This window comes from Triticum aestivum, chromosome 7D (assembly GCF_018294505.1).
Source record: "Triticum aestivum cultivar Chinese Spring chromosome 7D, IWGSC CS RefSeq v2.1, whole genome shotgun sequence".
Taxonomy (NCBI): Eukaryota; Viridiplantae; Streptophyta; class Magnoliopsida; order Poales; family Poaceae; genus Triticum; species Triticum aestivum.
The window spans coordinates 565,357,088-565,429,176 of NC_057814.1; the positions used below are offsets into that span (position 1 = coordinate 565,357,088).

General features: G+C 44.9%; 1 protein-coding gene and 1 long non-coding RNA gene across 3 annotated transcripts; one reads left to right on the forward strand and one right to left on the reverse strand.

Annotated features, from left to right (window-relative positions):
* Positions 1 to 4,549: 4,549 nt before the first annotated feature.
* LOC123169615 (carbonic anhydrase, chloroplastic) lies at positions 4,550 to 7,450 on the reverse strand. The gene is made up of 5 exons (XM_044587486.1): positions 7,171 to 7,450; positions 7,002 to 7,050; positions 5,323 to 5,579; positions 5,126 to 5,231; positions 4,550 to 5,008 (listed from the first exon to the last, which is right to left on the reverse strand). Exons 1-5 carry the CDS (start codon positions 7,374 to 7,376, stop codon positions 4,874 to 4,876), a joined length of 753 nt encoding a protein of 250 aa, XP_044443421.1. The 5' UTR covers positions 7,377 to 7,450; the 3' UTR covers positions 4,550 to 4,873.
* Positions 7,451 to 19,776: 12,326 nt separating this feature from the next.
* Positions 19,777 to 22,810, forward strand: LOC123168833 (uncharacterized). 2 transcript variants are annotated; one of them, XR_006484531.1, is made up of 5 exons: positions 19,832 to 19,884; positions 19,960 to 20,026; positions 20,308 to 20,528; positions 21,941 to 22,064; positions 22,743 to 22,810. It is a non-coding gene; the product is annotated as an uncharacterized lncRNA (long non-coding RNA). The 2 variants fall into 2 exon arrangements; XR_006484530.1 differs by having other exon boundaries at positions 19,777 to 20,234; positions 22,743 to 22,787.
* Positions 22,811 to 72,089: the final 49,279 nt, after the last annotated feature.

Genomic DNA, 72,089 nt, shown 5'->3' on the forward strand with positions numbered 1-72,089 from the left:
GGACATGTTGTGTAGAAATTCAGGTGGTAGCATTGAAACTCGAAGAAAGCACAATGATTGGGTTGAATTAATCGCGATAAAAAGAGGACATGTTAGCAATGGAGAGATAATCAAAGTCAAGTAGCAACATTGAGGTTATATAAGTTGAAGTGCTAAATTTTCGTCACTTGTAGATGTCACCAATACCATTCTCGTATACACCAACACGTAACACATACAGTCAAAGGCCCAGATATGTGAAGCTCTCCGGTGATGCCACATGGCCAATGCATTTTTGCAAAACGGCCCCTCAAACTTACCATAATCAAATGAGTTGCGGTGTTCGAGCTTGAGACTTCAACTACGCGGGTGCACGAGCTAATCACTACACCAGAAGGTGCTTCGCAATTCACATAGAGGTAGATATTTTCTCATAGTATATATATAGACATTAAACGTTGAAAATGTCACTTCTTCAAACTAAACGCACTATTAACATAGAAACAAAGCACTAAAGATTGAGCTTGCAAACTACATAGACAACACTAACACAAAACAAACACTTACAGACTAAATCGATAAACTAAATACTAGTAACCTCTCCATCTTCAAACCAAACACTCCTTGGAGGATATTCTCATAAAAAACAACATCAAGATGAAATATAATTTGGTCATATAATAACGACAAAAACAAAGTTCTACCACATGGTCATCAACATAACTTGATCACCGAGTTAATATGATCAGTCCATGTTCTTGGCCATATAAAAGATATCCACAAAATACATCAAGTTAATATGATCTACCATACACTACACATGTTCACAAAGTACATCAATAGGACAACACAATACAATAACATCAAGCAGCTCACTATAAGAGAATATCAAACATCATAGGACAGCAACAAAAGATAGCCTGGATGAGCTCTAACTCTCATGTTTCTTCAGTATATCCTCAACTTCTATTTTTCATTTTAGATGGCTGGTCTCTTCTTTAAAAGTTCTCTTGGCAACTATTGATGGATGCCATCATCGTCAACGCTAAACAAAAAGCATGCCTGGGCCGCAACCTAGCTTTCAGTTCAGCAGACAATCACAAATAAACAAACTAAATACTAACAAAACAATGGTACTAATATGGGGCAAGCAAGGATCATTGACTTGGTCAATCCAGCAAGAAATTTAGCCTCCACCAAAGCTCTCTATTTGTATATAGAAGATTCGATTCGTGCAGGTTGACCATCTTCTAACATCGCCAGTTGTCACCTGCTGCAACACCCCGTTGATCCAAAATGCAAAGGGATCAACTGAGTTTCTAGGTTTTGGAATTTGGAGGGGAAAGGAATATCCAATTTTACTCTCGCGCTCTATGATTTTACCTCTATGAGAGAGCCACACGAAATGCCTCGAAGGGTGGTCGGGGGATTATGAAAGTTTGAGGGGCTGTTTTGCAAAAATACAGTGACCACGTGACAACACTGGAGAGCCCCAACGCATCTAGGACCATAACTGGGACCATATGTGCTACACATTGGTGTATACCGGAACAATATTGCGGCATCTTTCAAGTCCTGGGATGGTTGTGTTATGCGCCAACAAGTTAATGCACCAAGTGTATAATTTACTCTAAGTTAGCACTCCAAGGGTGGAAAGAAAGAATACCTTGTATAAATAAAGAAAGCGGAAGAGCACATGTTGTGTAGAAAGAGGTGGTAGCATTGGTTGAAGATACTACAATGATTGGGCTAAATTAATCGAGATAAAAATGACATGTTAGCAATGGAGAGGCAATAAGAAGTAAAATGAACAACAAAGTTGAGGTTTCACGTGGGAAATCCTTGTGAGAAAAAACTTTGGGCACATATAGTGGCTATCTTCAGATACTGGGAGATATATTTACATATGAAGGGGACACACTATATGAGATGCCAAATCATCCTATATGGTTTATAAGTGTTATAAATAAAGTGATGTCAGTCTTTAAGAGTTGAAAACCTAATCCCTCCAGCATAACAGACTCGGCTATGACAAAACATGGCCTCTCATCATAATGATCTGGATCATACATAATAAGATATGAGAGGGTGCAAAACGACAAATGACGTGGATTAGAGAGAAATAATGCTTGAACAAGCAATGCATTAAGCACACACTAAGCTAAAAAATGTGAAGACTAAGTACTCCGTGTTGGGATGGAGTGTGTGGGTCGCAAAACATTATCTGATTAGGTACAGAGAATGCAAATTAAATAGCGATGATCAAGGCTTTTGCGTAACCATGGCATTACAAACATGGCAATTTGGAGTGCTTTGCCGAGATTCTCCTACCATGTGTTGAACTTATGGTAGCTTTCAAACTCATGGGACCTAGACATCTGATCCGGCTTGTTGCACATCTAGCTGGTATTATTACCATTTAAAGGGTTGTTCCCCTTCATTCACGATGCCAACAAATAGAACACACTTCCGTAAGCATTCAACAATATGTGTGCTAGAATAAGTTTGGCAATGTCTTCCATGACACGTGAATCGATCATAAAATCTATGGTAAATCAATTATCAACATCTTTTCTATGATCACGGCTTTACCAAAAGAGATGATGATTTGGGTAGCTTTATTGAGTTCTTGGAGAAGTATCTGAACTATATTGATATATGTGTGTGGGTGTGGGTGGGTGTGGGTGTGTGAGGGGGGGGGGGGGGGGGGGTGGACCTAGCACGTGCGTGGGAAGGTGCAACCGGAGCAGCTAGACAGGGTCCCCAAAATCTTGGGGCCCCTAATTTATCAAGTACTACGTTATGTACTACTCTCTTCGTCCTTAAATAGGTGTCTCAACTTTCTACTAAATTTGGGACAAAGTTGAGACGCTTATTTTGGGACGGAGGGAGTATTAGTGTCTAAGCAAGTCACGGCCCAACTTGCTGATTTGAGCCAATGACCTAGTTATGTGATAGTCTCACCATCACGGGACAGGAAGCAGTTTGCATACGCGCGGGCGCACACACACACACCAAATTCGACACAGTTGCCCCCCAAAAAAATCGGCTCAGCGTCAACGGCCAATCAAACCGTTGCAACTTAATCCTTGGTCTCCTAGTCTCCTCTCTTTGATTCTTCTCCAGTGGATTATCAATTTCTCAGAAAGAGAGCATTGATGGCTATGAACTGCTGGTTCGTTGCTGCCATGGTGCTAACTCAAACTTATAAACTGGGTGGATTTTATCGATTCTCCATTCTCTCTTTCATCCCTCCAGAGCAGAGCAACAATAGTTTCCATTCGTTCTCTTGGTCGAGGAGCAGAGCCATCGGGGCCCAATACACCATCATTGCTTCATGGTCTGCATCCCTCAACACTAACCAGTCGTAGGTTCTTATGTCCCTTTTTGTTTTGTACTCCTCTGTTCATAAGTCAATTTGCTGCTCTTTCATGAATTTTCGCATCTAGCATTATAATTTTCTGAGATGTCTAACAAACATAGGCACAATTCTAAGATTATAACTTTAGTTAATAGTTCAAATTAATAAAGATTTCTTTTGTCATGATTTATTTCTTTGAGATTTCACAATGGTTAATTGAAAACATTTAGTTTGTTTTACTGTATGTGGGGTCTAAATTGTGATTTCGCACCGGGTTTCCAATAAAGCAGCCTTGCGGGTTTCCTCGTGAAGGGGGCATAAGTGCCACTCTTACCCGATCCGAAGTCCTACGCTTACACGCCGAGTATCCCTACTAGGAGAGAAAGGCCACTGCCATGGCTATATAATGATGTTCAAGGCCCCGAAAGGGGAACCAAACAATCACGAACAACCGAGACTGTAGTTATCATTGTGTGCATTTCCTAGATCGTCCGTCGTAGCCCATCGAGTTGCTTATCAGCTCGTTGGATCCATCATCCTGTGTAACCCGGATTGCACTATATCCCGATTAAACATGGGCATACCCCCGTGCCGGAGTGGCCATGCAAAAGACCAAACTATAAATATATATGTATGCCTATATCACAATCCTTTTGTCTGAATATAAAGTGACATCCCATGACTACATAAATCCCGTAGAACTATCATACCATTTGTGAGGCACCGACGAAATTAGACTAGACACCATCCCTTTGTAAAAGGGAAAAAATAATAGTTCCAACACATAAACGTAAATCACCGACTGTCATTTTTCAATGTCGATGTCAATAGTCATGCAAGACCTCAAATCTTTCAGTTGGGTATAGTGGTGTTTGCAATTTTGATTTTCGAGCAAACTCATGTCCTTATTAGTTATACAAACTCCTGTGTTCATCTAAGAAAACTTAGGGTTGGCGGGTCTAGAACGATATTCTGTTCCTCACAGAAAAATCTGAAACAGCTAGCCAGTGGCTCACAACATAGGGAAAGCAAAACCTTAGGAGCTTAGGTCTCATAGGTAGTCAGTACAGCCATGTACTGTTTATACCATCTAACAGTCCATATGCACCTATGAATGCGCAGATCGCAAAGGTCCATGTCTAGAACGGTCATTTGTTCGTCCAAGAAAAGTTTGAAACAACTAGCCATTGCCACACAACATAGCTAAAAGAAAACCATAAGAACACAAGGTAATACGAAGGTAAACTCTTGATGAAAATATGAATGAAATTGCATCTGATGTCTTTTGATCACATGGCGATCAAATTATGCATCACATAGTAATATTTGTACAATAATACCGCATCGGAAAATCTGACCCCTTATTACAAAATTGACATCCAGCCATCCAGCGTTCACTACTGCTGGAAAATAACGAGCAGGTGCATGCTCCATGGCATTCACATCGATGGATCGGTCCCACGGTATATTTGATATGATATATGTACGCATGTATGGATCTGTAGGAGATGAGCGATGGGTGGCGAGATTAATTTACAGCGCCCATGTGTCGAACTTGCCGGAGACAAAGTCGTAGTGGCCGCCGACCAGCTTGAGGGTTCCGTTGGCCACAGCCTCCTTGACGAACGGGTAGGTGCTCAGATTCTGGAGGGACACGTTGACGGCCTCCTGCGGAAACGAGAACGAACGGTTCAGAAATATATCATCTCTTGGTCAACGAGTTAATCAACTCATTCACATGCAAAGTACGAAATGGTAGGTGGCCAATGGTGCGAACGGACGAACCTTTTCCAGGACACCGCACTGCTCCTCAAAAGGCATCTCGGAGCACTCATCCTTCACCTTCTTCCTGGCCGGGTACCCGATCCTGACCCAGTCCTCCACGAAGTGGCTGATAGATACCAACCAAGCAGCTCCAGTTAGAAACATATGAACGTAAAGCTTCATTCAGATTCGACCCATGTTTTCCTCTACAAACTTACAAGGTGTCATCGGTGCCGTCCTTGAGGTTGAGGAGGGCCTTGATCCCACCGCAGCGGCTGTGTCCGATCACCACGATGAACTCGACCTTGAGGGCGCAGACGGCATACTCGATGGCCGACCCGACACCTGTGTGCTTGTTCTTGCAGTAGGATGGGACCATGGCGGCGATGTTGCGGACGGTGAAGGCCTCGCCGGGCTCCAGGCCCAAGGTCACTGAGGGGCACACACGCGAGTCGGCGCACGCGAACACCATGTACTGCACAATCGAATCTTTTAGTTGACAACATTTCATAGTTTAAAAAAATTAACTACAACATTTCACAGTAATTTTTTCTCTAGAAAAGACACCAGAAAATGAGAACATTTCACAGTTGCTGCAGATAAGCAGATACGCTATTCTATTATGACTTAGCCGCATTAGCCAGCCGGCTGAAGCAAACAAGCACATATGCTGATGGCAAAATGGCGTGATGGGTGGAGTGCACGTTTCTGAAACAGCGCTGCCACTTTTGACATTCTGTGCCGGACCGCTTTTTATTCGGTCCGGCGGGAGAAAACCGGAAATAAATTTTGCTTTTGTGACATCATAAAAGGCAGGCAAAGCAAGTAGCGGCAAGGTTCGTCCGTCGCTCGACCAGAGAACCAAACTACCGAATAAAGACTTGATTATGACCCATGACAGCAGACCCGACGGACGATTGATCATCTATCAGCCACGCCCTTCTGTGAGTTATCAAGAATGGAAGACAGGCCCACCACTGTCTGCAAGTTGCTCCTCGGATTGATAGCACTTCCATGGTAGGGTAGGGCCTGCTTAATCATGTACTCAGAGCGGCAGGGCCACAACCATGGCTTTATGCCCTGTTCACGGTTCTTGTCTGTGCGGTCTGACGCGGCCGGCCGGTGCCAAGATGATGAAGGTTCCAAAATGGACATCATAAAAAAAGTTTATGTTCAAATGTGATAGTGCGGAGCGGCGGCTATTTTCTAAGAAGAAAATGAGAGAAGTGGGACCGGTAATTCAACACGGCGGTTGCTGGTCCAATTTTTAGGGGAACGTCAACAACCCACCATGGCATTAGCAAGCACGCCAATTGAGAATCTCAAAGAGAGGGAGAAATTGTACTACTTGCAAGATTCTTAGCGAATAAGTTATCCTAGCTAGCTGCTATTCGTCCTTTATATCAGGAAAAGGAGCAAGGAAAGAAAAGAACAATATTCCTTATATCCATTGTCCACAAGACACAAACACAAAGAGATAAGGACGGTGACATCTCAATAAGCCAAATCATATATCATGACAATACCCGTGGGCGTCGTTAGCACAGCGCTTGCCAGCATGCATGATCCAATTTCATGGAGGTGCATGACATGTGGGGGTTAAATGGGAAAGGAATCCACAATTGTATTGCATCATATGATTCTCCCTCTTCCTAGCTAGTTGGTTTCACAGTACATATCCTAGTATAAAGTGGCCGGCAATGGCCCGCTCAATTAGAACAAAGCAGCCGTTTCCATTTCTTAATCTAATCTACTTTGACCCTGACAGGAAATGCTATGGCACCCGACCCCAAACCCGCGGCGGAGTTTATCCACGATCGGACGCCGAACGGCGGAACAGGCAACCAAGAGTTCGTTGCCAGCAAGATACAATTAGAGTGTATGTATATATGTATACCTTGGGTGACTGGTGGGCCTTGAGGGGCTCGAACAGATCCGGCTTCTGGCTGCCATGGCGAGAGAATAATCAGGTTAAGAAGACGGAACTGGATAATCTGAAGAAAATCGAGCCAAATCATGATCGAGGAGGAGGATTTGTTGCCCTTAGCGGTAGGATGGGGGCTTACTCGTAGACCTCGGTCTTGAACTTCTCGAAGCCGGTCTTGAGGCGCTCAACGGCGGGGTCCATCTCGAGCAGGGAGGGTGGGGGAGGAGGTGAGGAAGAGAGAGATGGAACTTGCTTGCTGGAGGGTGGGGGAGGATGTTGGGTGGGCTTCTGAAATCTGGAGGAGGAAAGGGTCCACTTATATAGTAGCAGGGGAGGGGGAGGCATAGGGGCAGCCGCCGCTCATCGTCCCCGCGTCTCCGCTGGCGTCTCGCCGGATTAGTAGCGGTCAAAGAAAGATGACGACACGTGAAAGGAGTGGGGCTGCAGCTGGTTTCGTGGCCGATCGCCGTTTCTGATTTCTCTTTTAGGAAGTAGTACTCCTGTTTGATCGGATTATATTAAGCACGCCCGTGGATTGATGGCGACCGGACCTTTTCTTTGGAGGTGAGAAGACGGTGGAGAATTGGGGGCAGCGGAAGGTGAGGAGGTGGAGGCCGGCTCATGTCGCTATTCTTGGGCTGCCGCTGCTTCTTCTTCTTCTTCTTTCTTTCTTTTGAGAAACTCTTGTGGGAAACGAGAGAGGTGCCAGAATATAGGCAATGGTGTGGCCGAGTGAGCTGGGCTTGTGATTTCGGAAATTTTGAGATGCACCGTCCTTAGTAATTTAATCCTAGCAGTCGATCATCTGACGGTAAATTCAACACTGCAAAAAATATAAATAAGCAGCAAGATTTTTTTATCGTCACGAAAACACAAAGCTAAACACTCTAGGATTGATTAGTATAAGATTAAATGCTGTCAAAAATATATATTAGTATAACATTAATTAGATTTTTTAATTCTTCCTGCATTTACCGTCGGGACACAATAATATCTTTCCCGGTTTACTCGCAAAGATGATATCTTTCCTCTAATTTGTAAAATTTGTAGAATTAAAATAGTATATAATGGTCCATGCATCTATCTATCTATATCTACACCAATATATTAAAAAAAACTCAAAGGGCGGATCGAACTAATCTCGGTGATCAATTCATGTCAATCCAACGACAAAGATTGCTTCAATGGCGAGCGCTCAACATGTTTAGCATGTAATAAGTATTATAAAAAATAATATTATCATAGAAAAAACCATAATTACCATGCAATTAATATATTACATAATATTAACGTGCAATTAATATTGTACCAAATATCTCTAGAAAATACTCTCCAAATATGAACGTGCATTGCACGTACGCATAGTAAACCAACATAAAAAATGCTCAAAGAGGCCGATCCGAATAATCTTGTTCATCAAATCACGTGGACCCAATGACCTAAATTGCTCTAATGATGAGTATACAAAATATAAATATCAGAATCCCGTAATTACCATGCAATTAATATATTACCTAACATAAACGTGCAGTCTCGGTAATCAATTTACTAGTATATAAAGATAAAAAGATAAAAAGACTCAAAGGGGCATATTCGACTAATCTCGGTAATCAATTCATGTCAATCCGACAACCAAAATTACTTTAATGGTGAGCGCTCAACATGTTTAACATGCAATAAATATTATACAGTATCAACAAAAATCTCATAATTGTCTAATGTATTACCTAATATCAACGTGCAATTAATATTCTACCAAATATCTCTAAAAAATATTATCCTAGTATACCAAGATAAAACAGACTTAAAGGTGCATATCCAAGTAATCTCGGCCATCAATTCAATACAATCCAACGACCAAGGTTCCTTCAATGGCGAGCACTCAACATGTTTATCATGCCAAAAATAGTATACAAAGTATAAATGTCAGTGAAAATCTCATAATTACCATGCAATTAATATATGCCTAATATCGACATGCAATTAATATTCTAGCAAATATCTCTAAAAAATATTCTCCAAAAATGAAGGTACATGCACGTACGCATTTGGTAGTATACCAACATAAAAAGAATCAAAGGGGCAGATCAAAATAATTCCGGCCATCAGTTCATGTCAATTCAACGACCAAGATTGCTTCAATGGCGAGGGCTCAACAAGTTTAACATGTAATAAATATTATACAAAATATCAATATCAGGAAAAAATCTCCTAATTATCATGCAATTAATATATTACCTAATATCAACGTGCGAATAATATTCTACCAAATATCTCTAAAAAATATTCTGCAAAATGTGAACATGATGCACATACTCATTTACTACTCCCTCCGTTCCTAAATATAAGTCTTTGTAGAGATTCCCCTAGATGGACTACCTACGGAGCAAAATGAATGAATCTAAACTTATAATGCATCTATATACATCCGTATGTGGTTCATAGTGGAATCTCTAAAAAGACTTATATTTAGGAACGGAGGGAGTAGTATACTAAGATAAAAGGACCGAAAGGGACATATCCAAATAATCTCGGCTATCAAATCACATGGACCCAACGACCTAAATTTCTCCAGTGACGATGGCTCAACATGTTTATCATGCAATTAATAGCATACCAAATATTTTCAATGGCAGTAATGTTATAATTAATATCATATATTTCATAAAAATTTCTGCCTAATATTAACATGCAGTTAAGAGCTTATCTTTTTTTGACCTCTTAAATAATACTCTACCTCATATCAATGTGAATTACACGTACACCTTTATTAGTAATTATTAACATTATCTTACCCCAAGAGGTAATAGTAATCTTAGCCATTTTTTCATTAAAAAGTTACGAATCGTAGCGGCCGCCCGCTCCTCTTCCTCTTTCTTTGCATACGCCTCTGCAAGGCGGCCTATGCTATCTCTCTCAAACAGATCACAGACAGATCAACCACTCTCAAACCCACAACACATTATAATTTAACCACGAAATCATCGGTTATCCCTAAGTGTTCATCATAATCTGTTCTTTGCTGGGAAACCAGAGAACATTTGTTCTTCAATTGTAGAATTGCCTGGCACTGTTGGGACCGTGTGGGGATTTCATGGACCTCCAATGATGATCTATACCAAATGTTCTATGTTTCTAATAGTTTCTTCGGTGGGCCTTGCTTCATGCAGATTACTTCCTTAGTTATTTGGAATAACTGGAAACAACGTAAGCACAAGCAGCCCTCTTTTTATGAAGGACATGTGTCTGGTTGCCCATAGAGTTAGACCTTGTGACGAAGTTCCACTTTCCTGTATATCCACCACCTTGTAATTTTGAATTTCTGTTTTCCTCTTCTTTGGAGATTGAAACCCTCCTTGTAAATGATGTAATTCTTGTACAAACTTTTCCTTTCTTTATTTAACGGCAACTTATAGTAGGGCTTCCCCTATTATTCATGTTTCAAAACAAAGTGTTCATTAGAATATGCGATCAAGACAGAAAATTTTGGTCGCGGATTACATGTGTTTTCCAAGTTCCTGGCGCGCCCGGTTAGAGGTGCGCCTTTTGCATAGTTATGATTCACCTATCGCACCTTTTGTCCTAGAGCTCGTACTACATGGAGAAGAAGGTGAGACCATCGATCGTTTGCCCTTGGTGATTAGGGGCGCGGCCATGACCTCATCACGCAGAACATCTACCGAGCATAGTGCCGAAGAAGGCGTCGAGTGCGGCACAGCCGAGTGAGGAGATACCTCGGTCACAAGGGCCATGACCACCAACTTAGGGGTGACGGGTGCGGTCTTGGATCACTTGCAGTCTGAGTCCACACAAGATGGAGTCGTGGCGCCTGTCGGGCACCATCCTGCCTTGACAAAGGATGATTGCTAGGTTGTACCCTAACAACTAGTTGATCCTCCAGCGCAACAATTTGTAGCAAGCAGGAAAAATTTCCTTGGTGAGAAACCAAACTAGCAATCCGTGGAGGTACATGTCTCGTCAACAAAGAGGCCCCGGCGACAAACATGAGCGAGCGCGGCGGTGCCAACGGGGAACCCTGTGACCCGTCGCATTCCAGACATCATGGCCGTGACCTTCGCCGCCTTCGCAGCCGCGGCCCTAGAGGCCCCATTCCCTTCCGTCATCGCTGTTTGGGACAAAGTCATCAAAACCCAGATCCGAGCCGCCACCTGCCTTGAGCCCTGTCTGGCTACGCGAACGCCCGACGAGAAGACGCGAGGGAGGCCCCCAGCTCCGCCGCCCTCACGACGAAATCACCGAACGTGCGGTCCCGGCTTTGCCACGACTTCTGCGGGACTCCCGCGTCCAGTTGCCGGACGGACATGATAATCAATGTGCCAACAACGCAAATGATGTGAACAGAATAGACGCAAATGGTTAATCAACGTGCTCCAACAACGCAAACGGTGTGAACAGCGTAGGCGCAAATCGTTAGTTATTACCAGCCATGTGCGTACCTACATATATAGCACTACCTACGCAGTTCACGAATGCACACGGGCATGCATGGCATTGCCGGCCATGTCGTCCACGCGCAACGGAGGCCCGGAAACTGCCGCGCAACGGTGCAGGTCTGCTGATCGCGCGCCGTCGATCTCGCCGAGCGAAAGGGTCGCGTCTGGTGGTCATCGAGCGCCAATGGTCCACGGCTGCGTTGCAGGGGCCGCCCACGCGCGGAGGTCTGGACGACCAAGCGCCTCCGTCTGGTCATGTGCGTCTGGTACATGTAGACACGTAATGATTGACAACTCCAAAAGTAGAGTAGAATATGGGAAGTCAAACTGCTCAACGTTGAGCCGAAGGACCGAGACATACCTTTCCGTAATACAGCAAGAACATGATCAACGGCCTTTCGGTCTTGGCAACAAATGCCTGATAGACTCGACACCTTATTGCGTCAAGGAAAAGCCGCTACGCGTTTGATTTCTTTATGCGCTGGGAGCTTTCGCCTTTCCACTTGGGGCTTCTGGGGAGTCATTTTCAACTAGTCCGGTAGTACATTATCATCTTTAGTTAACATTATCACTGGCCACCTCTTTGGAACCCCAGTATTCTTTCAGGTTTGTGGACAAGCGCGCGCATGTTGACGGAGGATGCGGACAGGATAAGCAAAAAACCAAGCCTTTGTCTGTTATATTCATATTCTTTCCAATGATTGCTTTTACACATAAATAGAAAAAGCATACTCGTTCACCACTACAGTAGTAGTGCATGCAAGTCCCATAAGGCTTGGTCGACAGTGCAGTAGTGCCTTTTCGTTCACCACTACGTAAGGACGAAACGAAATGCGCACTGAAATAAGGTGCCTTTATCCGTGAAGGAGAACTGCTATACACACGGCGTTTTTGGAACGATGCATGAACGATGCTCCACATCCATCCATTCAATCATAGAATAAAGTGCTTTACATCCATCTGATTGTGAATCGTGCATGCATCGTGCGTGGAGTGTGGTCTTTCCAATGATTGCTTTTACACATAAATAGGAAAACATACAAGAGTAGTACTACCTCCGTCCTGGTTTATAATTCCCCTTTGTATTTTATGTCAAATTGTGACTAAGGATTTAACTAATAAAATATTAATGCATGTCATAAAAAATTATATCATTGGATTCGTATTCGAACATAGTTTCAATTATATTATTTTTTATAACATTCATTAACATTTTGTTAATTAAATTTAAGATGAAAATTTGCCACAGAAATACAAAGGGGACTAATAAATTAGGACGGAGGTAGTATATGAGATCATGGAGACATGCATGCAAGTCCATATGTACAGGGATGGACAACAGTGCTGTGGTGCCTTTTAGTTCACCACTACGGACGAAACGAAATGCGCAATGAAATAAGGTGCATTTATTCATGGAGGTGGAATGTGTACAATATATTTTTCTGATGGGAAAGATAATTAGAAATTTTTTAAACACGCCACTGGCTACTAGCATCCCTGAAGTTACCTGTGCAAGAAAACCGGGAAGAAAATATATTTAAACACCTCTTCATCTTCTCCAGTTGCAAGAACTCAATACCGAGTTAGGTGCAAGTGCATGTCCATTATTTTCTACTTTGTGCAACCTGTACATCAAAGGAACCATTTGAATAACCTACAAAGCCAATAGGGCGGCCTTCCAGGCAAGTGTGTTTTCAGATCCAAAAAGATAAATGTGGAGTTTGCAGCCAAAAAAGACAATAGGTTGTCTGATGCTTTGGAAACTAGATCCAGAAAATATGGAATTGACAGATCCAAAGTTACCTTGAAAAACAGAATGAAGCACAACACAACCTGCAGTTTTGTTATGAAGGCTTGTGTGGTCCACCTCAAAATTTTATAAGTCCATATTGTCCAGTTTGAGCAACATGTCCATTAAATAAACCATTTGAATAACCTACCAAGCCCACAGAAAATTGGGTGTCCAACATGAAATGTGTATTGAGATCCAAAATCATAAATGTGGACTTTGCAGCCCAACATGCAAACCTGTCTTAGGGTGCATTATGTTATCTTCTACTCATTCCGTTCCTAAATATAGTCTTTAAAAAAATTCCACTACAAACTACATATGGATGTATATAGACATATTTTAGAGTGTAGATTCACTTACTTTGCTCCATATGGAGTCCATATCGGAATTTCTTAAAAGACTTATATTTAGTAACGGAGGGAGTATATCTAACTAGGAGCCCCCCACTAGTTGATTTTCTTGGCCTCTCACACAACCACCTCACCCAGATAAAATATAAGCCACTGGATCAATTATGAATGCAATCCACTCTCCGTGCACGAACTCTCGGTGTGCTGCGTATCGACTTCTATCGCGTGGGATGTACGAAGGCGAAGCTACCTATTGTGTGCATGTGGGCTTCCGAAGCCAACTACGTGGGCTGTGTAGCCCATGGGCTGTGTGTGTAGGCGCCTCCCTCAAGTCTGCGTCTGGTACATGTAGAAAATAAGAAGCCGATGCGGCGGATGACTCGGTCGTTAATTCTGCAAACTTATGCGAACCAAAGTCAAACCGCTCAACATTGAGCCAAATGATGGAGAACATGTACTGATTGGTAACTCCAAACGTAGAAAATAAGAAGCCGATGCGGCGGATGACTTGGTCGTTAATTCTGCAAACTTATGCTAACCAAAGTCAAACAGCTCAACATTGAGCCAAATGACGGAGACATACCTTTCCCCATAGAGCAAGAACATGGAGTAGTAGACCTATAATAGCATTATCAACGGGCTTTCGGTCTTCGCAACAATACCTGATAGACTCAAGGAAAAGCCGCTGCGCGTTTGATTTCTTTATGCATTGGGAGCTTTCGCCTTTCCACTTGGGGCTTTTGGGGAGTCATTTTTAACTAGTCCATTACCACATTGTTATCTTTCGTTAACATTATCACTGGCCAGCTCCTTGGAACCCGCACATTCTATCTGGTTTGTGGACATGCGCGCATGTTGACGGTGGATGCAGACAGGATAAGCAAAAAAACAAGCCTTTGTCTGTTAGATGCATATTCTATTCAATGATTATTTTTATACTACGTAAATAGAAACTCTTACAAGAGTATAGGAGATCATGGAGAGATGCAAGCCCCACAGGCCCATATGCAGGGTGGATCAACTGTCCAGCGGTGCCTTTTGGTTCGCCCTTATGGACGAAACAAAATGCACAATGAAATAAGGTGCACTAATTCGTTTTGGTTCTAGCCATCACAGACAATTTGGTTATAGGCGTTATACTTATACCAAAAGGACTGTCTTCGCATTGATGGAACCTCTGTAGAAAATATTGTAATGTAGTTATGTTCTGACAAAACCTGAGAAGAAACGATTAACTCAAGTCAGCAAGGTAACTTTCGGTGGAAACAAAGTGTGTAGAACACATTTTTCCGGTAGAAAAAGTAATTACTCATTTTTTTAAACGCACCACTGGCTACTGGCACCCATGAACTTCTATATCGAGTTACCTGTGCAAGTGTACTGAGAGGAAAATATAATCAAGCACCTCTTCATCTTGTCCAGTTGCAAGAACTCAATATGGAGTAAGGTGCAAGACAAGTCCATACTTTTCCATTTTGAGCGCCTGTTCATTGAAGGAACAGTTTGGATAACCTACAATGCACATACAAAATTGGGCATCAAATTGTGCAAGGCAAGTGCATATTGCGATAAAAAAAGGATAAATGTGGAGTCTGCAACCTAATATTCTATAACGGGCTGTCCAGTGCTTCTGAAACTAGATCCAGAAAATATGGATTTGACTGATCCAATGTTACCTTGAAAACGTGAATGAAGCACAGTACAGCACAAACTGCAGTTTTGTAATAAGAACTTGTGCGGTTGGCCTCAAATTTTTATTAAGGATGGTTTGTGCAACCAAAATAATGGGACTATTCAAACATCTCCACCAAATAGTGCAATATCCCTTTAGGTGAGAATTCTACGAGTACATGATAATTGCTCCAAATTAGAATGTTACAACATTTCCACCGACAAGTGCTGTTCTTGCAGTGAGATTTTCACGATGGACACAAAAAACAACAAGTAGAAAGATGCTCACTATATACTGCTTGTACGTGGTGTCCTCTGCTTTGGGCATGACACGTTAGCAACATGCCCATGTCCACAGGTTGATGGTTGGAGACTAGATTGCATTACTTGTTGACTACACAGAGGGACGTTGGATTGGCCATGTTCGATTTTGTTGAAACGGAGAAATAAAAGAAAGAGAATATGCTCCATGTTGTCTGAAAAGGACCCAATATGTCATGTCTCTAAGGGTCGTACATTTAGCCGATTGATACCTAAAATTTCATGGTATGTACGAGAATTCTAGGATGATATCAAAGTTCCAGCTGAATCGAATGTCTTTTTGCAGCTGCACAACATTTCACTTGGATACTTGGCAATCATTTGTTCCTCACATGAAAACACAAGTTATTTTTCCCAAAATTCCAATAGAAGATTATGTGCATTCCATTTCCAAACACACATCACGCTCACGCAGCAGCACGTGGCACAAAGCAAAGCTTTTGCTGCCCAAGTGCCCCCTTGTGCCTTTGCCCTGCAACAACTTCGGCCGCAGTTCGTTCTCCTCGCAGCAGGATCTGATCCAGAATTTCTTCATCACAAAGGCACCTAACATCCGAACTCTTTTTGTCTCTTCCACTCATAAAAATACTGGATTTTCCTCTACCAGTATTTCTTCACACGCAGGCAAGTTCCTCTTCCTGGTACTTGATGGACACTGGTCACACCAAGAACTGTCATCAGCCGAAGATGTAGAGTGCTGACCGAGGCATTAAGTTTGGCTTTTTGGTTCCGAGGTTTAGGTTGAGGTCACATATACACTAATTGGCTAGAGTGAGGAGCGTGGTAACTAATCGTGCATGTACTAACCTTGAACGAATTGGCGAGGAATCACTGCACAACTTGGGTTGGCCTGAGGAAAGCAGACTCCCAGCACCTTTGGGCATCCTGAAACCTTCCATGCCAAACATCAGGATAACGACTACGAAATGGAATGGATGAAGCAGCAAAGGGAAAAATAAGAACATGTTTCTCATCTTGGTGTGGTGATATATGACAACTTGATCACCTCATCATGCATATACTATTGAACCGGATGGGGTGCACACCTACCTTCAAGTGTTGTTTATATATGCAACATCCAGGTTCACAATAAAGTAGTTAGTCGACAATAGAGAGGGAAAAGAGAAATTATTATAGAAGCAGGGTCCATTCGTGAAAACTAGAGCTAGAGTAGTTGAAGAGAGAGAACGGGTTGAATAATCGAGAGAAGTAGCTTTCAGGATTTCTCATTAAAGAAATAATAGAAAAAATAGGATAGGGTGGGAAGTGTGTAGAAACGAGTGAATTATAGAACTTCACACACGAAACACCACTAAAATTCGAGTGCATTTTTCTTTCTAAACATCCATGGAGATTATCATTATTTTTTGCAAGGGTATGGAGATTACCTATCTACTAAAATCATGTTGGCCGCTCCTAACTATAAGAACAAGTGAGAAGAAAAGCATCCTCATGTTTTCTCCCCTAATCCTAGACGACCAGATCAAACTCTCCTCTCCAGGCTTGACTGGCGAGTCTGTGGATCCACCTCCCCTCTGCCTGCCGCTGTTGCGGCTGATGGCGGGGAGGGGAATCCCGGTTCCTTTGCTCCATTTAGTAGTTTAGGTCAGGTCTTTTTTACTTCTCACATGCGCGGCATTCGGATGGATGGCAGTGCTTCTTCTTCAGATTTGTGTTCCAGGCTTCGATCCTCCTTGAGTTCGTCCATCTGAACATAGTCGACGGATGTCCGCCATAGATTCCTGCCGTCTCCTTGAGCGGTGAGGTTAGGGTTTCTCAGCAGGCGGCGAGATTTGGTATCACGTGTTTCAGATCTATGCTAGGATCAACGACAACAGTTGTGGCTCCAGGATACTGGTCCTTAGGTGTACATAAACAAAGACTTTCCGAATGTCATCGACAAGGTCAAGCTGGTTCCAGTATGGGAGCGGCGACATGGGCGCATCGGCGGCTCGTTTTGTCAGCGGTAGTGGTCATTTAGTGGTCTCGCAAGTCGATGTAACTTTTATTATGTTTGAGTTGATTTGTACCTCCGGAGAACTTTATAATAGGTCTGATCATTTTTGCAAAAATAAGTGTCCTACTAGTCTCATTGTATGTTTTAACACAAAGCTAAAAATTCTGTTTTTAATTTAGAAAGAAAGGTACAGTCAAGCCTCTAAGCTTAGCCTTGTATGCACAAATGAATAATTTATTGCAAATATATTATATACCAAGGACGAATACAACGTTTTACTGAAGAGAAGAAAACAAGCTCATCATCTTCAGGCTGCAATGGGCCTTGTGGCAGTCATTTTGTCTACCATCTACCACATCCCCATCAAGAGGAACCAAAATCATGTGCAGAAACATCATGTGACCCAACAGAGAGGATGGAAACATACCACACCTTCGCAGAGGGAAACAAAGGTTGGCATGCGCTTTTTATTTGAATGTGCAAGCTCATAATACTAAAAAAGGTCATTTTATATTGACCCTTGTGATAGCAAACTTTACTATGTAGTCTACTGTTTTTATTTTTGTACCAGCACCAGTTCGTATAAAACTTATTTCCCCTTACAATCAAAGATCATACATATTTAGGGACAATCTATGTTTCTAATAGCCTTTTTGGTGGGCCTTGCTTTATGCAGATTACTTCCTTAGTGCTTAGGAATATTTGGAAACAGCGTAAGTACAAGCAGCCCCCCAATGGCTTATTGGTTCTCTCTCTTTTTACGAAGGACATGTGTCTGGTTGCCCATAGAGTTAGACCTTCTAACGAAGATCCACTACTTTCCTGTATATCCACCACCTTGTAATTTTGAATTTCCATTTTCCTGTTCTATGGAGATTGAAACCCTCCTTGTAAATTATGTAATTCTTTAACAAGATTTTCCTTTCTTTATTTAGTGGAAAATCATACTAGGGCTTCCCCTACTATTCATGTTTCAAAACAGAGTGTTCATTAGAATATGCGTTCAAGACAGAAAATTGAGGTCGCGGATTACATGTGTTTTCCAAGTCCATCGCCGCGCTTAGTGCTGCACCTTTTGCATAGTTGTGAGATCACCCATCGCACCTTTGGTCCTAGAGCTCGTACTACATATGGAGAAGAAGGTGAGACCTTCGATGGTTTGCCCTTCATGATTGGGGGTGTGGCCACGACCTCATCACGCAGAGCGTCTGCCGAGCATAGTGCCAAGGAAGACATCGAGTGCCGCATAGCCGAGCGAGGAGATGCCTCGGCCACAAGGGCCTTGACCACCAACTTAGGGGTGACGGCTGCGCTCTAGGATCGCTTGGAGTCTAAGTCCACATAGTTGGAGTTGGTAGTCGTCGGGCACCATCCTACCTTGACGAGTGATGATTGCTAGGTTGTACCCTAACAACTAGTTGGTCCTCCAGTGCAAGAGTTTGTAGCAAGAAGTAAGATTTTATCGTTAGTGAGGAACCATAGCTAGCAATCCGTGGAGGTACAAGTCTCCCACACCAATGTCAAGTTCTACAATAATACAAATGAAACTTTACTTATGCCCCCAACAACACTAAGCATGGAATGGTCTTGGTCAATAGAGGAAATCACAAATCACAACCATAAATCTATAGACCGAGACCCTCCCTACCTCTTTTTCACGAATACACGCTTGGTGTATCCTGATATAAGTATCTTGGAAGAACATGGGGCTTCTCAGAGCTCAGCCACTCTCGGCCGTCGGATCAATTGTTTGATGCGTTTAGGACCGTCGGATCTCGCTCCTGGTCGATATCAGCCGTTGGATCAAAAAAGTTACTGCTACAATGAATAGTTACCGTCTCGTTCCTGCCACCGCCTGTAATTACGCTGCCCCGCCGAGGGCATTTCGGTCATTTCACACACAAGGGTATAAATCATAGTGGCTCCTCTGAGATGACCTAGCCGCCTCCTCCTCCCGCACTCCCGCCGCCCCGTCTTCTCTTCGTCCCGCCTCGCCCCTCTCTCTCCCTCCAAACCCTACCCCGCGCACGCCTCCCTACCCCGCCGCCATCTCCTTCGCCGCCGGGAGCTCACCCGGGATGACTGTTGCGGGGTTCCTGGTGGGCTTCCTCCTCGGCCTGCTCGCGCTCACGGAGGCCGAGGCGGCCACGCTGCTCTGGTTCGTGCTCCGCCTCCGCCGCTGGCGCAGCTCCGGTGGACTCGCACGGCTCCTCTCCGTCTCCTCCCTCACCCCCACGTGTGGTTCCGCTTCCCGCTGGCCACGAGGTGCAGCCTTGCAGGGGCGCATCGGGCTGGGCCTCTGTTTCCGGTTAGTTCATCCCCCTCCTCCTCCTCTCCGATCTGCTCTGGTTCTCACCCTCTCCTCTTCTTCCTTCTCTCTCAGATATGGTGCAACAGCTGCTGTGGGGTTGAGGTGTTCTAGCGACGGTAGGAGCTCCGGGCCCGTCCAGGTTAACCTATCTCTCTCTCTCTCTCCTGATTTCGTAGCCCTCATGTGCTTGCTTGCTTTTTGCTCTGAGTTGTGGCTGTCCAGATTAGCTAGGGTTCAAGCTTTGGCAGCCTATATGGTGGTCACTATTCTTGTCATGTGCTTTAACTCTACAACCTAGCTTGGGTTCCCTCATGTGCTTGCTGGTCTGCCTGTCTAATTAGGCTTAGGTACCACAACCTACAGATTCCTTCTTGTTTGCCAAGTGCTGCAATCTCAAAGAATTTGCTTAATTTGCTGCAGGTCTGTCCAGTGCTCCATCTATGCTGATTTTCAGAAACTGTTGCCCAGAGAGATCTCCATGAAGCATTGCACCTGATGCAGATGTCAAAGTATTCAATCTACTATGATGACCACCAGCGGTGTAGTCTTGGTACATATACTGCATCCTGAGAGATAAAGCAGCAAGGACTAGCAGCATGGATGTGAAATATGGTCATGCTCTTAACCTGATCTCCAGAAAGGTATAATCTGTACCTACATCTACATTAATTGGTACCACTATTGCTGGGCATTGATTGCTGACAGAATTTCTCTCCAGCTAGAATGTTTGTATACACCATAGCAATTCTCTCCTGTAATAGCTACATCAATTTTTTGAGATTGCTAACAGAAATTCTCTCCTAATAAATATTAACCAAATTTAATTTAAGAAATGAGTGAATCTCAATACTATGGTACAACTTTGCTGAAAAAACCATTATTTGCAGTACTAACAAATTATAGCAATAGGATGCGCTGACATCAGTTTACTGCTCTGTATTAATTATTATTCGATGACTGTCTAAAGATAGATTTTCAAATACCCAAGGCGAGTTAGTCTATTCATTCATCTATATCGTACAATATATGTCTCATAATGTTTGCTGAGTAGCAAAGCTGACTCCTTACAATATTTCTTTTGTTATTATTTAGCATTACCGTAGTACTGCTATGATACTTGCGGCAAAGTTCATACCATGCTCCCAGTTCCCTATTATCATTTTCATGATTTTGGAGATTTAGTTTAGTTACAAATAAGCACGTCGTCCGACATTTACTGTTTGTCTGGACTAGAAATGAAATGCAAATATACCTTTTAAATTGACATGATAATTGGAAGTAGATAAATGTTATAACCTTTGTACTTATCAATGGAAGTTATCAATGATTTCTCCCTTTTATGGGTATAGTCAGCATAACGGGTATTTTCTCACAATTTTCGTTTCTCCTGTCTCTTCAACATCATTCCACACTGCACTTAATGAAAACTTATCTTTGAGCAAGTTATATTCTCCATGTTAACATAGTTCCAGTAGCATGCGTATCAGTGGTGAGTTTTTTTATTCATTGATTTTGTGTGTTCCCATTTTGGCTTGGTTTCACTGCTCAAACCATATATGTTAGTAAGAGGAAACAGAGTGTCACATTTTTGTTGATAAAATACATATAAGAACAGATTCATTGTCCCATCTGTGTAGCATGGATGTTTGTTCATTAACGCAAGCGCTTATTGTCACATCTGTTGCTTCTAATGATTTTTAGTGTAATACTAATCAGATTTCTATATCTCCTGAAGCAAGAAGAGTATTTTGATGGAGCACAATTGATGTAGGTAAGCTTACTTGCGTAATTCAAAAACCTGAAACTTCTTAACAGTAACTCAATTATTACATAACTCGATTTTCTTCATCTCCAACCGTGTTCCGTTTTTGACATTGGTGTTCCGTTTTTCTTATTCATGCTTGCAATATTTTTAGTTTTTATGATTTTGTATAGCCAATGTGCATACTGTCCAGTGTAGGCATCTACTACCTTTGCAGTTGGCTCCTCATTTTCCTTTTATTACTACATGCGATTTTTATTAGCTGATTTGTGGCTTGATTTTCATTTGTAGATTCAAACTACTCTCCTGTGAGGATTTGTTCTGCTATACATTTTCCTTTCATTTCCCATCCAGGTTGTGTTCAAATGATAGGTGGCATTGCAAATTATGACCAATTTAAATGTTGTTTAGTGAGGTATGATTTGCTCATTAACTTTTATTGCTCATTTCATTAACCCGTACATTGTTGGCGGTTACTATCTTATACCCAATATAGATATGTAACGGACTAGGTTTTGTTTGAACGTGATACAGTTGGGTTAAGCTTCTCAAATGCCTAGCATCAATTAAGCTTGACCACCAAACTGAAACTGAAGAATATAAAAAGTTCAGTTAAGCATCCGAAGCTTTCGGACGGAAATTTTTAATGCAGTACACTATATAGTTAACCAAGGGAAACTTCTATTTTTGCTACTTCCTGTTCCTGATTTTTTTTAAATCACTTTAGTGTGCTTATTGCCCATCACTGAACTAACAGGAGCCTGTTGCCATGTGTTTTTTACTAATCAGACTACTTGGAGAACCATCTGTTAAAACTGGTCTAACTAAGAAAATGCTTTCTTCTGTCTCTACTAGACACCGACAATGAGAATGCCATTTCTATGTAGCTGAACCAAGTGACTGAAAATTTATGTTACGTGGTACAACTTTACGAGAGGATTATTTCTGTAGACAAAGAACACAGTTGCATCTAGGCCTTCTAAGTCTTTAGTTATTTTAAAAGATAACTTAATAATAGATGGATAAATGAGCTTGGCTTTCAAACCTACGAGGTTTAGAATTTCCTGTTGACTTTACTTCTGTGTTTCGCCAGCCTCCATCCGCCAATTGGAAATAAACTGAGGGACCTGAAGTTTCATCTATTAGGAGAAGCCGGTGCTTGTGCGGGTTGCCGGATTAATCAAGATGGAAGCTGATGCATTTAGAGTCCCATCGGTACCATTGCCCGTGACCATGATGCAGACATTCACTCTAGGATTTGAGATTTTCTTTTCTCATCCCCTACGATAGATTATAGCTCAAGGAGTGAATTCATCCACGTCTACATATTTTCATCTTTTGTTATGTTTTGGCATAACCATTATCTGATTTGAGTTTTTGTAAGCGTGTTGAAGTCTTATTGATTGTGTTCCTGCAAATAAACATGATCACCAAATGGGCGTCTTCTGAAAATTAAGAGAATTAACTAATTGTATATGCTATTTATTTGTGTTCTTTTTGTGAGATTCAGATGATGCACACTTGAATATGAATGAAGGATGTGTCCTTGGCTATTGGGCCCTAATGAAAACTTTGTATTGTATTATTGGTAAATTTGCTTCTTTTGAGAAGGTTCTCTTAAGATAGGTCATGATCATGTATAGGGGGCTGGATGAGTTTGGGCTGGGGGGTGCGGCAAGCCGCACTTCCTATCTAGTCATTCCATTGATAGAGGGAAGAAAAGTACAGTGGCGGACCTCGCGAAGCTTAAGCTACTATGCGCTTACGAGGTCGCGATGAGCATAGGATGGGTTGCTCAGCCCTTACATGCCAAGATTCAGGTTACATGGATAATTGAGCTAAGCCCTCGAGCACCAGCCTTTGCCCAAGTGTGAGCTTCCTCCTGAATGTTGCGGACCAGGATGGAGTGGGATGGGGTTGCGCCGTAGAAGATGCAAGCGTGTTGTGGTGCCTCCATATAGTCCAGGCAGTAAGCGCGATGAGAGAGGCCAGACCTTTGTGGTGGCTTGGTGGGGACGCATTGATGACCGTCCCTACCTCTATAGCTAATAATTCATTATTCGACTGAGATTCTCTCTGCATCATAAGTATATTAAGTATAAAATGGATAATTTTCTTAAGAAAGATGACATATTGTTGATTGCATAATTATATTAAAGGCGTCGTACAAACATTCATTTTTAGTGGCAAATACAAGTCAAGCCATTTTCAGTAACTGTCACCACGATAGATTATTTACAAGATTGAATCCAACTAATGCCCACGTCTCTCACTATTGATTACCCATCTAAACATGCCAAGAGAAGATAAAAACCTTGAGAAAGTAATGCATCTATAAGTCAAACATCAGGCATCAACACAATATAAACTTTAAAAAGTAACTCATCATGGACAATAATTATGATAGGCAACTCATATGGACATTGTATTGAACAACAAAGAGGCCCGACGACGAACGTGATCGAACACGGCGGTGGCAACGGGGAACCCTGTGACCCATTGCATATCCTCCATCACCGCCACGACCGTCATCGCCTTCGCAGACGCAGCCCTAGAGGCCCCATCCCCCTTCCATCGGCCTCGAGCCCTGTCCGACGACGCGAACGCTCGACAAGGAGACGACACAAGGGAGGCCCCTAGCTCGTCCGCCCTCACGACCAAACCACCAAGCGGGCAGTCCCGGCTTTGCCGCGACTTGTGCGGGACCGCCGACGTCTAGTTGTTGGACATGATAATCAATGTGCCAACAACGCAAAATGATGTGAACAGAATAGACGCAAATGGTTAATCAACGTGCTCCAACAATGCAAATAGTGTGAACAGCGTACACGCAAATCATTAGTTATTTCCAGCCATGTGGGTACATGCAGGATCCACACGGACATCTGTACAGTTTCTAAGCTCCCACGAAATAAGACGCTCTCAGCAATTTGGGGTGCATAATGACGTTTTCCTCCGCAGTTGTTTGTCGGTCAACGTCGGTTCTACTCGCACAAGCATACGTTTTTTTAGAAGAACACAAGCATACGTGTGTGTCCCCTTCCGTCGAAGCTTCAAGGCTGGGCCTCAACGCCTGTGCACCGACGTTAGATGGGTCAGCAAGTTGTTCGCTCTTCATAATTTTTTTCACTTCACGTTCTCCAACAGGCCACCACCATCTTTCGCCCACCCAATCTCTCTCTCCCCCCTCGCTCTGGCACGTTCCCGTGTGTGACGGGCTAGGGTTCGTCTCTCCGCCGTCGCCCACCCTCTCGGGTGCGTAGTCCCCACGCCATCGGCCACCTCCCGTCCTCGCCTCTCCTTTCTGTTTGGATGCTCCCCTCGGCCCCTCTCATCGATTTAGTAACAGTCGTCGGTCTCGCCTCCCTTCTGCCGCTTGTCCACTGTGCCACGCCAGATACAACTTTTGTGGGCGAGGCCGCCTAGTGAAGCGCGAGGGAGGTCGGCGCTGGTCGTGGGCGAGCTAACCAGGACAGGCACGTGGCAGGCCGGTGGTGGTCACCGCAGAAGGCGGTTGCGAGGTGGAAGTCGGGAGGAGTTGCGGCAGGGAGCGTACATGTGTGACAGAGAGACGAATGCGCAAGGGGCTGCGGCGGCGGGGGAGAGCTCGCCGATGTGGGGAATTTGGGCGACAGGGAGCTCCCGGGTGTTGGGTCGCAGGGACAGGATTTCCCGGGAGCGGCGAGAGGAAGAGATGACTGGGGTGAGAAAGAGAGATGTGGTCCGACCCAATCCGGCGGTGGACTCCTGGCAGTTCTGTGCCAAGCTCGGCCGCCAATTCATGAAAGGGTGGGGAGCTAACCTTGGCAGGGACCTCCGCGAACGGAAAAAAGTCCTCCTTGAAGCCATCCAGGCCTTGGATTACTGCGCGGACACCTCCGGGATCTCCCCGGATGAGTGGATGGTGCGATATGATCTCGAGGATCAGCTCGCTACCATCTACACGGATGAAGAAGCTTACTGGAGGCTCCGCGGTACCCAGTGTTGGGTGCTGCGGGGCGATGCTAATACGGCATATTTCTAGGCGATCGCGAATGGGCGACGACGTCGGAACTCCATCCACTGTTTGTGGGATGGTGATTCCCAGCTCGTCCGCCCCTCGGACATCCGGACACATATAGATGGCTTCTATAAAGCCCTATTCTCCCCCACCCCTCGGGGTGGGATCGCTCTGGCACGCGACACCGGGTCAGGCGCCCAGCTTGTGTCTGTTGCGGACAATGCCGCCTTAGTTGCCCCGTTCTCCGAGGAGGAAGTCCTCGCGACGATTGAGGGCATGAACGCCTCCTCGGCGCCGGGGCCGGATGGACTGCCAGTCTCCTTTTTTAAAGCATTCTGGCAGACCATCAAACCTGAGATCATGGCTCACTTTGACGAGTTTTTCTTAGGGACCATGGATCTTGGGCGCCTGAATTATGGGGTAGTCACTCTTATCCCCAAAGTTCCAGGTGCGACGGACATCCGCCAATTTCGACCCATCACTGTGATCAATGTGATTTTTCGGATCCTGGCCAAAGGGTACGCCAATAGGGTGACCCGGCTCGCCGACTCGATCACCCACCCCAATCAGTCGGCTTTCATTCAGGGCCGTTTTATCCTCGATGGGGTGTTGGTCTTCCACGAGGTACTTCACGAAGTCCGCTCCAAGCACCAACAGGCGGTATTCCTGAAGCTGGATTTCCATAAAGCCTATGACACTGTGCACTGGCCCTTCCTTCGGGAAGTTTTACTCCGTAAGGGCTTTGATGACCGTTGGGTGACCAGAGTTATGTAGCTTGTCTCCTGCGGTCGGACCGCTATTAACATTAACGGTGAGATCGGCCCCTTCTTCCCCACACTCTGTGGGGTCCGCCAAGGCGAACCTTTCTCGCCGTTCCTGTTTAACATGGTGGCCGATGCCCTCGCGGCCATTCTTGACAAAGCCAAATCGGCCGGCCACATTCACGGCGTGGTCCCACACCTTGTAGGAGGGGGGGGGGTCTCCCTCCTACAATATGCCGATGACACCATAATAATGGTTGAGGGCTCCGAGTCCGATATTGCCAACCTGAAGTTCCTCCTCCTCTGCTTCCAACGGATGTCCGGTCTAACCATCAACTTTGATAAGAGCGAAGTGATGGTGCTGGGATACCCACCGGTGGAGGCCCAGGGCATTGCGGACCGGCTTAATTGCCGCCTGGGTTCTTTCCCCGCGACCTATCTGGGGATCCCCATTAGTGACTCTCGCCTCACCGTAGCGGACCTCCGCCCTTCCGTGACCCGGATGCAACACCGAGTCGAGCCCTGGAAGGGCCGGTGGCTCTCGAAGGCGGCGCGGGTAATCCTCATCAGCTCCTCGCTGGCTAGCCTTCTCTGGTTCCTCATGAGCTTATATAGACTCCATGAGACGCTTCACCAGGAGGTGGCCAAATATCAGTCCAGATTTTACTGGGCTGGCGAGGGGGACAAGCAAAAATACCATATGGTGAGCTGGCCGGACATTTGCAAACCCAAGGACCAGGGAGGTCTGGGGATCTTATCCTCCCGTCGCATGAACATTGCTCTCCTGTCCCGATGGCTATGGCGTATTGCCAACGGGGAGGGCGGCCTCTCGCTTACCATCATTCAGAATAAGTACCTCCGAGGACAACCTCTTGCTTTCTGCCAGCGCTCTGGGGGATCCCAGTTCTGGCAGGCGGTGATTCAGCTCCTCCCCGTGCTCCGGATTGGCACTTCCATCTCGGTGGGTTCCGGATCCTCGACCATGTTTTGGTTCGACCGCTGGCTTGGAGATTCCCCTCTAGCCGCCCGCTTCCCGGGCTTATTTGCCATTGCGGCAGATCCCCGAATTTCCGTCGAAGCGGCCCTTATTGACTTAGGGCGCCTCGCCTTTCGGCGCTCCTTTGGCCCCCAGGAGGTTGACGCGTGGGACGCCCTTCTACAGGACATCGCTCTCTTGCCAATGCAGGTAGAGGGCGCCACCGACTCCATGGCGTGGCATCTGGAGCCCTCGGGATGCTTCTCCACGAAGTCTTTGTATGCTGCCATCGCCCCTTCGCTGGCCCCTGAGCCCTTTAGCCTGATCTGGGACATTCGTCTCCCCCTCAAGATCCGGATATTCCTCTGCCAGTGGATTCGGGGACGTCTCCCCTCTGGGGTGGAAGTCCGCAAGCGCAATGGCCCTGGGGACGGGATGTGTCCCCTATGCGCCACGGTGGAGGATTCGAACCACATTTTCTTCAACTGCTCCACTGCCCAGTTCCTGTGGTCGTGCTTCCGTGAAACGGTCGGCGGACAGTGGTGCAATTCCAACTTCCCTGACCTACTCGCGGAGATCGATGCCTCCTCCCCGCGTTACCGCCATATTAGATGGTTGTGCATTGAGATCCTTGCATGGACGCTTTGGAATATTCACAACAAGCTCGTTATTCAGAAAGTTCCTTTGCGACGTGCGACTGACGCGATCTTCAAAATGTGTGGCTATTTGCAGCTTTGGCGGCCGCTTAGCCGCCCCCAGGACCGGAGCACCATCGACACCCTCCTCACCGACCTTCGATCGATGGCCTTCCGCATGGCGCCCCCGCTTCCGCCACCACCGCCGGAACCTGATTAGGCTGGACTCATCCGTGGCGTTTTTTTTGTGTGTGTCCTTTTGTTCTTAGGGCTTGTTGAGCTGTGCCCTCAGCATTAACCCCTTTGGTACCGTGCGTTCTGTGCGGCTGTGACTTTGAGTGTGTGTTTGTGTGTGTGTGTATGTGAACTCTGTTGGCTGTTTGATTCGGGCGGTTTGCTTTATCTATAAAGCAGGGCGAAAGCCTTTTTCGGTAGAAAGAGAGATAATCAGATTGAGAGGGAGAGAGACAGGTGATTATTGTATAGACCTTTGTTTTCTGTTTACCCTTGACATGTTTCTCCTTCTCTCACGCATATATGTGTTTATTGGAGAAATCTTTGTTTGTTCCTTCTTATGAATTTCATGTCAAGTAGCTACTAATCTTGCAGTATACTTGCTCATGTTTCCATGTCCCGTCTAGATTTTCTAGCCTGCTAGGTTTTGTGATATTTTTTGCCTAACAAAGAAATTTTGGGATCCTTCACAACAATAAACCTATACTTCATCTCAATCAGGGTCAAGGTGAGTGCACACCATTATGAGCTCTACTTTTCAATTTTTATTTCAAAGTTGGTAAACACTACAAAGCGATTACCATATTTAAGAGATTATGGTTGTAATGGATTTCTAAATATAGATATTATTGAGGATTTGGTTAGGTAACGATTTGTGTTCTCTGGACCTTTGTGGCTTCAATGCAATGCCTTGATAAACCTTCGTTTTAATATTGAAGGAATCTGCATTTAGTGTTAGAAAGGGTTCAAGCATTCAGTCATTGCACTGAGTAACTGACCAAATAAATTGTTGTGCACTAAATCGTGTGCCATTATCCAGTTAAGCTAATAATGTGTTTCCTATTGTTAAAATATACCTTTTGGAGAAGGGTATACTTTTTGGTTGACCCTCCATATACAGGAAACTAATTACATTTTGTCTCCCAAAGAACGTGATTAGTTTTCTATTGAAGAGTTGCAGCCTGCTATCTTTTTGGTAAGCACCAGAATTTGGTCAGCCTTCCATTAGCAAATTTTAAACACCAAATACTTCAAATAAAAGTTCAGAAAGAAAGATGGGTAAGCATTTCTACCCTATCTCTACAGTTTGTAAGCTCCAGTGAATTGCGAGCACCTGGTGCATCGTGGGATATGTTGTCGGTAGTGGGCCCAGTTTTGAGGCGTTGTTTCGTTCGTCAGTTCTAAATGGGCATGCCTAGGTGACTCATGGCGGGTGTGAGGGCTGTTTTGGCGGTATGTGTCACTGGGTACGTGTGTTCTCTTACTCCATATGGAGATATAGGCGGTGGCGGCTGTGCGGTTAGGGTGAGTTGCTTCTGTCGCCGGGGGCTTCATCTTCGCATCGGCCTTCTCCGATCTGGTGGGTGGGCAGAGGCGTGGAGGGCGGCATCCGGTTGCAGGGTTTCCTTGGGTTGTTCGTCTTACTGCTGTGCATCATCTGAGGTTTTGATTCATTTGACTTTTGTTTCAGCTTCTCTATAGCTTGATTATTGTGTTGCTTGTGTAGTTATGTTTATGGCTATGGCTGCGGGGGATTCTGGATGTGATTTTGGGGGAGGGTGGCGGGGTTGTGTCGGCTGAATGCTTGGTCGATGTGGGGATTGTGTGGCTGTTCTGGTTTTGTGGGGCGCTTGCTTCTCGCCGTTGGTCTCGGTGGTGATTTTGGTGGTCTTGCTGTTCTGGTTGGGGGTGTCCTGATTTTGGTGTGTGTGTTCGTAGGAGGTGTGTTCAGTGGTTTCACTTAGGGGGAGAACCAACAAACCATCTAAAACAACTTCGTTACTAGAAAATAGATCATGACACTAGGATTCATTTAAGTTCTCTCATCACTAGGATTCATTTGGGTGCTCTTCTGGCATGCTTTTTTTTGTCCTTTACATGGTAAAGCACGGTTTGGTTTTAAGACACACATTATTGATGTGTTTTCTGCATTCTTTTCTGTGATGTTGCTATCTGTTGTGCTACAGAGTTCGCTGCCCAGGGAAGCACAGAACAGTAGTATATTGTGCAGAGGGTGCAAGAAAAGCTGGTAAGTCATTCCATGTATACACTAATTCGCTTTCTCCTTTTGGTTGTTAGAAGTTTTTTTATTTTTATTGCTTTTATAGCTCAGGATTTGTGTGTTTGTGTGCATATTGTAGCCTTATTGGTATAACAGTGCTATAAATATTTGGCTGGCAGCGCTTCTTCTATTTTTGGAGTAGCTTTTGGTTCGGCCAGAATGCTATATATGAAGTCATTATGCTTTGTATAATTTTGGTTTTCATATACACAGTGTGGTTTCAATGGGAACACAAAATGATTTTCATACACGTTTGCGTTGGGTCTATGTCAGGAAATTCCTACTAACATTGGTGGCTCATCCTAAGCGATGGGCTACGTGAAGCCGTTCTATGTCGGTAGTCTTGCGACAAATTACCTGGATGTTGTTAATAAGTGCAGAAAGCATGAGGAACCCAAGTATGTATCACATTTGCATGTGAACCCACGTGGAGCGAAGTGTTAGAGATTTTACAAAATGGAAAACACGAAGTGGTACACAGATACGTGTCCACAGTTACAGCAGTGTATAAAGGAGTTCTTGAGAGATTAAAAGATGATGTTCTTCACAAGATGACTAAATGTTCTTCAGAAGTCAGTAAGCATAAAGTGATCGCTCTTTCAAATCACCATCACTTATTGTTATTCTAGAATTTGCATGGTGTGTCCTTGGCCCACGTTTTTTGGCTGTGATTTATTCCTTCTCACTATATTTTCTATTTTCCTCTTCATTTGCAGCTCGGCAATTTTATGCGAAGAATCTGCATTTCTCGACATAACCTATTTGTTAACGCGCACAAAGATGTATGTGCTCACTATGTTAGCCTTTATTACGATCCCTCATGGGATCAAATATATAAACGTATTGCACAGAACAAGTAAAAACTGATTTCGGTGAGCCTTGTGTCCTCAGTGAAGTCAAGAATTTCCATAAATCTGAGTGTCTCATTGGCTGTTGTGGTTGGAAAGCGTAATGGAACCCTTTTGGAACATGTTTTTCTTCTCTTAATATAATCTATTTCCCGTGGATATGGACAAGATGTTTGTTTAACAAATACTTGGTTCTTGCTGTCTCTCAAATTGCCTGCACTACATCCCCTTCTCAAATTCTATCAGGAGACTGTTCTTATTCCTTGGCTCGCCGTTTATGAAACAAAACGATATTTCTTATCATTTTCTTAGCAGCTATGCTCTGCATGCGATTTGATTACAATGCGGCAAACGCATTAGGCTGTGTTCACTGTCCGCTTTCAGTGGCATTACTACCGTTCAACTGGAGAACAAAACTTTAGCTATTTTGACATACATTAGGCTGTGTCGATCCGAGCGTTCGATCATATGAGGATTATTTTCCAGGTTGGACAACCTTTCTCCTTCGCTCCCCTATCCACGATGCCTTATGGACAAGATGTTTGTTTGACTAATATTTTAGGTTTGGTAGTTTCTCAATTACGTGCGTATTTTTAGTGTGACAGGCAATTTGCAAGAGACCCTAACCAATGGGACATTTATTTTGCTTATTTTACAGTGGATGGAGTATTACAGTAACAATCACGCCATTAGTATCAAGACCGCCCACACATGATCCAAACAAACAAAACAAAGCGGCCAACAAAAACAGACAACTAAACAGGGGGAAAATACACGCCGGCAGAAGGACGGCGCAGCGCAAGCGCGTGTGTCCCTCTAGTGCATGGCATTGCCGGCCATGTCCTCCACGCGCACGCACAATAAACCAATGAAAAAAATAGCGCGCTACAGAAAATAACGCGCCCCCTAAAAATATGCTATTAGCGTGCTATAGCGCGCTACAACGTGCTATTAGCGAGACATTTTACACAAATTAATTTAGCGAGGCAATTCTCTACACGCTATAGCGTGCTATTTTTTTCAGTGCAATAAACGGATGCCCGGAAACTGCGGCGCAGCGGTGCAGGCCTGCTGATCGCGTCTGGTGGTCATCGAGCGCTAATTGTCCGCGGCTGCGTTGCAGGGGCGGCCTGCGCAGTGGAGGTCTGGACGACCGGGCGCCTCCGTCTGGTAATGTGGGTCTGGTAGATGTAGACATGTAGTAGTGTTTGGAAACTCCAAAGGAAGAAAATAGGAAGCCGACGCGGCGGATGACTCAGGTCATTAATGTTGCAAACTTCTTCTGCGAACCAAAGTCAAACCGTTCAACATTGAGCCAAAGGACGGAACATGCCTTTCCCCAATAGAGCAAGAACATGGAGAGTAGACCTATAATAGGATGATAAACGGCCTTTCGGTCTTCGCAACAATGCCTGATAGACTCGATACCTTATTGCGTCAAGGAGAACCTCCTGTGCATTTGATTTTTTTTTACGCGCTGGGAGCTTTCGTCTTTCCACTTATTAGGGCTTTCGGGGAGTCATTTTCAACTAGACCAGTAGTACTAGCATATTATCATCCTTAGTTATCATTATCACTGGCCACGTCTTTCGAACCTGCGTTTTCTATCGGGTTTGTGGACATGCGCGCAGGTTGACAGTGGATACAGACAGGATAAGCAAAAAACCAAGCCTTTGTCTGTTAGATTCATATATTCTTCTCAATGATTAGTTTTATACTACTACAGAGATAGAAAAGCTTACAACAGTATAAGAGATGAAGGTGGTCAGCAGGGTGGGTCAACTGTGCAGCAGTGCCTTTTGGTTCAACCTTAGGGACGAAACGAAATGCGCAATGAAATAAGGTGCATTAATTCGTTTTGGTTCTAGCCATAGCAGGCATTTTGGTTATGGACGTTATACTTGTACCAAAAGGACTGTCTTCGACATGATCGAACTTTTTTTTGGAACCAAAAGGGGTTACCCTCCGCCCCAACTTTTATATAAAGCCAAGGCAAACGACGGCCCACACAAACTGTTAACGGCGCTCGGCGGCAACCGGAGAGTAGCTGCCACATACAGAAAGCAAGGATTAAACTACCCTATTACAAGTTTTAGGCAGAAATCTAGGCAGGATACATAACCAGGCGGTAACATGCCAGCCTGCTATGGCTAGAGTACTTGCTCTCCCTCCAAAGTTAATTAACCTATAAAAGGACTTGACAGAGTACTTGCTAGAAGATTATAGCATCCAGACAGGCTGGTCTGGGGAACCAGATAGACACACCGGCTCAAGAACCTTGATCAGTTCCTTCCATCTAACTAAGGTGCTTTCCTCAACACACCTCCCAAAAGTCAAACCTAATTCGCCACCCACCCAGACCTGCGCAAGGGTAGAATCTTGTTGTTGACAAATAGTAAACAAATCCCAAAATGCAGTTTTAAGAGAGCAGTCCCCAGTCCAGATGTCATGCCAGAAGGCAATGCTTTTACCATCACCAGGTATCCGTCTATAAAAGTTTTTAGAGGCTGTAAGAGCCCAGGATAGACTTTTCATAAATGGAGACCCCAGGGTCACCCTAGTGTTAAAGAGATTAGGGCAAGCAGTGTTGTATTTGTAGGTCAGCATCTTCTTCGAGTCACTATCCCTGTCATCATAGAACCTTTTTCCCCATGAGGCCAGAAGGGCCATGTTGAAATCTCTAAGGTTGGGAACCCCCATACCCCCAAACTCTTTCCTTCTGGAGATCAAACCCCAGTTAGCAAGGTGATATTTATGATTATCACCCATATTCCCCCAGAAGAAGTGAGACATTTGTGAAGTGATCATATCAATAGCCCATTTGGGAAATTTCATAATAGACATTAGATAAGCAGGAATGCTGGCAATGCAGGTAGTCAGCAGTATCATTTTTCCCCTATATATTTGCTCAGAGATATTAATAGCATGAAGATCACTTTTATGGAAATTAATTTTCAAACCAGATAAATTTTCAAAACAGGAAAGAATCCATTTCAAATTCTTGGCATGCTCCAATGAGTTATCCAAGAATAGAATGGTATCATCAACATACCGTAGACGGACCACCCCACCTGGGAAGGCCTGAGGTAGCAGTCCACAGATTAAACCACTATTGGTAGCTTTGTGAAGCATTTTAGAGAAAACATCAGCTACCAAATTGAACAAAAGGGGTGAGTGGGGATCACCCTGTTTCAAGCCTTTCCCCCAGATAACTGGGGACCATTAGAGTCATTAATTCTAACCTAGAAAGTCCCTTGATAAATAGTAGACATCACCCACTCCACCCATTTACTACCAAAGCCTCTAGAAAGAAGCATTTCCTTCAGAAACTCCCAACTAACTCTATCATATGCTTTTTCATAGTCAAGTTTAAGAATCAAACCAGCAGACCCAGACCTATGAATTTCATGTATGACCTCATGAGCCATAACCACACTTTCCAAAATGAATCTGCCCTTAATAAAAGCAGTTTGGTTGGAAGAGATAAGCTTGTCACATAAAGGGGAGACCCTAGTAGTCATAGCTTTAGAAAAAAAATTAACAGCACAATTGCTAAGGCTGATAGGCCTAAAGTTCTTCATATCTCTAGCCATAGGAATTTTGGAAATGAGAGTAATAATGGCATGATTCAATTTATATACATCAAGATTACCATTCTCAAAGTCTCTAACCATCCACATAAAATCTTTTTTAATCAACTCCCAAAAAGTTTGGTAAAATAGAAAAGATAGGCCATCAGGGCCAGGGGCACCACTAGCATAGGAGCTCACCACAGCTTGTTTTATTTCCTCTTCAGAGAAAGGTCTCTCTAATTGCTCTTTCTCATCATTACTAACCAATTCATCCTCAGACCAAAAGTCAGCATCCAGATGGATGTCAGGTTTGGGTTCAAAGGCAAACAAATCTTTGTAAAAAGAAGTAGCAACCTCGAGCATCTCCTTGGTCGAAGTGACCACACCATTATGACTGTTTAGTTCAGAAAGATGATTCTTCCTGTGTCTGTGGTTAGCCAGGGCTTGGAAATAAGCATTATTCCTATCCCCCTCTAAAATTTTCCTGTCCCTAGATCTCTGCCAAAGAGCAGTCTCCTCTTTCTTCCACAATTCTTCCAATTCTTTTTTAATCTCCTCCATTCTGTCATAGTCAGACATATATAGTTGTTGAGTTTCAGACATGACATCAAGAGTGTCAAACTCCAGAAGGAGTGCCCTCTTCTTTTTCTTCAACATTGCCTCTCTATTAATACTCCACCCTTTAGTTTCTTCCTGAGAACTCTAGTCTTAAGCATCCAGTTATCAGCTGAGGATTTGGATGAGGACACAGAATTCCAGGCTTCTCTGACCATTTGATGAAAGCCTGGTTGGGAGAGCCACCATTTCTCAAACCTAAAAGGTTTGGGGTTAGATGGGGCTCTAGCACCAGTGTCCAGGACCAAAGGAGCATGATCACTCCCTACCCTGGGAAGGGCAGACAAGGTAGAAAAAGGAAAATGGGCGTCCCAATTCAGAGAGATGAACACTCTATCTAACACAGCAAACACATGGGAAGCCTGGTTATTAGACCAGGTAAACACCCTGTTAGAGACAGAAATCTCCATCAAGGCCCATCTGTTGATCTAGTCATTAAACAGAAATGTAGTCTGTTGATTTACTAAACCACTACTCTTCTCTCTGTCATTTCTAATGAAGTTGAAATCACCACCAATCATGATAGGATAAGAAGCATTTGATAAAGTATCATGCAGTTCAACTATAAAATCTACCTTAAATTCAGGGTAAGCATACCCATACACTAACACCATCTGCCAGACAAATCCATCAGATTTATTTTTAACAGTGGCAATAATAGAGAATCTTTGGTTAACAAAACCCACTACCTCAAAAATCAGTTTCTTGAAGCCCAAAAGGATTCCCCTTGCAGTATTATCAGCTGGCAAAAAGTGCCACACAAAATTATCAAATCTATCAATAGCTTTGAGGAACCCCTCAGAAATATTCTCCCTCTTTGTTTCTTGAAAACCAATAAAATCAGGATCAAACTTAGCAATAATATCACATAGGCACTGTATCTTCCCATGTTGCCCTAGACCTCTAATATTCCAAATGAGACCTATCATAATTAATTAATTTTGAAAGGGTGGGATAGGCCACAAGGCCTAGCTTTAGTTAGAACACTAGTAGAAAACAGGGCTTCCGTTCGGGCATGGCAAGCCCATTAGTCACGGTTCAGTCACGAACCGGGACCCATGAGGGCATTCCTCCCGGTTCGTGAGCCCAGGGGGCCGGCCGGGGCCTCGTGGGCATTGGTCCCGGTTCGTATGGAACCATTTGTCCCGGTTCGAGGCACGAACCGGGACTAATGGGCCTCGCTCCTGGCCCACAACCATTGGTCCTGGTTCTTGACATGAACCGGGACAAAAGGCCCGGATTTAGTACCGGTTCTAGCCACGAACCGGGACAAATGAGCTGCCTATATATACCCCATCGCCGCAGCAGAGCACTCCACAGTGCTCTATTTTTTCTGGCCGTCGAGGGGAGGGCATTTGGGTGCTCTAGCTCACCTCCTATGCACATGAGGTGTTCGATGAAATGTCTGAGCCACACTAGTTAATCTTTCTCCTCTCAAAACTCGACCTCCGAGCTCCATTTTCCCCAAGATTTGTCTAGGTTTAGCGGTCCGTCACGTCCCGTCCCCGTCTTCACCGCTGTCGATCGCCCGTGCCGATCTCGTCGCCAGCACCACCGTGGTGAGCCTCTTGTTCTTATCTTCTTTCTGAAAGAAAAAAAATTCTTACTTCACATAGATACTTGTCTAATTTTGTTACTTTTATTATTCCTTCTTATTATATAGTGCGATGGTTTTGGTATCTGCCCCCGTCGGCCCTCGTCCTGTCTATGATTCGGATGTGGTATATATTATCTTTATAACTATTGGTTCATTTATTGTTTATGAAAATTATGCCGACCAACGTGACATAGATTTTATTTATCTAGGAGGTATGTGAACCGGAAATTCCAACCGACCCTATTGTCAAGAGGTTAAATTTAGTTGAAGAAGAAAACAATTTCTTGAAGGAAAAAATAAAAAAAAATGAGGAGGAGAAGATGATATTGGAGTTGCATGTTGCGGATGTCGTCAATGATCACAAGATTAAGATGGATGCAATGCGCTTGAAGGTTAGGAAGATTAGAAAATATGCCATTCATACCGAGGCTTGGTATCATTATGCTGTTGGATCAATTGTTACCTTGGTTGCGATTATGATCGCATTTGTTTTCGCATTGAAATGTTTTACATAGTTTCAATGTATGGTTTAATTAATTAGATGCTCTGGAGAGCTATATGTTGTTAGATGAGAACTATGTATGTACTTTGGTTTTAATGTGATGATGAACTTCTATTAATTTGATCACTTAATTATCTATTCATGATGTTCTGTAATGGTTTTTGACACGCTTAATTATATATAATGCACGCAGATGAACCGGCAATGGATGTACGGTGACAGACACACCTCCAAGTACATTAAGAGCATGCATGATTTTCTCGAAGTGGCTGAGGCAAACAAGCAGAATGGTTTTATGTGTTGTCCATGCCCTACATGTGGGAATACGAAGTCTTACTCTGACTGGAAAATCCTTCACACCCACCTGCTTTACAAGGGTTTCATGCCACACTATAATGTTTGGACGAGGCACGGAGAAATAGGGGTTATGATGGAAGACGGCGAAGAAGAAGAGGACGATGACAACTATGTGCCCCCTGAATACGGTGATGCTGCAACAGGGGAAGTTGCTGAAGATCAAGAGGAACCAGACGATGTGCCCAATGATGCTGCAACGGGGGAAGCTGCTGAAGATCAAGAGGAACCAGTGCCCGATGATGATGATCTCCGCCGGGTCATTGTCGATGCAAGGACGCAATGCGAAAGTCAAAAGGAGAAGCTGAAGTTCGATCGCATGTTAGAGGATCACAAAAAGGATTGTACCCCAATTGCGAAGATGGCAACACAAAGCTCGGTACCGTACTGGAATTGTTGCAGTGGAAGGCAGAGAATGCTGTGCCTGACAAAGGATTTGAGAAGCTATTGAAAATATTGAAGAAGAAGCTTCCAAAGGATAACGAATTGCCCGACAGTACATACGCAGCAAAGAAGGTCGTATGCCCTCTAGGATTGGAGGTGCAGAAGATACATGCATGCCCTAATGACCGCATCCTCTACCGCGGTGCGTACAAGGATCTGAACGCATGCCCGGTATGCGGTGCATTGTGGTATAAGATCAGACGAGATGACCCTGGTGATGTTATGTGCATTCCTCAATGCAATCCTCAATGCAATGTCTCAGAAGGTGATCGATCCAGAAATCATACCAAGGCTAAGGAGTGATGTGGCACAATATCTTGTCAGTTTTGAGCTGGTGTTCCCACCATCCTTCTTCAATATCATGACGCACATCCTAGTTCATCTAGTCGACGAGATTGTCATACTGGGGCCCATATTTCTACACAATATGCTGGTGCAAGAAGGAGCCCGTGGTGACGGCTCCGGTGACCGAACAGAGTCCGGCCAGGTAAATATATTAGTTATGCCTGTGCTGACTAGCTAATTGATGCATTCATTGTTTTGGTAAATATATTAATTAACTCTCGTCTTTCTTCTTTTTTCTAGCCCTCCGGATCGAGCACAACTTCGGTAAAGAGACGAGGCCCGAAGAGAAAGTTGCGCTCGGATGAAAGGTTTGAGATCACAGCAATCGCGCGCGACGGCCAACCGATTGAACCCATCTGGACAAAGGAAGCATTTGCTGCTCAGTGCGGGGTTCTTGTTAGGGACAAGATCCCGATCAGCATCCACCAGTTTTTCAATCAAAAGGCCCTCGATAAATCAACGGTCACTTGCTACTGTCTGTAAGTAGTACTACTTCTGTCATTAAGTCTCTATATAGGTCAGCTCTTTCATTGCATGTATTTATAATTATCCTCACTATATTATGCAGATTGAAGATCGCCGAATTGAAGAAAAGACAAATCGGTGATATTGGGTTCATTAAGACAAATCTCATAGATGCAACTGAGGTTAAATATCATGCCGAAAATACCAAGGCCAACTTGCTACGATCGTTGGTAATAAATGAAAACAAAGATATAATACTCTTTCCTTACAACTTCAAGTGAGTGTTACTGTCTTGTGCATATTCGGTTTCCCTTATTAGTCCAGGTTATAGTAATGTAATTGATGACTTATGCATGCGTGCGCAGCTTCCACTATATTCTCCTAGAGATTAAACTTGAGCAGGGAGTAGTAACCGTCTTAGACTCGAGACGAAAAGATCCCCAGGACTATGCGGACATGACTCAAATGATCGAGAAGTAAGTTAAATCGATCATTATCCACCATATCAGCAACTTTGTTCATTTCCTGATATCAAGTAATTGTTTTCTTTGTCTGGCAGGGTTTGGAGAAAATTCACCAAAAAAGCTCCGGGACTGCCGAAGAAGCTGCAATTTAAACACCCAAAAGTAAGTACTATAGTAGCATGTTCCGCACATCTCCTAGTGATTCAAGCGCTAGTTTCATCAATACCATTTAGCATGCTTGCTTATCAGTTTCATTGACCTTTATTTCTTGTAAAGTGGTTGTGGCAGGAACCCGGGAATAATTACTGTGGATACTACGTTTGCGAGTCCATCCGCTACACGACCTGTGAGCGGGGCTACTCCGAGGAACAATATGAAGTGCGTAAGCAATACTATTCACAATTTTATTTTATTACCATCATTTGTGTTGAGTTTCATTTATTCATATATATATGTATTGACCCCCTTCTTCAAATTAGATGTTTCGGAAGTGGGATGAACTCCTAGCACCAGATCGTATGCGAGCAATTCAAGAGGAATTGGTGGCATTCTTCCTTGACCACGTGATCGCTGAAAACAGAGAATACTATGTGGACCCTGTGTTCTTACAATTTAATTAGGAGATTATATTGTAAGAGATAATTATCGTATATATGTAGCCGGTAGTGTCCGATAGATATACGAGAACTTGTTGTTCGACCAATCTCTCAGAGAAGGAGAGGTGGTCGATATCACTTCTCTCTGTATGCATATGTTCATGACGATCTTCTGTTTCCTTCATTTGATTACTAGCTAGCGTGTCTAGTCCTCTCCATACGTATATAGTACGTAGCGTCGACCAAGCACGGAGATAAGAGAGGACACTTCTCTCTATTAATTAGCTAGCTAACACAATATATGAAACACCTAAATTAACCCCCCAAACCCCCAACCCCCCCACCCCCCCTTTCAAAAAAAACAAAAACCCCAGCCCCTGATATGCTGACGCGTGGATGCCTATTGGTCCCGGTTAGTGCCACCAACCGGGACCAAAGGGCCTCCTGCCTGGGCTCGCCGCACTGGCCACGTGGAGGCCCATCTGTCCTGGTTCGTGTAAGAACCGGGACTAAAGCGTTAGGGCATTAGTAACGACCCTTTAGTCCCGGTTCAAAAACCGGGACAAAAGGCCCTTACCAACCGGGACAATAGGCCCCTTTTCTACTAGTGGAACAGCAGGTGTTTCCCTAGTAGCATCAGAAGTGCCAACTGGCTCCAAGGGGAGGACACCCTTAGGTGTACTAACTAGCTCACTAGAGTCAATGTCAAGATTGTCAGGAAGTACTATTTCAGGATTATTATTGGCAAACACCAAACACCTCTCTTTCTCCGCAGCTATCATCTCATTAATGGCGAGACTCTTTTGAATATCACCCCCCAATCATCAAGTTCATTTGATTCATTTGATTAGCAAGGACAACTTTATCCATAGTAGAAAAATATTTACCTTTAAATGTTTGTGGGATCTCCAGGTTCTTCTTCCTCTTGTATGCAGCAGCTTTCTCCATGATGTTCACATCGCCATGGCCTCTAGTAGCAGGCCTTTGAGCTAGCACAGGCCCCCATCTTGGTTTATTCTCATGGATGGCCTCATCACTTTGGGTTCGGTTAAGTGATTCCAGCATGGATCTCTTCCAGGTTTCACTTTGTAGGATTTGTACAGCCTCACGAGGGAGAACCCTCAGCTCTTCTTCTTTTATTCCTCATCTTCAGAATCAGAGATATCCACTGATCTTAACAGATCCTCACAATAATCCATACTACCAGCACATTGATCACGAGTTATATGTGTAACATTCTTTCCACAAGGAGAAGGGTTTTTTTGGGTCACCACTCCTTCATCATCCTTCCTCTCCCCATCAGATTTTTGGTTTTGTTCTGTAAGCTAACCAACAAAGCCAGACTTAAGTTTGTATCCATCAGAAGATGCACCATCAAGATCAACATCCACCAAAGCACATTCCATAATAAAATTCTCCCAATCAGCATCATGTTCATATTCCATAGGTGTAACGACCAGCTTTCGAGCACCATTTTTGTTCGAGGATCCATGTTTAGTTGAGAAATTTGCCTTGTCAAGTTCATCAATGGCCAGATCACCATCCGACCCTTCAGAAACATGTTCTCCCTGAGTTCCATTATCTTTTTCAGCTTGTTCTTCTTCAGCTCTCTCATCCTCCTCATTACCATCTTCATCCTCATCTATATCAATGACAGAGTCAGCACCACCTGTTTGTTCAAAGCCCTCAACACCGAAGCCAAGTAAGAATAACTTTTTCTTCATCTCAATTAGTCTCTCAAAAGGAATCTTAGTTGGATCTCTGCAGGCTATCTTGATTGTGACATTCTCAAAGAAAGTTTTGAACATCTCATTCCAATCCACATATGTAAGCACCCCAAATAGTGAAGCAATTTGGGCAAACACTTTCCAAGTACACCACTTTGGGGGAATACCCTCACTAAGTAACCAGGCTTCAATCAACTCTCCAAAAGGTTCACATCCACCCTTCCATTCAGTTAATGTCACATTCACATCTTGTGGGAGGGAGAATCCAGGCAGTTCAATGAGGTCTTCCACTCTCTTGTAGGGGGGGAATCTGACCAAAAAGGTCTTGCTGGAGAGCCCTCTGATCTGCCAAGGCCAGTGTTTAGTTTTGCAGAAGGTAGCAGATAGAAATTCCATCAGTTTAGCACAATCCACTTCTCCTTTTAAGATGTTTACCTCAGCACAATTCTGGAAGTTTAACCACTTTGACTCATTAGCAACAGGGACATCCACATGGTAGAAACCAAGACCTTGAGCTCCACTACCGAAAAAGGCAGCAGTAGGTTGAATCTTAGACCACGCAGCGCAGTTGTTCAGATTGTGATTCTACTGACGGATAAAGCAGACTTTCGGCTTCACGCAGTTCCCAACATAGTGTCCAGGGCCACCACAATTGAAGCAAGTCATATCCTTATACCTAGGATCAAGGACTTGTTCCACTTCCACCTGTACAGACCGGGATGATTGTACCTGAGCGGAACCAGCAGTTGAGGCTATAGATCTGGTGGGCTTTGGGGCAGGGGCTTGTTCTTTTACTGCAGGCGCAGCTGGCTTCCGCCCAGCAAACGAAGTTTGTTTCTGACCTGCCCCTTTGGACTGACCAGCAGCAAGATTGCTGCTCCCTCCTGCACGGCAATCAGCCATCTTCAACCCTCTCTTGACAGCCTCCGCAAAGGAGATCGAACCAGGCCCATTCCCCTCGCGAACTACCTTGATTTGCTTTGGAGGTGGATCAAATGGTCGACGGGATGCAGGAAATCAATCCGCGGCCGAAAAGGAGTTGTTCTCGACCAAAACTCTCCGGATCCAGCAAAGGAATCCGGTTTTGGGGGGATCTGGCGGTTGCTGGGTAGGGTTTTCTATGTAGGTGGCGGCGAGGGGGAGAAGGAACGAGCCAGAGTTGGCCAAAGTGTTCCTCCACGTTTTCTAGGGATTCGTCTTTACGTAATCCCCTTGCCCTACCCGCTTTGTCCCCAACAACACGTAAACTGAGTGTGGGGCCAGGCAAAGCTGGAAACACACTGGGGGAACAGCAGGGAGTCGCCGTCCCTGGTTTGGGGTCAGATTTGAAACTATGGCCGAGCCCCTCGCCGGAAGCCAACTCCGACGAGGCCTCACCGGCTGCAGAAGCAGTCACACACTCCTTATCATTACTAGAACCCGGAGTGAGAGCCCTCGACTCTACCAACTACTCCTGTTCAGGTGAATGAGAAATCGAAATAGCACAATCTAGCAGCCCACGACGGCGCAAACAAAATTCCCTCAACCTAGCCTTAAGAGTTAAATCAACGCGCAGATGCATACCTAACTCACCAGGCCATGGCGGAGGGTCGATGGACCGTCGCTGTGTCTGAACCAGTCGGGGCAATCGATCTACTGACAGCGTGGGGGCCAGACGGTCACGGTCCCCGAAGGGAGAAACTCTGGCGGGATGTTGGCGATTCCCACCCACGACGGCAGCCGGATGTTGAGCCTTGAGGGATTCGCCGTCCTGAAGTTCTCGCAGCGGGCAGCCTGCCGCGGATCTGACGACTCCGCCTCCTGGATCGCCCAGAAGAGAAGCTCCACATCCTCGCAACCGTCGTCTCCGATGAAGCGCGCGCTCGACGAAGTTCGCGTGGCGGAGGATGTGAAGGTGGATCTCCCCCCACTCGTCGCGGTCGGGAATCACTCCATCACCACCCGTCGCATCTCGCGGCGAGCCTCCGGCGAGTGCCGGTCGATCTCGGGCAGCGGCACCGATGCAGGGGGTGGAAGTGCCCGCGGCTCCGCTACCCGCGCCACCGGCGCAAGCCGGCGCACCCGCACGCCGCGGTGACGCACTCCAGCCATGCGGACTCTCAGATGGGGATTTGGGGCGGGGAAAGCTCGCTGAGATGCGGGGGTGGGTGGGAAGCAGGGGATTGGGCTTTAATGGCGGCAGGGCCGGTCCTGAGATTTCAGGGGCCTGGGGCAAGACAACAGAAGGGGGCCCTAAAGCCACATAAACAGAGTAATTTTTTCTATTTAAGTTGCAAATAAATAGTCGATACACTATAGTTTGTTGCCTTGTCATCTCAATTATTCAAAAACTTTGGGGTCATAAACATTCACAGTAAAAGTTGTCGCTCTTGTCAATAAACACCTTTATTACTAGGTGAATAAGTAACAGTTTGGTGCTTACTCAATATATTAGCATCCTAAGAATTTTAGTTAGGTTGTTCCTCAGCAGTAACTAAAGCTAGTCCCTCTGAATTCCGAGCAGTAGAAGTATTCGTGTCTGCTATAACAAAACGTCTATGCTCCTTTTGAGGACTCGGTCAACTCACATGCCTGTTTTTATTCTCATTACCAGATGGATACTAGCAATCTTACTAATTACTAGCACACAAACATATGATAGTACAAGAAATTAAAAACACTGCTAATTAAAAATTGCAAAATATTGCTGATGCTTACCAGTCACGAAGAGTTCCTCTTTCTAATCCCAGACAAAACAAGAAATCAGAGTTTGAGAATGTGATATGTATGAGAATGACCTTCGCGAATGAATGAACGATCTGGCGATACTATAAAAAGAGAGGATTTGCGTTGAAGAAGAGGTTGATGAGAATTTGGAAACTTGCAATACCTTCTTCCACTAATCGTGCCCTGCAGCCGGAAACCATAATTAGACGGCCTCGTACATATCTTTGAGGCGTTGTCAACCTTGACAAGGCTGAGTCTCGGGCTGATTTGTTGCCAATGGGGAAGATATGGAATAAAGGCGAGAAGATTGCGCGTTCGACAACCCGAGAAGTAATCGCTGTAACCTTTTTCCCTTTCCTAAGAATCGATCTGTTACATTGCGCACGCACAAGGAACCAGGCCATCAGGGGGCCCCTTCCTACGCGGGGGCCCGGGGCGGCCGCCCCCTCTGCCCCCCCTCAGGGCCGGCCTTGAGTGGCGGCGTCGTTGCTTCGCCCGAGGGGGAGGGGAGGGCGCGGGAGGGAGAGCGAGTCGTCATCCCCTCTATTCACGCTTTTTGTACTCATAATTTTGTACACACTCATGTTCTGACAAAACCTGAGAAGAAACGATTAACTCGAATCAGCAAAGTAACTTTTGGTGGAAACAAAGCTACTTGAGAAATGAAGTTACAACGTGTGCGTAGAACACATTTTTACGATCGAAAAGATAGGTACCCATTTTTAAACGCACCACTGGTTCAATATCAAGTTGCCTGTGCAAGTGTACTGGGATGAAAATATATTGCAATAACTCAATACGAAGTAAGGTGCAAGACAAGTCCTTATTTTTCCAGTCTGAGCAACCCCTTCATTAAAGGAACCACTTGGATAACCTTCGCAGCGCATACAAAATTGGGCGTACGTTCTAGGCAAGTGTGTATTGCGATCCAAAAAGATAAATGTGGAGTTGCAACCCAAAATTCTATAACAGGCTGTCCGGTGCTTTAGAAACTAGATCCAGAAAATGTGGAATTGATTCGTCCAAAGTTACCTAACTGAATGAAGCACAGTACATCACAAACTGCAGTTTTCTTATAAGGGCTTGTGCGGTGGGCCTCAAATTTTTATTGAGGATGATCTGTGCAACCAAACTAATGGGGCTGTTTCAACATTTCCACTAAATAATGCAATATCCCTATAGATGAGAATTCTACAAATACATGATAATTCCTCCAAATTGGACTGTTTCAACATTTCACCGAGAAATATTGTTCGACCAGTGAGTTTTTCATGATGGTGCAACAGAAATTTTGGGTGTTGTGGATGCAAGAAGAACGAGTAGCAAGATGCTCACCATATATTGCTTGTACGTGATGTCGTGTACTTTCGGTGCGAGACGTTAGCAACATGCAATGTCCACGGGTTGAAGGTTGGAGACTATTTGCACCCACCTGGCACGTTGGATTGGCCATGTTCGATTTTGTTGAACAGACCTTTAGTTCCGGTTCGCAACAGCCTTTAGTCCCGGCTGTGCAACCGGGACTAAATATGCGCGACTAAAGACCCCCCCCCATTTAGTCGCGCCTCTTACGGACCGCGACTAAAGGCTTTAGTCCCGGTTCTTGTGGCTGACCGGGACTAAAGGCCCGTCCACGTGGGCGCCCGTGGTCCGTCGGGGCGGAGGACCTTTAGTCCCGGTTCTCGTGGCCAACCGAGACTAAAGGCCTCCTCCGCAGGTTTAGGGTTTTAGCCCCCCTAAACCTGGTTTCTTTTTAATTTGGAGTGTTTTATTTCTTTTATATTTTATTTTGTGTTTTATTTTAATTTTGATGAAGTTTCAGTACACATATTCTACGCTACTATATATATGCATATGAAATTTCAAACAAGAAGAATTCAAGAGGAATATATAATATATATTCAATCTCGGGTGACCATATACAACTTCGAACAAGTTTCCATACACAATTAGGATGGATGACCATATACAACTTCGAACAAGTTTCAATCTCGGGTATGCATATAAATTTCTTCGTCCTCGGTATAGTGTTCTCCTTTAGGATTGATGACTTCCCTCATGAAAAATCCTGCTAATTCTTCTTGAATTGGTCGGAAGCGAGTTTCTGGACTAAGCCTCCTCCGCAAGTTATCCGTCGCGTTCCGCACGCTATCCGATGCCTTCCGCTCAGAGGTGTGTCTCCGGATGTTCTCACAAACATAGTATCCACATAGATTGGTCCCCGGTGGCTGCTTATCCACATTAACTAACCTTCTGAAATCTAGCTCATGTTTGAATTCACCGACAATTTCTTCTGAGAACCGTCTCCAAACCCTACAGGGCAAAGAAAATTAAATGAACAAGGGAGTTATTAGTTACTTTATATTAGGAAATGAACGAAAGAGACCGATCGATATAGAGCTCAAATGATTGAAAATAATTACTTTTGCAGCATTTTTCTCATGTCGGCCCAACGCTTTGGATCCGAATCCATAGAGTCCATGATTAGAACTCTGGAGGTGTGAAGTTCAATATTTAGCAGAATCCAGTGGAACCTGCGGACACGTTACATGCACAGTCATGCATAACTCATCGATTAGACATACCATGCATGGAGTAAACAAAAGAGAATGGGCACAAGAGAGAAACACTCACCCAAAATGGTAAGGAAATAGAATATGACTTTTGAGTTGATGCTTTCTAAGAAACTTGTACAAGTCTTTCTCCACGTCTTCGGGGTGATGTTGTAACACATGTTCATTAACGATATGTGGGCCAATGAACCCAACATCATGGATGTTTCTTATTTTGCATTCCCAAATCTTCAATCTGCATAATAGCGTACGCAACAATATAGTTAGGACAATATATATATATATATATATATATATATATATATATATATATATATATATATATATATATATATAGTGCAGGCAATGAAGAACGAGATGAGGTACAAATAAATCACTTACAGAACGTAGCAACTCAGCATAGATTTGTCGAGGTCGCGCAGATTGAACACCTGGAACAATTCACTCATATGAACTTGTACAGAGTACCGTTTGGTGTGATGCTCATCTGTAACATCCGCATAAACATATTCTTTGTCGGTCCATGTTATGAATTGCTTGTACCAACGTAGCAGATTTCGCATTTGTGGTGGTAGACTCTTTTCCCGCGCATGCTCGACGCGAGGCCCATTCCGCACATATTGTAATGCTATCTCACATACTGGCGCATCCTCAAGGCCTAAGAAGGCACGAAGAGTCAAACCCATCTCGGACGCTTGTTTCATGGCACTCGCTACAGTCAATTCAAGTGCTGCCGCAGCTGCTATGATCTTGGGGTCCTCTTCCGGACCGGCTTTCACTATGAGCGGGGGGATCGATTGTTCCTTCTGCATCCCGAGCTGGTCAACTTGTTTCCCGCTTTTTTTACTTTCTTCTTTCTCCTCCTTCAATATTTTTGCTTGCCTACGAAGTTCATGTCCATAGTCGTCAGGCATATTCAGCTCGGCTTGGGACGGTGTCGTCAAAAAATCCTTAGCCCACTTCTTTTGCTTCTCAGTGAATACTTGCTTGGGCTCAGGCTCTTTTATCGCCTTCATATCCGCCTTCCATTTCTCATAATCAGCAGACGCGGCCAATTTGGTTTCAGCTTCACTAAGTTTCCAAGGCCTTGGGAGGAGAGGCTTCAGTGATGGCTCCGGTACCCTTGTGGTCTTAGGTACATAAGGGTCCGGGTTAATAGTCCAGGAGCGGGTTTCCTTGCTGTCCGCCTGCTTCTGCTTCTTCGCCGGAGGTGGATTGGGGGGCGTCGTACCCGCCGGAGGAGGATTGGGGGGCGTCGTACCCGCCGGAGGTTGTGGATCAGGGGACAACGTCGAATGGCGTGAAGGAGGTGTAGGTGAACCACCATGACCACCACCACCGCCAGCACCGCCACCACCACCACCACCACCAACGGAGGGGGGTGGACTTGCTAGCCTTGGCGCCTCGCCTGGAAACACTATGTACTTCTTTTTCCATAGAATGATCTGGCGCTTGACATCTCCAAGTCTTCTCTCCCCTTCGGGTGTAGGTTTGTCAATCTCCAGGTCCTCAAACCCTTGGACTATGTCTTCCACCGTGACACGAGCATAGCCATATGCAATGGGGTTGTTGTGGTGGAGTGCTCCAGGTGTACAGGGTAAAGCACTGCCGCTAGCTACCTTCGTGGAAACGTTCCCCACGGGATAATGCAGATCACATTCTTTCATCTCCTTTACATCATCCACGGGGTAGTGAGGCTCCGGTGCACGAATCTCGATCATCGGTGCACTAGCACCAGGCGGGGCATCCGTGGAAGCCACGCTGCTTCTCCGCTGCTGGCTTCCGCGATCCGCTTCATGATCTTCATGCGGCCCTGCAGCCGATTTTTCTTTTACTAGTTCATGCACGGTCTGCTTCAACTCATGGAGTTCCGATGCAAACTTCGTCATAAGATCTGCATCCCGGTCCGTCTTTCTCTTACGGCTTCTGTAACAGTACGGGTCATTGTCCTGGGAAAACCCTACTTTCCACGGAACTTTGCCTTTGCCTCGTACACGTCCTCCGTGTTCATCATTCCCGAGGGCTGTTGTCAGTGCGTCTTTCTCTCTGTTGAACTTGATCAAGCCCTCTTGAGCTTGGGTCATTGCGTCAATAAGGGCTTGGGTGGGAGCAAACTGTCTCTGCCGGTGAACACACACCCCTGTCTCCGGGTCTAGCGATCCCCCATGCCCGTACCACCAGCTTTTGGCCCTTGGGTCCCATCCCTCTGTACCTAGAGGGATTCCTCGCACCCTCAGGTCCTCCTCCATCTTCTGCCACCTAGGCTCCGAAAGGCGGTATCCTCCTGGCCCCATAATATGATGGAACTTTTTCTTACTCGCATTATCCTTATTTTTTTCGATATTTCCTTGAAATGCTCCGATTGCTTTTGCCTCACAAATTCTGGCCAATCATCTTTCAGTTTCTCATGTTGTCCATTGAAATCCGGAGTCTTGCCCTTGTTGACATAGTCACGGGTTAAATTTTTCTTGAAGTTCCGGAATGCTTCGCCCATCTTCTGAAGAGCGAACTCTTTAACTAGCCTCCTCCTCTGACGTCCACCCGGAACCTCGTTACCGAATTCATCGACTTTGTTGTATTCCGGAGGTAGAATGAAATGTTCCATAAGCTTTCTCCAGCAATCCTTTTTCGTTCTCTTGTCGACAAAACTGAAACCAAGATGTGCCTTCTTTGGCTCCTTCCATTCCTGGACGGTGATCGGGACGTTGTCTCTAACAACGACTCCGCATTGGTTGATAAACTTTGAGGTGTGCTGTAGGGGCTTGCCGGTTTCACTGACAAACTCAATGGCATATGTTTCTCCTGTTTTCATCGCCTTGGATTTGCCACGCTTTGTCGTACTTGATCCGGAGGGCTAAAAAAAGAAAGAGAGTCGCGCGTGTTAATACATATGTATTCACATTTCAGTAAGTTTGTATCACGAGAGGCTCAATGTATATATATACCTCGCCGGAGGTGGTTGCTACTTGCAATTCGAGATCGTAGTTTGTTGACGGTTGACCTCTGTCGACAATGTCCGTTCCTTCACCTTCTTGATCATCGACAATCTCTGTTCCACCGTCAAGGTTCAGAAAAGAAGAGACTACATCCTCTTCTGAGCCCAGCACATAGGGAATCTCGTTGTTGATGATGCCCATTAAATAACGTTCAGCCTCCGGATCCCTAAGCGGCTCGGCTCTATCGTCCGCCATATGTCACTCCTGCATGTAGTAAAAATTCTTTAAGTATAAAGGAATTAAAAAATAAGATTAAGGGGACATAGAGGAGGAGGAATTAAAAAATAAGATTATTGAGCACTGCCAAGTATTTTGTTTTGTTTTCTTTGGTTTTATTTTTGGTTTTCATTTGGTTTCTTTCTTCTTCCTTTTTTCTTCTTTTTTTCTTCTTCTTCCTTTCTTCTTTCTTTCTTCTTCCTTCTTTCTTGTTTCTTTCTTCTTCTTCCTTTCTTCTTCCTTTTTTCTTCTTCCTTTTTCTTTCTTCTTTCTTTTTGTTTTCATTTGGTTTTCATTTTTTTCTTCTTCCTTTTTCTTTCTTCTTTTTTTCTTCTTCCTTTTTCTTTCTTCTTTTTTTCTTTCTTCTGTCTTTCTTCTTTCTTTTTTTATTCTTCCTTTTTCTTCTTCCTTTTTCTTTTCTCTTTCTTTCTTCTTTCTTTTTTTCTTCTTCTTTTTTTCTTCTTCTTCCTTTTTTCTTCTTTCTTTCTTCTTCTTCCTTTTTGTTTCTTCTTTCTTTCTTCTTCTTCCTTTCTTCTTCCTTTCTTCTTCTTTTTTTCTTCTTCCTTTTTCTTTCTTCTTTCTTTTGGTTTTCATTTGGTTTTCATTTTTTTCTTCTTCCTTTTTCTTTCTTCTTTTTTTCTTCTTCCTTTTTCTTCTGTTTTCTTTTGTTTTCTTATGTTCTTCTTCTGTTTTTTTCTTCCTTTTTTCCTTTTTCCTTTTTTCTTCTGTTTTTTCTTCTGTTTTTTCTTCTGTTTGTTTTCTTCTGTTTTCTTTTGTTTTCTTTTTTCTTTCTTCTTCCTTTCTCTTTTGTTTTCTTTTTTTCTTCCTTTTTTCCTTTTTATTCCTTTTTCTTGTTTTTCTTCTGTTTTCTTTTGTTTTCTTCTTCTGTTTTCTTTCTTCTTTCTTCTTCTTCCTTTTCCGGCGGCGGGAGGCGCGCGGAGGACGGCAGGCAGGGGCAGGCGGCGGGCGGCGGGCAAGGGCAAGGGCAGGGGCTGCGGCGGGCAGGGCACGGGCGGCGGCGGCGCTCACTGGGGACGGGGGCGGCGGCTCGCAGGGCTTCGGCGTCGGCGACGGCGTCGGGGCAGGGCTTCGGCGTCGATCGGCGTCGGGGCAGGGCTTCGGCGTCGATCGGCGTCGGGGCAGGGCTTCGGCATCGAGAGAGGAGAATGGGAAGTGGCGGAAACTGCTAAGTGCAGTATATATAGACATACCTTTAGTCCCGGCTGGGGAGGCGGACCGCGACTAAAGGTACCCTTTAGTCGCGGTTGTCCACACCAACCGCGACTAAAGGGTACCTTTAGTCGCGGTCCGCCTCCCCAACCGGGACTAAAGGGTTTTGGCGCCGCTTTCGTTCCCGCGCAGAAAGAGCCTTTAGTCGCGGTTGGGGACAACAACCGCGACTAAAGGGTACCTTTAGTCTCGGTCCGCCTCCCCAACCGGGACTAAAGGCATTGTGCTGCCCGCGTCGAAAGTTTAGTCCCACCTCGCTAGTTGAGAGGGGCGCGCAGTGGTTTATAAGCCCCACTGCCGCTCCCCTCTTGAGCTCCTCTCCATTGCAGGCTTACGGGCCTAATTGTCACTGCTATGCCTGATGGGCCTACTAGGCCTTCTGCGGGCCTGAATCCTGGCCCATCGATGGGTTTCTAGTCGTATTCAGGCCGTGGTGGCCCAGTAGGTGGCATATTTTTTATTTTTTGCCTGTTTTTTGTTTTCTTTTTTGCTTTATTTATTTTGTTTTGTTTCTACTTACAACAAAAAACTTATTTATTTTATTTTATTTTGTTTCTAATTACTTATTTATTTTACTTTATGATAATTATTTTTGCTATTAAAATGTTAAAAATACAAATAATATATCAAAAAAATCAGAAAAATAAAACTAATTCATTTTAAAATCTTAAAAATACAATTATATGTAAAAAATCAGAAAAATAAAACTAATTCATTTTAAAATCTTAAAAATACAAATAATATATCAAAAAATCAGAAAAATAAAACTAATTCATTTTAAAATCTTAAAAATACAATTATATATATCAAAAAAATCAGAAAAATAAAACTAATTCATTTTAAAATCTTAGAAATACAAATAATATATCAAAAAATTCAGTTCATCGATCCCTTGAAGGTTTGACAAAAGGTTTGATACATCATTCAGTTCATCGACCAAATACAAAGTTTGCTACAATAAATTATTACACATCAATTCTTCCCTTGTGTCCCTGCTTGCTTACGATTGTGCCGTATCCATGGAGCATCCTCATCATTTAACTTAATGCTTGGGTCAGTGTTCACTTTGAAGGGCGGAATTTCACCAAACATATTATAATCTTCTGACATGTCTGTCTTGTCCTCCACTCCCACGATGTTTCTTTTCCCTGAAAGAACAATGTGGCGCTTTGGATCATCGCATGATGTACTGATCGTTTTCTTATCTTTCCGTTTCCTCGGTTTCCTACTCATGTCCTTCAAATAAAAAACCTGAGCGACATCTTTGGCAAGGACGAATGGTTCGTCAAGGTAACCAAGATTGTTGAAATCCACCATTGTCATTCCGTATTGCTCGTCCACCTTTACCCCACCTCCTGTTAGCTTGAACCATTTGCACCGGAACAAAGGGACCTTAAAGGAGGGTCCATAGTCAAGTTCCCATATCTCCTCTATGTAACCATAATATGTGACCTTTCGCCCATTCTCGGTTGCTGCATCAAAGCGGACACCACTGTTTTGGTTGGTGCTCTTTTTATCTTGGGCGATGGTGTAAAATGTATTCCCATTTATCTCGTACCCTTGGAAAATCGTTATAGTCGAAGATGGTTTCTTGGCCAACATGTACAGCTGATCTCCAACATCATTGTCATTCATTAAATGTTTTCGCAACCAACTGCCGAAAGTCTCCATGTGGGCCTTTCTAATCCAGGATTCAGGCTTCCCCGGGTTGTCCGAGCGTAAAATATTCTTGTGTTGCTCGAAGTACGGAGCCACAAAGCTGGAATTTTGCAGAACTGTGTGGTGTGCTTCAGTCATAGAATGACCGTCCATACATATCGTGGATTTCCTTCCGATCTTGCCTTTTCCACTTAGTCTCCCCTCGTGCCGCGATTGAGGAATACCAATCGGCTTAAGGTCAGGAACATAGTCAATACAGAACTCAATTACCTCCTCATTTCCATAGCCCTTGACGATGCTTCCTTCTGGCCTAGCACGGTTACGAACATATTTCTTTAATACTTCCATGAACCTCTCAAAGGGGAACATATTGTGTAGAAATACAGGACCGAGAATGGAAATCTCTTCGACTAGGTGGAGCAGGAGGTGCGTCATAATATCGAAGAAGGATGGTGGGAACACCAACTCGAAACTGACAAGGCATTGGACCACATCGTTCTGTAACCGTGGTAGATCTTCTGGATTGATTACCTTCTGAGAGATTGCATTGAGGAATGCACATAGCTTCACAATGGCTACTCGAACATTTTCCGGTAGGAGCCCCCTCAAAGCAATCGGAAGCAATTGCGTCATAATCACGTGGCAGTCGTGAGACTTCAGGTTTTGGAACTTTTTCTCCGCCATGTTTATTATTCCCTTTATATTCGACGAGAAGCCAGACGGGACCTTCATACTGCTCAGGCATTCAAAAAAAATGACCTTCTCTTCTTTGGTAAGAGCGTAGCTGGCACGACCTTGAAACCATTCCGGATGCCGGTCATCTGGGTCTTTCAAAAGTTGCTGGTCCTGCCGTGCTTCCTTTGTATCATTTGTCTTCCCATACACGCCCAAGAAGCTTAGCAGGTTCACGCAAATATTCTTCGTAACATGCATCACGTCGATTGCAGAGCGGACATCTAGGACTTTCCAATATTCTAGCTCCCAAAATATAGATTTCTTCTTCCACATGGGTGCGTGCCCGTCAACTCCCCGCGGAAACTGATTGTCCGCCAGGACCCTTTCCAAAGATGACTTTCAAATCCTTGACCATATCAAATATCTCAGCACCAGTACGTTCCGCAGGCTTCGGCCGGTGATCTGCCTTGCCGTTGAAATGCTTGCCTTTCTTTCTTACGTTATGATTTCGGGGAAGAAATCGACGATGACCCAGGTACACGTTCTTCTTACAATTAACCAAACGTACACTTTCAGTCTCATGTAAGCAGTGCGTGCATGCATTGTATCCCTTATTTGTCTGTCCCGAAAGGTTACTGAGAGCAGGCCAATCGTTGATGGTTACAAAAAGCAACGCTCGTAGGTCAAATTCCTCTCCTTTGTGCTCATCCCAGACACGTACACCAGGTCTGGCCCACAACTGTAAAAGTTCATCAACTAATGGCCTTAGGTACACATCGATGTCGTTCCCGGGTTGCTTTGGACCTTGGATGAGCACTGGCATCATAATGAACTTCCGCTTCATGCACAACCAAGGAGGAAGGTTGTAGATGCATAGAGTCACGGGCCAGGTGCTATGGCTGGAGCTCTGCTCGCCAAAAGGATTCATGCCATCAGTACTTAGACCAAATCTTATGTTCCTTGCGTCAGCTGCAAAATCTTTGAACACTCTGTCGATCTTTCTCCATTGCGTTCCATCAGCGGGGTGTCTCAACTCCCCGTCGGACTTACGGTCCTCTTTGTGCCATCGCAACGACTTGGCATGCTTTTTGTTCATGAACAGACGTTTCAACCGTGGTATTATAGGAGCATACCACATCACCTTGGCGGGAACCCTCTTCCTGGGTTTCTCGCCCTCAACATCGTCACCAGGGTCATCGCCTCTGATCTTATAACGCAATGCAGTGCATACAGGGCATTCATTCAAATTCTCGTATTCACCGCGGTAGAGGATGCAGTCGTTAATGCATGCATGTATCTTCAGAACCTCTAAACCTAGAGGGCAGACAACCTTCTTTGCTTCGTACGTACTGGCGGGCAACTCGTTATTCTTCGGAAACATATTCTTCAACATTTTCAGCAAATTTTCAAATGATGAGTCACCTACACCTTCCTGTGCCTTCCATTTTAGCAAATCCAGTGTGCAGCCCAGCTTTTTCAGACTATTATCGCATCCTGGATACAACGACTTTTTGTGATCCTCTAACATGCGATCCAAATTCTCCCTATCCTTGTCAGTTTCGCAGCGTCTCCGTGCATCAGCAATGGTCCGACCAAGATCATCAGCGGGCTCATCATGTGCCTCTTCTTCACCTTCACCTAACCCTTCCCCACCTTCAGCATCATCCTCCATGAAAGTATCACCGAAATGATCCTGATAGTTGTCATCGATATCATCCCCTTCTTCATCTTCTTCCATTCTAACCCCTCTTTCTCCATGCTTGGTCCAACAATTATAGCTTGGCATGAAACCGTGCCGAAGCAGGTGCATGTGAACGTCTCTTGAGGAGGAGTAACCCTTCTGATTCTTACAGACAGCACATGGACAGATAATAAAACCTTGCTGCTTGTTCGCATTTGCCACTACGAGGAAATCTTTCAAACCCGTAGTGAACTCGCCGGAGAGTCGGGGACCGTACATCCATTGCCGATTCATCTGCATTATTATTATATAAAGTATAATTAACCATCATGCATTTGTTAAACTAACTAGCTAGAAATAATACAAATTAAACAATGAACTACACACATGCATATTTTATCAATGACACATGAAAGGTTCAAGTTGCTAACCGCGATCGCGGAGGAAAAATAAATGAGAAAGCTCAAGTGTGGCTCGGACACTTCATATCATGTTTGTTTCAGGCTCTCGGGCATTTCATCGAACACCTTGTGTGCATAGGAGGAACCAAAAGCAAACCCACCACCCCCTTCTGAAAATTGTGAAGTGAGCTGAGTGAAGTGAAGTGAGCTGAGTCCTATATATAGGGATTGGCCTTTAGTCCCGGTTGGCCTGGCCAACCGCGACTAAAGGCCTTCGGGGACCTTTAGTCCCGGTTGGCCAGGCCAACCGGGACTAAAGCCCCTCCCGTCCGCCAGCTGGATGGGCCTTTAGTCCCGGTTGGCCTGGCCAACCGCGACTAAAGGCCTTCGGGGACCTTTAGTCCCGGTTGGCCAGGCCAACCGGGACTAAAGCCCCTCCCGTCCGCCAGCTGTCGACCGAGCGCGCTGGGCCCAGATAGTTGGTCGCGGTCTCCTCCCGAACCGCGAGTAAAGGCCCCTTTTGTCGCGGTTCGATTGTTTTGGGGACTAATGGGGACGTATGGAAGCCTCTTTTTCTACTAGTGAGAGAAATAAAAATAAATGAATATGCTCCATGTTGTCTGAAAAGGACCCAATATGTCATGTTTCTAAGGGTAGTAGATTTAGCCGATTGATACCTAAAATTTCATGGTATGTATACGAGAATTCTAGGATCATATCAAAGTTTCAGCTGAATCGAATCCTTAGTCTTTTTGCAGCTCCATAACATTTCACTTGGATACTTGGCAATCATTTGTTCCTCACATGAAAACACAAGTTATTTTCCCAAAATTCCAATAGAAGATTATGTGCATTCCATTTCCAAACACACATCACGCTCACGCAGCAGCACGTGGCACAAAGCAAAGCTTTTGCTGCCCAAGTGCCACCTCGCCTTTTGGGTGCAACAACTTCGGCCACGGTTCGTTCTACTCGCAGTAGGATATGGTCCAGGATTTCCTCGTCACAAAGGCACCTAACATCCGAACTCTTTTTGTCTCTTTCACTCATAAAAATACTGGATTTTCCTCTACCAGTATATTATATTAATTCATGCGCAGGCAAGTTCCTCTTCCTTGTTCTTAGCGAACATTGGTCATGCCAAGAACTGCTCATCAGCAGAAAATGAGGAGTGCTGACTGAGGCCTTATGTTCTGACTAGTAGAATGCCCGTGCGTTGCCACGGGCCTTTTAATTTGTTTTATTGCACCCATAAATACAAATGCATATCTGTCTCGCTTTCCCCACTCTATATACCACCCTCCATATCTATCCCTCCCCTTCTCTCTCCCACCCATGCTCTCTCTCTCTCTCTCTCACACACACACACACACCCTCTTCCTCTTCCACGACTCAATTTAATTTGGGCTCAACTTAACTTTAGCTTAGTGTTAACATTCTTGGCTATAGTATATCCTAGTAGCTTAAACATTAAAAGAAAAACTTAACTTTTACACAGGATCTAGTTATATTGCCCGTGCGTCACAACGGGAGCACACATATTTTGACGGTTCAACACCGATCGTGTCTAATATATAATTTTTACAAGCTCCATGCACATATGTGTCGTTGTATACATACTTTACCATTACATCACTCTAACAATGACACATCAAACAAATAATTAATGTCGCCTCCAAGTTTGAAGTTCATTTGTCTCTCGTACGTTCGAGCGTGTTCAGACATCAAATGGGTGCCTAACAGGCTCCCCAAAATCCAAGCATCTAGATGGTCCGGGCTCCCCTAAATCCAGCCCATATGTGGGTGAGAAATGTGGAAGTCCGAACCAGATGACACCCGGCTCACCTTCGTCATGGCACCCTCTATTCTTCACACTGTACTTCCACCACGGACCGCCAAGGTGGAGTCCCCGGCCACCGTTATTAGGCGAGGAGGCGTGCGCCGCCCGTGACACCCTCCGAGCCAAGAAGGCATATCTGATGTCTTTCGAGTCATTGTCACGTTGTAACAAAATGTCATGCATTACCACAAAATAAAAATATGATGTCCATGCAACTGATACGCCATGATGTCCATTATTAACTCTTGAATCAACCTACATATGCATTTACCTTTCTATCCAAAGAAAAAAATTGTACGACTTGATGAAAAATATATAAAAACCACGCTAATGAAAAATACCAACTTGCACTTCCAATACACTGAATGAAAAATATACATACATCAACATTCACTACTGCTTTCAACAATGATAGAACATGATCACTTGTTCGTCTTTCAGCAGACAATCTTTGACCACTGGCGACCGGGAAGCTGTTGGAGATCGCTCCTCAGCTGGCTTAGCTGTTTGTTCATCTAATAAAGGAAAGGCTTACCTTTTCGTTAATTTCAGTCTTGCAGAGTTGCAACCCCTCAAGTATTTGGTCACCTATATTTTCTTGTTTTTTTTCAGTACCTTATTTCATAATTATCCTATGTATTTTCTCGAAGAGTGCAGGCTTATTCTATGCGAATTCCCCTCCATCCTCGAGATACCTGGCCACCATGGTAGCTCCTCTCCTCCCTCTTGCTGCTCCATGTGCTAGCACTGAAAATGCCAAATCATATTGTGTCCTTGCATCTTTTATGTATGTAGTTCTGATCAATCACACAAATACCTAAAAGCAAAGAAGAAAACCAAAGTGAAATTGCTGGGAAAATGTCAAGAAATCACATACTGCTAGATGAATCATAAGAATATGTGTACCCCATTATGTCTCAGATCATCATAATACAGTGATAGGTGATGTATATGGAAATAAAAGATATTGGCAATAATCAATCATCCTTACTGGTTAAAGAAAGAAATTGGTCATCTAAAGTTATGAATATGAAGATAATGAACCCATGGAGATACTAATGATTAAAATTATCCTTCCTTTCAATCTGCATCTTTAACAAACAGGATACTAATGATTAAAAGCTGTGTCATTGTCATTCCAAAACATCCACAGGTGAAGCCTATAAGTCACACGCTAGAGCCCTCATCTTGGCACTACCTTCTCCCTGCCCATTTAATTCAATGTATGCCATGTCATGTCCCACTAACAATGTGTTTGTTTCCTAACATACATTTCAAATGGATATGATAAGGAAGCTTCACAAAAATATCATGTGCACTAAAGCTTACAAGGTTCCGTCGGCATAAAGCTTGAGAAACAACATGTGGTTGTTTGATATATTAAGAAGGTCCATCGATGCTAGTCACAAATGATATTTTCTCTTGCGACACAAATAAGTCATTAGACAGGCCTTGCAAGACATGGTGTAAACTCTTGACCGGTTCATCCTGTGCGACTGTGTTGCAGTCTAAAGTTCAACAGCCCTCCTATCCGCATTGGTTGGTAAAAACAATACCATGCTAATAAGATAATCTGAAGGCCATTACAACAATAGAAAGGAGGTCAAGATTAATGGTAAAATGGTCTAGTTATCAAGCCATATGGTGAAATTAATTGCATTGTATAAGGAAGAACATACATATTCCCAAGTAGTGTTCAAGGCTAAATGCTCCGATTCTGATTTTAATGGTATTATTACAGATTGGATACTTATTAATTATTATTATTTAGCAGGAGGACACTTGTGGTTTGTGTAATTGAATTTGCACTGCACATTTTCCAAGAATCTCTATAGGCCTTTGTCTTATATTGGCCGCCCGACCTTCTTGCATAGCCAACATATAAATGATTTGGACACAAGATTCTATGCAAGAGTATCTAGGTGCATCGAACTAAAGGATACAGTGCCACAACCAGTAAATCTGGTTTCGGTTAAAGTAATAGCCCTACAGATGGTACAAAGTAGTAGCAAGACAGACAACTTTCACTCTTAGTACAAAATAGAAGTACAAAGAGAAAAATAGTGAAGAGTTGGACTAATAACCTTGCTATAAAAGCTTGGCTCTTGGTAGTGTGTAGGCTTTACTTTCTTCTTGGAACCTCCAAATTGGTGGAAACACGATTACTTAATGAAAATATGGCCACCGGGCTTCAACCATTTCACTATTCTACCTATCAGCTTCTCAACCTACAGGTAGAAGGTACCAACTATAAATTCCAAGCATTGTAAAAAACTGAAAAGAGAAAGTATATTGTTCTCCAATAATGAGCATCATTCACAAGTTGAGGCCTAATTTCCTGCAAAAAAGAATAAAATAAGTTGGGGCTGATTGTACCTCCTAGTTTTTCTTGAGGCACTTCATTCATAGATGGAGGCGGGTGGATGAACCACCCTTGCACATGAAGGTGAAGTGCACTCACCACACAACCGCGAGCGCCTCGTTGCTGCTTCCACCACCAGAGAGCAAGATGGATGCCGGCAATGGAAGAGCGTGCATGAGAATCATAGACTACACATGATTAAAGATTCAGAAACATATAGGCTTTGGGCGTCTCAGCTCATAATATATAACACAAATACAGAAGTAGTAAATTCTGAAACATTTAGTGGAGTCCAATATAGCCCACTTGTTTACATATTCAGCTCTTATCAGTTTTACCTCAACAAAGACGTGATCATTAATTTTGGAACCCACATGTCAGCGTACATGAGAATCATAGACCACACATAATTAAAGATTCAGAAACATACTGTCTTTGGGCATCTCAGCTCACAATAACACAAATATGGAAGTAGTAAATTCCGAAACATTTAGTGGAGTCCAATATAGCCCACTTGTTTACATTCAGCCACGCCGTAGGTCCAGAATAAATGCATTGCACGCTTGTCATTTTCAGTGCTTGTTTCAGTAAGAAATTTGCATGAACTTTTAGCGAGTCAAGATATTTGTGCAAACAATTACATAAACCAAACAATGATATAAGTATAGAAGTCATTCGATTGTTTAACTGCAGCACATCCATCTAGCTAACTAAAACAATAACCAAAATATATGAAAAAGGGATAATACTAACCATAAGCTTGTATATCTTCAGTCTTGGCTCATACACCAACAATCAACTTGAAAAGGTAGAAACTGCTGACAGTAAAAAGAAGGTAAGTGAAACAATTAAGAGATTTTTCGAAGAGAAGCTCACTTTAGTTGTATGCAACCTCCGGCAACCATGTCTTCATGTGAGCATCTCCTCAAGCTAGCAATAGTTCACCGTGACCCTTGTTTCCTTCTCACCCAGCCTGTAGGATCGGCAATCAATTTATTCAATGAGAGAAACAAACTTAAGTACAAATCTGATGAAATTCGAACATAATTAGAAATAACCTAATGCATCAAATCAACCAATAAACTGATTAAGATTTTTTTCAAAAGGGGATAACCCAACTGATTAGAACATTACTTGCTAGATTTCCTGTCCTTGTGGATCATATGAATACTCCATGAACATCAACATGTCAGGGGTGGTGTGGCCACAGATGGGTTCCTCTTGTGTACCAAGCGAATGGAACCACTTCATCCATGGAGGCGGCGTCCCTAGGGATCGGCAGAGGCGGCGGTGTGCCCTGGGCTTCCGCGATGGCGGAGGCGGAGGCAGGAAACCCTAGACAGAAATCGAGGGAGGAGTGGCGGCACGTTTTTTTTTCTTCTGTAATATTTTGTAAAGAGAATAAAATGCAGGTGGTGGTGGGAGACGGGATAAAAAAACTGGACGAAAGTGGTGGGACAAAAAAAACCCTAGCCGTGTAAGCAATCCTACCAATTGCTCCATTAGGAGTAGAGACAAAAGCAAGGCTGCACACACCTAGGTTCGGCGCTCTTAATTAAATTTAACAAGCAGCAAATAATGTCAAAATTCATCAAAGTTACTTAATCTGTTGTCAGCGATGACTTGTTGCATAAGAAGTCCAGCAGGCGTATACTTACATAGTTAGGAAAAATAACCATGTCAACATCATCGGGGACGTCAGCTAGCAGGCGTCTGATGGAATACTCGGGAGCTCCACCGGGATATAGCAACTCATTGGTGTCTAGATGGATTATTATCCAATCCATGCCAGATTCCTACCATGAAGAAAAATGCCTTTTGTTTATGATAAATACAATACACTAAATGAACACTATTAATAATTGCTGGTGATAAGCCGAAAACAAACATACATACCCGGGCCATCACAATGGCCATCTCCATGTTGAGTGATTGCTTCACAAACAATTCGTGGTTGCAAGGCTTGTAGAAGAATCCTGTGAGCCAGGTTTCATTCCAGATTCGGCTGCAGGTGAAACATATACATCATCAGAATGGGCATCAAAATGAATTTGTGTATAGCCCGACGAGGCACGCGGGCGGCGAAGATTGTTTCGGACCACTTGGCCTGCTGCTCCTCAAGCTCCTTGGTCCTGTACCCCACCTTCACCCCCTAAAGAAGAAGAAGAGAAACAGAGTCAGAGATTGAGAACAAGCTGAGTGAAATTGGTACTACTGGATTCTTGGAAATCTCAAGCGAGGAATGCACGGGGATGGACTCGAGGACCCCGGCGACACTGGGCTTGGCGGCCTTGCCCTCGACAAAGAGCAAAAAGTGTGCGACGCCGACGACCTTGCGGTAGAAGAGCCACAGCAGGATCTGGTCCAGGCCTGCGGAGGTGCTCGTTTGCACGCACACCTGGCAAGCAAGCAAAAGATCAGCAGGTCGGTCACATCGGTCGGCGGCCGGCGAGGAAGAGGGTGGAGGTGAGATTGGAAAGGTAGTACCTTGGGGTGGTGGGTGTCCGGCGCGTCGAAGTGGAAGGACCAGCCGCGGAGGTAGGGGAAGGCGGGGGCGGCGAGCACCTCGACACAGGAGGCGGCGGAGGAGTGGAGGGAGTGCAGCCTCGACGGGGCCGGCACGGCCAGGCGAGCGGGCCAGCGGGAGCCGGCGTCGTCCACGCCGCCGCCGCGCCACTGGGGCGCGAACGCGAGGAGGGCGAGCGCGAGCGGTTGGGCGGTGAGGAGGAGCAGCAGGTGGCGCCACGCCGCGCCGCCGCCGCAGACGCGGTGGTGGACAGCGACCGGAGATCGGGCCGAGGGCGACGCCAGAGAAGAGCACAACCGCGTGGGGGTGGGGGTAATTTGACGGAAACAAACCGGTTGAAAAAAAACCAGTCGAAAAAAAATCAGACAAAAGTGGCGGACTATTCAACCAACTCGTCCATTAGGAGTAGAGATTTTTGATTCCAAGGTTTAAGTGGACATCACATATACGTTAATCGGGGAGACCTTTTACTGTACATCAAGTTAATTTGGGCCATTTATTTTTTTGACTGGACGGCCCAAAGGAGGCAATACTACAGCAGATTCACGGTAGTATATTTAGTTGTCAGGGCCATTTTAGGTACTTCACTATTATCAGTCCCGCAGACAGGTTCCCTGTGAAAACGAGTGGACAGCAGAAATACAAGCACGTTTTTTTCTAGCCATGTAGGAATTTGTGAGGAATCATTGCGCCACTTGTGTTGGTATCAGAAAAAACAGAATCCAAGCACCTTTGGGCATCCTGATACCTTCCATGCCAAATATCAGGATAACGAGTGAAAACTGCAATGGATAAAGCAGCAAATGAAAAAAATACTCATCTTGGTGATAAATGACAACTCGATTATCTCATTATGTATATAGTATTGAACCGGGCGACGTGCAAACCAACATTCAGGTCTGGTGTATATATGCAACACATCCAGGCTCACAATAAATTAGTTATAATACTCGACAATAGATAGGGAGTAGAGAAATTACTATAAAAGCAGGGTCCATGCGTCAAAACGAGAGAAGAGAAAAAATGGGTAGAATAAACGAGAGTAGTCCCTTGTTCGAAACAGGCTTTCGCGCCGCTTTATAGATTACGCATACGTCCATACAACCACATCTCAAACACAGACATAAAGGAGAAATGCTGGGGCCATAGCACAAAGACGCCCAAATGAAAGAAGAAGAAACAGAAGGGCCACTAGGGGCAAGCTACGGAACCGGCGAGCGGTCGGAGAGCCGACACGTGGTAGACACCAGGGCGTCCAGGAAAAGCTGAAGGCGATCACGATCCCTCGGCCTAGCGAGCGGATGCCAGTGCTGCAGGAAGGCAAGAAATTGGGAGAACGAGTCAGAAGCACGCCACGGGAACACCCGCTCAATCACCATCTTGTTGCGAGTAGTCCAGAGAGTCCACATCATAGCCGCAAAGATGAGCCAGAACAGTCGGCGCTTACGGCCAACCTGAGTAGCCATAACCTGCAGAAACTCTGCAAGGTCCTGAGCCTCCCACTTTGGCCCTAGAGCCTCACGAACAAAGCACCAAACTGCCTGCACTGCTACGCAAGAAAACAAAATGTGCGTTCCCGTTTCCGGGACATGGCACAAAGGGCAAAGGCCATTGCCCGGACCATGGCGTTTCAGCACCTCGGTCCCGACGGCAGACGGTCTCGGAGAAGTTGCCATACAAAAATCTTAATCTTCAGGGGCAGCGGTGCCTTCCACAATGAGGATAACCACTGTAGAACCGGCATACGGCATAATGCCTGATAGGCCGAACTAACGGAGAATTCACCCGAAGGAGAAAGGCTCCAAGAAACAGTGTCGGGGTCCGGGGATAGAGGAAGAGGGACTACTTCCCTCAGGCCAGTCCATTCCCGGACCTCATCTGGACCGAATGAGCGGCGGAACGCAATGTTCCACCCCTCCTCCAACGCAGCCGCAGATACAAGAATGGTCGGGTCATCAAAAATCGCAAAGAGCCGCGGGAACCGCAAGTGGAGAGGCTCACTCTCGAGCCAGGGGTCCAACCAAAATTGGGTCCTAGAGCCATTGCCAAAAGAAAAACGCACACCCAACCTAATCTCTTCCTTGATGGCCTGAATTGATTTCCAGAACTGTGACCCAGCTGAGTGAGAGCAAGCCATGAGGGGTTGACCCTGCAAGTACTTGGACTCAACCAGCTGCAGCCACAACCCACCATCTCCCCGCAAGATCCGCCAAACCCAACGCAGCATAAGCGCAACGTTCATCCGGCGCGATGCAGGCATGCCCAACCAACCTCGATCCTTCGGCAAGCAAATGTCATCCCACTTCACCATATGGTACTTGGGCCGACCATCCCCTGCCTACCAGAAGAACCTAGCCAGCTCCTGGTCAAAGGAACTATGCACAGCTTACGGTAAGATGTACATCCCCATCATATACATGGGGAGGCTGGCAAGGTTAGAGCTAATGAGGACAGTTTTGCTACCTTTAGAAATGAACTGACCGCACCAGGGCTCTGCATGGGACGCTACTCGTCCCACAAGCGGATCATACCAACTCACCAAGATCCTGGACTCAGCTAGGGGCATCCCCAAGTAAGATATGGGGAAGGATGCCAGCCTACAGTTGAGGTTGTCATGATCCGATGCTGCTCAGCCTCCGAACAGCCAAGGACCACCACCTCACTCTTATCAAAATTAATATTAAGTCCAGACATTTCCTCAAAGCAGAGCAAAAGGAACTTAAGATTAACAATGTCCGAGTCCGAGCCTTCCACCATAATCATGGTGTCATCCGCATACTGTAAATGAGTAACACCCCCCCATCCGAGATGAGGTGGCTAACTACACCCTTAAGGTGGCCGGCCGACTTGGCCTTATCTAAGATGCCCGCAAGGGCATCAACTGTGAGGTTAAAAAACAAGGGGAGACAGGATCCCCTTGCTTTACCCCTTTGGAAGCCTGAAAAAAGGGTCCCACCTCGCCATTGATGTTGATCGCCGTGTTCCCGGATCTGACCAGTTGCATGATCCAGGAGCACCACCTCTCGTCAAATCCTCGACGCTCCATCACCAACCTCAAAAAGGACCAGTCCAAACGGTCATACGCCTTTTGGAAGTCCAATTTGAGGAAGACCCCCTTAAGTCCCTTCGACGCCACCTCGTGGACGATCTTGTGAAGGGCAAGAATTCCGTCATGGATCCGCCGACCCTTCAGGAACGCGGACTGAAGGGGTGAGCAATCCTTTCCGCCACCGGGGATAAGCGAGTTGCGCAAACCCTCGCAAAGATTCGCTCCAACACGTTGATCACTGTGATGGGGCGGAAGTGCCGAATATCCGTCGCCCCAACTACTTTGGGGATCAAAGATATGACACCATAATTAATCCTAGCCATGTCCAGGGTTCCAATATAGAACTCATGAAACATGGGCATAATGACCGGGTGTAAGATCTTCCAGAATTTCTAGAAAAAGACTACCGGGAGGCCATCCGGCCCCGGGGCCGAGCACGCTTTCATAGACGCGATCACTCGACCCACCTCCTCAGGGGAGAATGGGAGAATAAGTTCCGCAATCTCCGCATCGGAGACCTGGTCAGCAGGCGGCCAGAAGTCAGCGCAGAGAGAGACGCCTCCACGCGGCTCAGCCGAAAACAACTTCTTATAAAAGGAGTAAATATGGGTGGAGATGTCCTCTGGGCTTTCCAGAAGAATATCCCCATCCCAAAGGAACGGGATGGCACACTAATGCCTGCGGCCATTAGCAATCTCCTGGAAGTAGGCAGTGCTCGCATGCCCCTTGAGAAGCCAGTTCTGGCCCCCTCGACGCTGCCAGAATAGCTCCTCGTTCTTGTAAATGTCCATGAGTGAGGCCTCGAGGGCGTATCTCCTAAGCCAGTCGTCAGGAGACAAGCCCTACCCGTCAGCAAGGTCATCCAGCATCGTAATCTGATCCAGCAGGGCCCCTTTACGGGCCCAGAGGTCAGCAACAAGGTTCTCCCCCCAGCCCTTGATGGCCCGACGAGACAATTTAGCACAATGGTGCCAGACATCTACCGCAAAAAACACACGAGGTGGGGACGCGACCTCCTCTAGCCAGCGGTCGCGAACCATCTCAAAGAAACCCGGTTGCTCCAGCCAGAATGTCTCAAAGTGGAAGCGACGGGTCCTAGGGGGGCCTCATCCCCCGACGAGAAGAGCAGGGGGGTATGATCGGAGCCAATCCGAGTGACCACCTTGAGAGAGCACAATGGGAACATCACATCCCACTGAGCCGACACAAAGACCCGATCTAAGACACTCCGAATGGGGTCTGCCTGCTTATTCGTCCACGTAATCCTAGCCCCTACGCGGGCTATCTCGCGGAGCGCAAGGTCCGCAATGCAGTCGTTAAATAAACGCATGCGGACCCGATCAACATTAGGCGAGCTTTTATCAGAAGCCCACCTAATGAGATTGAAATTCCCGGCCACCACCATCGGAGTGGTGCACCTCTCCACCTTATTTTTAAGCTCGGCGAGGAAGTCGGCAGAGCGAGCATGATCCGCAGGACCATAGACGAAAATCACCTCCCAACTGAAGTGGATTCATTGGTCATTGACGGACATGCTCAAGAAGAATTCCCCTCGGTCCATATCCTCAACCGATAAAGCATCCTCCCGAACTCTAAGCAAAATACCCCCAGATTGCCCCATAGCAGGCAGCCACTGCCAGGCAAACTGATGGCAGGAAAGCCCATGGAGCTCATGCATACTAAAGTCCTGGCGAATCGTCTCCTGCAGTCACTACTAGGGAAAACCCTAGTAGTAGCGCGGGTTTAATGCCTACTAGTAGCGCGGGACACCGCGCTAGGCGCTACAGCTATTCCGTAGCAGTAGCGCGTGTGACACACGTTACTGCTAAGACATATAGCCGCAATGTGTGTTCACTCCCGCGCTACTGCTAATCTAGCTAGTAGTAGCGTGTTTACTCTCCATCGCTACTAGTATTCTTTTTTCATTTTTCATTTTTAATGTATTTATACGCTGTTATACAAATTTTGGTACAATACCAATTATGAGGTTGTTATATCATTATGTTCATAACAGTGTGTCAAATGAAGGTGGATTAGGTTCAAGTGGAGGCAACATGTGGTGCATATCGAAAGTACTACTAGTCCAAAGTTTGGATTAGTAGTATACTTTTGACATGCACCACATGTTGCCTCCACTCCACAAGCTATTTAATCATCATAGTCATAGTGTAGCACATCATCATCTTCAAACTCATTCTAGCTAGCTAATCACCACCAACACTAGCTGCGGTAGCTATCTAATCACCACCAACACTAGCTAATAATAATCATCATAGTCATTACCACCAAAACTAGCTATTTAATCATCATAGTCATAGTGTAGCACATCATCATCTTCAAACTCATTTCTAGCTAGCTAATCACACCTGCTGCTCTCTCTCAGGTGAAATAGCATAAAACATGTGTAGCGCTCCTGCTTCATCATGTTGGAGCATTCAGATGGACCTGTCTCCTGATCGTGGGTTGCGCTTCTGATTGCTGCCCCCTAGTACTTCTCTGCGATCATTCACAATTTTGCTCCGGTCTTTCACTATTAAGCATTCCTCCTTTTTAGAAATCCTCAATGCACTAAAGTGCATTGTAGGATATCTTGGCCGTAAGCTAACCATTCTCATGCGACCTTTAGTCTCGATCCAATGAGGCACAACATTCATCGGGAGTCCCTGTTGAAGAACATCGTATACTAACATACTTAGCAATGAAGTTTAGCTTAAAAAATAATGTATGCAAAAGATGCACCGAGGACTAATAGTAAAAATCTTACCATCTTTCCTAAATAGATGTGACCATAGTTCAATATGATCACTATTGGTCGCACGTTTTGAGTACTAAGATTTTTAAGTCCAAGAAAATAATTTGTCTTGACAGTATCAAGATCCTCAAGCCATGAAACATAATGACTTATCTCCTCGCAATTTAGTTCAGCCCCGGGACAGTGGATGGTCATGTCTACCAAGCGCCGGACATGTTTGCTTGAATGGAAATAAGCTGTCAATAGAAATTAGTTGTCAACTATTTTTAAATAAACAATACCAAAGACATAAATATGGTTGAGAAGCACACATAATGGTATAACTGGAGGCGTATGCACATCGACCCAGATGTCGATATTACCTTCAATATCATCTTCCGGACGAATATCAAAGGTGGTAACCATATCAGGTTCAAATGCATAAGTCTTGCATAGTGCTTGCCAGGTTTTGCATTCAAAATAGGTGTAGGTGCGTTGTATAATTTTGCATGGAAAGTATAACCATGCTCGGTCTTCAAGTAAACTCTCTTAACCTCCATAGTAGTTTTCATAGGACTGAAACCTATCTTATCCAAGACAAAAACTCTTGCATGGCAGGGGATACGCTAGTAGAATAGTAAAAGAATTAAATTATAAGTTGAAGCAAATGAAGCAGATGTCATGCTTAATTACGAAAAAAGACTTGTCGTTGTGACTTACTATATCCACTTCGAAGTTCTCGTCCAGCTTGATGCTGAAGCGCCTATCATCATCTAGGAAGATTCTGTCGCACAGGCCGTGCTCGTCTTCGCAGTATTCGCAAATACCGAAATCCTTTCCATCGTCAGACATTTCCTATGTTCATAGTTGAAACATCAATTGAAAATCGATCGAAGGCAACTACCAGGATACTCAACACACAAATTCGAGGCACTCGATATTTCCTACATATTCTGGCACAAGTCATGCCAAAATTCACGGAAAAATCCGGCATGACCTTTGCTAAAATAGGACATATCGAGCGCCTGAAATTTGCCAGAACGGAAATTAATCAACACTCCGGCAAAACATAGGCCAATGGGAGGTGTAACCTGCAAACATGACCGGCCACTTGGGCAAGCACATATCCTATTTGAGCAACACAAGATATACATTTCAAAATATCTTATAGGACTCATATTTACATGAGCATTCAATAAGCAAAATCAAATCGTAAAATAAATAAGGATTCAAATTAGCATGCATTCAATAAGCAAAGGTAAATCATCTCATCCGTACAACGTCGAATATTATCACTAATACATCCCGAATAATATCATACATATAACATCACTAGAACAACTAAAACCCTAGTGACAACGGGTATCGGCGTGGGCGGTGGACACCCAAAGAGAAGAAACCATCACAGGATCATAGCTCCAGTGAGATCCCTAGAGAACCTGCCAGGTATTGGAGAACCTGTGCTCCAACGCAAACAAGTAGCGACGGACGTCCTCCTCGCTGACACGGGGACGTACCACCTCCGCGGGGTCCTCGAGCCTCTGGACCGTCACTGGCCCACGCGACTGCCACCAAAGAAGGTTCGGGTCAACGACGGGCTGGCTCCTCACCAAGCTGCGCTCACCGAGATGGGATTGTAATCTCTCTGTTTCCCTTCGTAACATTTCGGTCCAACCGAGATGAGCGATCGGTCCCACCGAGATTGCAATGCAAACTCTTTGTTTCCTTTTCGTAACATTTCGGTCCAACCGAGATGAGCGAATTGGTCCCACCGAGTTTGCCTGACCAACTCTCTGGTTAGCTAATTACCAAATCAGTCCCACCGAGTTTGTGTAATCGGTCTCACCGAGATTACGTTATGCCCTAACCCTAATGAAATCGGTCCCACCGAGTTCACATGTCGGTCCCACCGAAAATCCTAACGGTCACATTATGAAGCAAATCGGTCCCACCGAGTTTGGTAAATTGTGTGTAACGGTTAGATTTTGTGTGGAGGCTATATATACCCCTCCACCCACTCTTCACTCGTGGAGAGAGCCATCAGAACATGCCTACACTTCCAACATACATTTTCTGAGAGAGAACCACCTACACTTGTGTTGAGGTCAAGATATTCCATTCCAACCACATAAATCTTGATCTCTAGCCTTCCCCAAGTTGCTTTCCACTCAAATCATCTTTCTACCAAATCCAATCCTATGAGAGAGAGTTGAGTGTTGGGGAGACTATCATTTGAAGCACAAGAGCAAGGAGTTCATCATCAACACACCACCTATTACCTCTTGGAGAGTGGTGTCTCCTAGATTGGTTAGGTGTCACTTGGGAGCCTCCGTCAAGATTGTGGAGTTGAACCAAGGAGTTTGTACGGGCAAGGAGATCGCCTACTTCGTGAAGATCTACCCTAGTGACGCAAGTCCTTCATGGGCGACGGCCATGGTGGGATAGACAAGGTTGCTTCTTCATGGACCCTTCGTGGGTGGAGCCCTCCGTGGACTCGCCCAACCGTTACCCTTCGTGGGTTGAAGTCTCCATCAACGTGGATGTACGATAGCACCACCTATCGGAACCAGGGATAAAAAATCTCCGTGTCTATATTGCGTTTGCTCCCTCCAAACTTCTCCCTTTACCTTCATGTGAAATTGTTTTACGTTCCGCTGCTATACTCTTAGAATTGCATGTGTAGGTTGATTGCTTGACTTGTGCTAGGTTGCTAAAATCTGCCAAGAATTAAAATTGGGAAAAAGGCCAGATTTTTATTTGGTCAAGTAGTCTAATCACCCCCCCTCTAGACATACTTTCGATCCTACAAGTAGCCGGCATGATCCTCTTCGCGACTACTTCTCAGGAGGCTTGGACAACTCTTGAGGGTAGCTTCTCCTCTCAATCCACAACGTGATCCATGGCGCTTCATCGGCAACTCCAAGACATGAAGAAACTTGATGTCTCTGCCACTGTCTACTTCAACAAAGTAAGGAATCTTGCCGACATATTGGCTGCCATTGGGAAACCTCTCTCGGATGAAGATTTCACCGATTTCATCCTTTGTGGCCTCGATGGTGATTATGACTCCCTGGTTGAGGTGATACAGGGTCGTGATACTTCGATGCCCCCACAGGATCTTTATGCTCGACTCCCTTAGACTGAGCAGCGCATCGAGTCTCGTCAGTCGATTGAAGTCCATGGTGGATTCTCTTCGGCAAACGCCGTGACTCGTGGTGGCTCACGGCCTCCCTACCATGGTGGTGGTGGTGGTTCCTCTGGAGGAAAGGCGATCCTTCCATCACCCTCACAGGAGCCGACCTACAACAACAACAACAACAAACATTCTGCTGGAAGCTCGTCATCTGCGGATTGGTCATCGTGCCATACTTGCGGCCGTCCCAATGGCAGGCGTCCTACATGTCAGCTTTGTGGTTTTCAGGGCCATGTTGCATCTCGTTGCCACAAGCGCTTTAAGCATGATTTTTTGGGCATTGGCAATGATGGACGTAACAATGAGCGCCAGGCTGCCATGGCTACTCATGGTCCTGTTGGTGTCCCTCAAGGTCACACTCCTTCCTATCCCATTGATGCAAGCTGGTATATGGACACAGCAGC

Coding starts and splice junctions, on each gene's coding strand:
- LOC123169615 (XM_044587486.1), bottom strand. CDS start 7,376: ATGCCTCCCCCTCCCCTGCTACTATATAAGTGGACCCTTTCCTCCTCC. Junction 5,580..7,001: donor AGGCCCACCAGTCACCCAAG/GTATACATATAT, acceptor TCGATTGTGCAG/TACATGGTGTTCGCGTGCGC. Junction 5,232..5,322: donor GACGGCACCGATGACACCTT/GTAAGTTTGTAG, acceptor GGTATCTATCAG/CCACTTCGTGGAGGACTGGG.